This window comes from Bos mutus, chromosome 13 (genome assembly GCF_027580195.1).
Source record: "Bos mutus isolate GX-2022 chromosome 13, NWIPB_WYAK_1.1, whole genome shotgun sequence".
In the NCBI taxonomy this organism is placed as follows: Eukaryota; Metazoa; Chordata; class Mammalia; order Artiodactyla; family Bovidae; genus Bos; species Bos mutus.
Window position 1 is genome coordinate 32,565,185 of NC_091629.1, and position 72,089 is coordinate 32,637,273.

General features: G+C 38.8%; 2 protein-coding genes across 5 annotated transcripts; one reads left to right on the forward strand and one right to left on the reverse strand.

The window, feature by feature from the left end:
* Positions 1-889: 889 nt before the first annotated feature.
* On the reverse strand, positions 890-11,934 carry TRMT6 (tRNA methyltransferase 6 non-catalytic subunit). Of its 2 annotated transcripts, XM_005891055.2 has the most exons (11): positions 11,658-11,934; positions 8,776-8,903; positions 6,825-6,934; positions 6,181-6,272; positions 5,970-6,053; positions 5,579-5,703; positions 4,446-4,804; positions 3,978-4,063; positions 3,242-3,344; positions 3,064-3,150; positions 890-1,760 (listed from the first exon to the last, which is right to left on the reverse strand). In XM_005891055.2, exons 1-11 carry the CDS (start codon positions 11,783-11,785, stop codon positions 1,569-1,571), a joined length of 1,494 nt encoding a protein of 497 aa, XP_005891117.1. In that variant the 5' UTR covers positions 11,786-11,934; the 3' UTR covers positions 890-1,568. The 2 variants fall into 2 exon arrangements, with proteins under 2 accessions (XP_005891117.1, XP_070237360.1); XM_070381259.1 differs by lacking the exon at positions 8,776-8,903 and having other exon boundaries at positions 11,658-11,834.
* Positions 11,935-12,058: 124 nt separating this feature from the next.
* MCM8 (minichromosome maintenance 8 homologous recombination repair factor) lies at positions 12,059-59,050 on the forward strand. Of its 3 annotated transcripts, none has more exons than XM_070381257.1 (19): positions 12,059-12,383; positions 15,176-15,380; positions 15,660-15,743; positions 17,639-17,721; positions 18,234-18,383; positions 19,667-19,770; positions 20,544-20,742; positions 25,645-25,730; positions 31,884-32,035; positions 32,290-32,485; positions 37,260-37,290; positions 37,824-37,964; positions 40,787-40,928; positions 46,276-46,471; positions 48,178-48,397; positions 48,719-48,928; positions 53,963-54,039; positions 57,024-57,213; positions 57,914-59,050. In XM_070381257.1, the coding sequence occupies exons 2-19, from the start codon at positions 15,236-15,238 to the stop codon at positions 58,004-58,006; spliced, it is 2,499 nt and encodes an 832-aa protein (XP_070237358.1). In that variant the 5' UTR covers positions 12,059-12,383; positions 15,176-15,235; the 3' UTR covers positions 58,007-59,050. The 3 variants fall into 3 exon arrangements, with proteins under 3 accessions (XP_070237358.1, XP_005891114.1, XP_070237359.1); XM_005891052.3 differs by having other exon boundaries at positions 15,234-15,380; XM_070381258.1 differs by lacking the exon at positions 48,719-48,928 and having other exon boundaries at positions 15,234-15,380.
* Positions 59,051-72,089: the final 13,039 nt, after the last annotated feature.

Genomic DNA, 72,089 nt, shown 5'->3' on the forward strand with positions numbered 1-72,089 from the left:
TTCAAGTAGGATATGGTTCTAACAACAGTGACCAGTGGAGACCAACCACTACTGAATCTGTCTGTGCATATATTGTGTTCTCTTTGACCAGACTTGACTGGATGCATGAGGGTGACAACTGTTTTCATGGACATGTTCAGTGAGATCACATGTTCAGTGAATCCATGCCTGGATTGGAGATGCCAATCCACGCATGTTTTCTTACACAGACCATGTGTCACAATCAGCTGAAAGCGAATGAAGGTGGCATCACTAACTGCATCATTAATATAAGTCAGACAGATCATAGAACAAAATGCTTTTGTTCCTTAAAAGCAATTGTTTTAAGAAAGAGGAATCAGAACTGTACTTGTTGGTAATCACCACTGGCCATTTTTAGAACAGTACATGCTATTAGGAAAGAGCAATCTTTTTTTCTTTTTGAGATGCTCCTTGCTGGATGATCCACATCTATTCTGTAATGACATTAACAACATACATGATGAACATGTTTAATGAGCAAGACTCAGATTCTCAATGGACAAGAGCCTTGACTTCCTCTAAACATTTTTTCTTGGCTGCAGCAGATGACCAAAATAATTTGATTACACTTTTTTTCAGAGCTTAGAAAGGCTAACCCCCAGTCATGCCAGAGCTCAACAAACCAGCATTAATAATCACCAAAAAAGGCACTTTAAAATACATTTGACAAGGAGTGACATTAATGCAATGAGGACTGGTCTAAGCCCTGCACTAAACTTTGTTATAGTTCATACAGACAGTGCATTCTGTCTCCATGTGCATGTGTGTGTATATAAATATATATATGTGCATATACTAATATTCACATACATGTATCTATCTCCATAAGTCTCTGGGGGGAGAAAAAACCATTTGCTTCCTTTAATAGTACATAAAAATTCTAGTCACTTTATTTGGAACAAAAGAATGAGAGGTGTGGCAAATCAATGCAAAGAAGTACCCTACTACACCTACTGACAAAAACAGCAATAAAATAAATACTCAAGGGTTTTTCCAGGTCATCAACTATTAAAATAGTAAAATATTTTTTAAAAGTTTATTCCATTGAAAGGAAAAGGATGGACATTTTTGGTACTGTAAATCTCACACTCATTCATATTGCTTAGGTTGAAGAGAACGTAATGAAGAGAGGAAATTTCTTCCACAAATTCCTTCTTTATAGTACCCAAGTTTCACTGATGGTGTGTTATTCCACTTAGCTTAACATATAAACAAAACTTTGTATAAATATATTTCTTTGATCTCTAAATTCTCAAGAAATTTGCACAGAGTACTGAAAGGACTTAAAGATTTTTGTGAAATAAACAGAATTGGCCATAAACCAGACCACTGCTTACCCCAGGTTCAGGTATTTCAGCTCAAGGTTTCGACAGTCCAAACCTAGCTATGTCAGAGGTGGACAAAAGGCTTACTTGTCCTTCCTGGGAACAGGTGTATAAACAAGTTCTTATTCTTAGGATATGAAAACACAATTAGTAATGGCATTTAAGGTTTACTTACTAACTGTATAGTGTCTGAGAACAAAAATCAAAGCAATTTTTAAAAGGTTAAGAGTCAGATTCTGGGCATTTCCGTTTTTTAGCTGCTGGCTCTTCAGTCTTGTGAGATTCTAAAGTGCTGGTGCTAGATTTGAGACTGGGGTCTGCTTTAAGGTTGTCCATGGCAACAGTGAAGCCTGAGAGAAGGTACCCTCCACCTCCGCTCATCAGTAGTTTGGGATGACTTCGATCTGGCAAAACCTAATCAAGACAGAAAGACATTCATGTTTCCCTAAGCAGATAAGGCCATGCTAACAATACACATGCCAGAAATCAGAATTTAAATGACACAGATTCTCTTGAAGAGAGAACAAATTAATCAGACCAATTCCTAAGGAGGTCCTTCTTTCGCATAATAGTGCAGATAAAAGTATAGAAATTGATTTGAGTGATTTTCTTTGAAAAATATAAGTGAAATAATTTCTCTTAAACCTGAAGCAAGTTCCTGGAGGTAAAAGGGCAACTGGTTTGTGTAGTGATCTAGGCCTGGCTTTCTCCCTCTTGGCTCCAGAAAGCTTCATGGTCAACAGCGGAGCTGGGTCCATGGAGAAGTAGCTATTGACATATAGCCAGAGCCTTCCTTCTCCAACACCCTGTTAACTCTTGTCAAAAATTCTTTTCTCCTGTTTCTAGAATAAGTTGACTACTGTGAAGTGCAAGGTTTTCCAGGTCTGCAGAATGTCCTGGATTAAGTAAGATATCCAGGAAGCAAAGCAGGGCCTGTGACAGTCATGAGGTGCGCCCCCCGCCACGTCTTAGATCTCTAACAGGGAACTGGCTGTTGAGGTGAAGCAACAGAAAGCCTTTAGCTGCTGCTCCTTTAAGATGTGTGCATTTAACAGTCACACATATGGAGGCTATGGGTTATTCCAAGTTGATAGCCGAGCACAGGTACCACAACTGTCCAATACTGCACTCCTCTAGTGGGCAATCTCTGCTCTGGGGTTCCTCATCATCCTGAGACTTTGTCGGAGCAGCACGCAAGCCCTTCCTCCCGCTTTGTCCTCCAACTCTGTCATAGGCATCAGACCGGCACGATGGTCTGGCAACGCTCCCTGCCTAATCCTGCTCCCTCTCTCTTTATCTTTCAAAGGTGTTTCTCCAATCAATCTCTTACACTTCTACCTTTCAGAGAACCTGAACTTACAGACTCCATCAGGAAATCCTGAACACTTGCTGCAAAGACATCCCAGCAAAGAGGAAAGGGTCACCTTCTTGTTAGCTGAGGAATTTTGCTATTATCAGTTATTCACTGTACAGTGCTCTCGAAGCCTTGGGGAAACATTAAGCACAGTTGTCTGCATTTTAAGTGTCTCTGGACTTGAGTTACTATGACATGATAAAAGAAAAAAGGGTCAGGAAAGGTCAGGGCACTTTGAGTTACAGACATGAGACTCTTTCATCTCTGTAGATAGAAACAGGGAGAGCCCCAGCTTTCGGTACTACTGCGCTGGCAACCCAGGACAGTAGCTCCCAGGGACTGGCTGTAAGAACACGTACGTACCTGGTAATTTCTGAGCCAGGTTTCAGACAGCCTGAGGTTGATGACCCCTCCTCTTTCCCGAAGTTTTGTGTAGCACTCCAACAGAGGCTAAAGGCATAAACAGAGTTCTATAAATAATTATTTTGAGGGCTGCAATGTTTAGATGTAAGAATTCTAGTCCATTCCATGTCAGTATTACCTCTTTATACTGACAGTAGACCACGAATGGCCTTGAAGGAGCCACAAAGTCCAGCAAAGACAGCAGCAGTGGAGTGGGATGGAAACGACTAGCTACAATTAACCTGCAAGAAAATGTTAGACAAATTATTTCTCTATGTCCCAAGGTGGAGCACAGGTTTTGAAATGCATCTAAAATATTCATATATTTATTTGCATGACTCACACAAGGAAGACTTTTAAATATAATATTCTAGAGATCCCAAACAGTAAAATCATGAACTATTACTTTCTAAGAAACACAAATTGGATTATAAACTCTTATGGTGCTTGGCAACTCGAAGTGGAATTTAATGACATTCTTGATTAAAAAAAAAAAATCTGGAAACAAATCCAACATTGTAACATTGGCTTTGTAGATACCCAAATCTACCTCTCCCGTCAGGTTTTCCTTAGCCCTTGCCCTTAGCCAGTATCACATCAACTGGAATGCCCCACCCACTGCAGCTAGTGGGACTGCAAAGCCCCATCTGATCATGTGCTATCATTGGAGAAATTTCAATTTCTTTTAAAACTCTGAAATCAGCATAATCAATTTCCCACCCCTGCCAGATGCAGTCTCCTTTCTTTACAAATCCAAGACAGAATCATCATGCTTGTCCCCGCTACAACCAAAGCAGATAAGCAGAGAGTGCTAATCTGCCTGAAGCAGAGCCCTTGAACACCAAGACATCGCCTGTGATCTTTCATCAACGCACCCATCTGCGTTTCTTTCACTCAGCAGAGCAGCAGCCTCTAAATGTCTTTTCTTCTGCTCTTCTTGTCTCCTCTGCTTTTCCTGAATCTTCAAGAAGAAAAATAAGAAACCAACATGCTGAGTCAGGTTTTTGGAAATACTGGTCTATCCAAACATTTTAACAATAATTATCAACTTGAACTAAAGCAACAGAGGGAGATCATTTATAGGGAAGTTGAAAACACATAAGATCCCTGCTGTTATAAAACCATCATGGAGCTACCTATATAATGCTTCTGTATCCTAAAGTTCCATCCCAAAGATGAAATCACACATGTATACACTCACACACACTCTTTCTCTGTTTTGATATTTATTATCTTGGGAGCTGATGCTCTTAAAGTCAAATCAAATCTCAAGGCTTACATGAAGTTAACTGAAGCCTTGGGGAAAGCATTATGAGGGTAGTGGGAACTCTTAACATTCTTACATAATCCTTTTTACTTCCACTCTCTTTAGGCTCCTTATAGTCTGGATCTTGAGAGACAATTTCCATTCTTTCTTGTTCTTCTGGGTGATTGCTCTCTGGGGCCTCTGCTATGCTATCTTCATTCTCTTGTTCAGAAGTCTGTTTTTCCTCCAGTGTGCCATTACTTTCTTCAACTGAAGCAATGTCTTTTGGCTCTGAAGACAACATCTCGGCAGAAAATGTACCATTTAAGAGACTGTCCACTTTGTTGAGGGGGAATTCATAAAGACCACTGAGGAAAGATTTTGGAAAACCAAAACATGCTGTTGCTGCCCGAACAGGTCCACCTCCAGGATAAAGCTGAATAATGGAGCCAAAACCTGAAAAGATAAAAGAAACAGACATCTGCTTAATGGAGACAACTTGACTATGCTACCCTCAGGGTATGCCATGTTATGGAGACTGAAAGTTTCTCTGCTTTATGTTGTTCAGAGGTTGAAGATGATGCAGCTCCTCAGGGAGGTCCATCTGGACTCTATGTATCTTCCCAATGGAGGCAACACAATTCCAAACAGGTACACAGGAAGTCTTAAAGAAGTATACCCCCATTGACACTACAGTAAAACCCTGTGCGCCTGCGAATTTGTATGTAACATGATTGGCGACTGGCTCTCAGCTTCTCTCTGGGCCAATCTTTAAACAGGCAGTTTAAAAGTTCTTATCTTCAACAGGGTCAGAGAAAGGGTAGGCAAATCAGGCTGTGTTGTTTTCTTCTAGGATAGGATACATACCTAGTATTCTTCCCACCCTATTCCCTCCCCTCAATTCAGGCCAATAAAATGAGCACCAGTTACCCAAGAGTTTACTGAAATTGAAATCACTGTCCTGAAGTCCTAGCCGGTCACAGGCTTCAGAACCACCCCCACTGACATGGAAGCTGGAAAGGACACTGCCACTGGGGATGCCAACACAGCTCAGGCTGGGAGATGTGGACTGTGGAGGAAGCTCCCAGAGACTGGAGCTGTGCAGGCACACCCAAGTCATTTCATTAACTTCCAGTAACTCAACCTCACTTTCCATGAGTTTGAATTTTTTAGACCCCTCTACTCAAATCATGGTAGGCTTTTAATGAACATCAAAACATTAAATCTTACCTCCCATTCGTTCCATCATCGCACCCAGCACCAAGCCTGCACACGTCTCCATCACAATCATTTTATTGCCAGCACGGATATTTCCCAATGTCAACATCTGGGCGAGTGTATCGTATCTCATGTGGCTAAGGAAAAAAGAATAATGTATTCATTTTTAGCTAAGCAAAGTCTTCTATTTTAACCATCATTTTTCAAGTTTTGTTTGTTTCATAAAAATGATGTTGATAAGATTATTGATTGCTTTGGAGGCAATAGTAAAAAAGGACTTACAATTTATGAAGTAGGAGGATACTTTATGCAGATGAGCAAGATTTTCATTTTATTTAAAATCATGACTTTCTTAAAGATATATTTTCCCCCAATTATACTTTTGAAAGGAAACAAAGCGTACTTAATTTTTCCAGGTTCTCTTGCATAATACATAACTGAAAGAATGCGGGTGGACGGCTTCACAACAGTAATCATGGCTTCATATCTGGAGGAAGAAAAACAGAACATTAATTTTAAAAAGCTAGTTTAAAAATATTTTATTTAAATAATACATTTTATAAATCTATAAAAATATTTTGTATTTTCATCCTTTTAAAAGCATAATTACTTACTTCTTTTTCTTCTTTTTTATATATTTATCTTGAGCAAATTCTGTCTTGTCTCGGAATGTTGTACTATTTTCAATTAATTGCTGAACTATTTCCTATAAGAAAAGGAGCAAGCAGATTTCCTGAAACTTTATTTTCATAGCACAGATAACTTCAAAGGTTTCTTACCACAGAGTGTATCCAAAAGTCTGATTCTCCAGGCCCTTTTCCACAGAAGTCCAAATGGATGAACTTAGTATTTTTATACTCTATCCAGAATTTGTATTAAAATATTAGTACCTTATAACTCCATTTAAATCAAAGTAAAAGAACAGACATATACAATTTAGGGAGAAAAGAGGTAATGTACACTGTCAGTCCTGAAGACACTGGCTGAAAACATTATTGAAAATGAACAAAGTCAAGCTCTAAGATGCAGTAAGTTATCAAATTCCCTTTTGTTAACAATATTAGTAATGTCATTCACTTACATTCTTGTGTTTAAGAAACAAAATCTTTGACACACTGAATTGCATAAACACTTCAAGCTATTTTTAATAGAAATGTACTGTATTTTTACATCTTACCTTAGGAAAAGTCTGCTTTAAAAAGCAACCAATTTCCTAAATAAAAAATGAAAACGAAACAAAAAATTCTTTGAATTTTACCTCGCCTTTAATGCCTTTGTCCTTTAAAGCTTTTATGTCATCTTGAGTAAGTTTCTGAGATTTTCCATCATCAATTATATTTCGATTATCAGTGCCCGCTTCTTTGGTTTCTAAGGAAGAAAATTGCTCTATGACATATATGATCTGAAATTATTTAAAAATCTTTCTTCTTCTAAGTTTATATCTATATCCAGCCCGTCGGCCACTTATATTTGGCCTTTCAGTTCTACTTCTTTTGTTGTTCAGTTGCTAAGTCATGTCAGACTCTTTGTGACCGCATGGACTGTACTCACCAGGTTCCTCTGTCCTCTACTATCTCCCAGAGTTTGCTCAAATCCATGTCCATTGAGTCAGTGATGCTAACCGTCTCATCCTGTGCTGCCCTCTTCTTTTGCCTTCAATCTTTCTCAGCATCGGGGTCTTTTCCAATGAATTCCACTGCCCCCACCCCAATCCACTATCCTTTCTTGTCACAACTAGCCCAAGCCTCTCATTCATATTCTTGCTTCCACTCTTGCCCCCTAACAATCCACCTGGACAGCAGAGTTCTTTTTAAAATGCAAACTGGCTCATCTATTCCAACGCACAAAACCACACAGTGACTTCCTGTAGCAATTTAAAGGCGACCCGCAAGGTTACACATGATTTGGTACCCGGCTACTTTTCAGGTCTCATTTCTCAAGCCCTGTACTCAGCCACTCCACTTCCTCATGTTCCTCAGACACAGCAGGGTGGTTACAATGCGGGAATTTGGCATTTGCTGCTCCCTCCACCTGGAATGCTCTTGCAACGTTTCCAAGTGGGTGGATCCTCTTTACATCACTCAGGGCTGAGCTTACCATCTTAGCCAAGTCTTATCTCATTCAATCAGCCTTCAGTACACCTCCCGGCTCCACCATCTGCGTAGCACACATCACCACCTGAAATTATGCTGTTTGCTTGTCTATTTGATTATTTTTGGCATTTCCCACTGCTAAGTGGGCATCCCTGATGGCTCAGATGGTAAGGAATCTGCCCTCAATGTGGGAGATCCAGGTTCAATCCCTGGGTTGGGAAGATCTTCTGCAGGAAGAAATGGCAACTCACTATAGTATTCTTACCTGGAGAATTCCACAGTCCATAGGGTTGCAAAGAGTCAGACACGACTGAATGACTAACACTTCCACTGCTAAATAAATTTTATGGGATGGTCTATCTAACAAACTGCTGTAACTGCAGTGCTTAATCATGCCTGGAATGTATTTGATGGTTAATAAAAATATGAATATTTATATCTAATATTTAATAAATATTTAGTAAAGTAGTTTGAATCAGAATTTCATTAGTATTTTAATTATTTAATAATTTTATTCATAAAATATTTTAAGTATACTTATTTTAATAAAAATTTAAGGATTCAATTTAATGATAATACTAAACCCATGAGGCTGTTACAACTTCCTATGTGTCATATGATTGAATACTCACTATAGCTTGGTCATTAAGCATGTGTTATGGTCCTATTTTACAGATAAACCTTAGAGAAACCAAATAACTGGCTCAAGGTTACCAGGTAAGTGATGAAGCTGGAACTTAAACCTAGTCAGTTGAATTAAAAACCCGACATCTTATCCTCTTCCCTATATGCTATCTACCTCAAAAGTCGGTAACTTCTAGACACCAACAGGGCTCTACACCTGTTCTTACACTGAAGTTGCAAGGATTCATGGGATTAAATATCTGGCCCACGGTCAGAGGGCTGGTTAATGATGGGCTGGAGTTAGAACCCAGGATATCTCAAAGCCAAAACCAAACCCTAATTCATTCTACTGAGCTACAGTTCTCAGATTGTGAGTTCAGATTCCTTTGGGAACAGCCTGGGCTAGCATTTCAGAATTAATTCAGGTTGACAGGTTTCTGACTGGACAGCTCAAGAGCATCTATTTTATTCATCCTAAGTAGTATAGTGCACCTGAAGTAGGCTCTTCCTTCTTCTTCTTAGGCTGAAGGCTTCCTCCATTGGTCACTTCAAATGTGGTTCCATAACTATGGCCAATGATGTTATCCAGATAGAACCACTGTTTTTCAAAAGTTACTTTCCTGGGGGGAAAAATGCAATCAATAAGCTGAATCTCATCTGCACTCAATTTAGGAAAGATATATTTGACCTAGTTTACTTCATAATCACTCTCCCTAAAGGATAATTGGCAGCATTATCTCTGACCATGAACTGACAAATGAATGAAAGAGAACCGGGCTACGGGCAGATAGATAAAATTAATAAACAAGGCACAAAAACAAAGAATTTGGAATGAGAAACAGGGACAGAAGACATTATTTTTTCCGAGGCACTGGTCTGGCTCCAATTTGCACTGACAAGATGCCCAAATTTGCATATTTCAGATTTCCTGAGTAGCATAAAGTGTTGCCAAGATTGCCGTGCCACTAACACACATACTGTGACACCTCCTGAACACAAGAAAACCTCAAAACTGAACAATCATTGAGATGACACGGATTTAACAAATTCCCTGGCCTAAATGGCCATTTTCTTTGAAAATTATCCAGTAAAACCAAATATTTGCCTGTATTTGTATTTGCCTGTAAACATTACTGACAATTCACACATTTGTAAGTGATGCCTAACACTGACAACGCTCTACTGAGGCCCTGGCAATTTTAGCTTTTCCCACTACCCAGATTTTGCTTTCCAGGTGGCACTAGTAGTAAACCCACCCTGCCAATGCAGGAGACTTAAGAGACACCGGTTTCATCCCTAGGTGGGGAAGATCCCCTAGAGAAGGAAATGGCACCCTACTCCAGTATTCTTGCCTGGAGAATCCCACGGACAGAGGAGCCTGGCAGGGTACAGTCCATAGGGTTGCAAAGAGTCGGACATGACTGAAGCACAGCACAATTTAAAAAGGAAATCCCACAAAAGCCAAAAAAAACTTTCCTTTCAAAAGAAGAGAAATAACACCTGCTGAGTGTTGATCAAAGGTTAGGTAGTATGTATCAGATGGTTCACACTTTTTGACTTAATTCTCAATTTAGTCATCCTGGACATAGCTCTTTCCAGATGAGCAATCTTGAAGCTCAGGAAAAGTGTCTTGCCCAAAATGCAGTTACATAGTAGGAGCTGGGATTTAAATCCAAGTCTGCCTGAACCCAAAGCCTGGTTCTTTCCACTACATAACACAGTCTACTCAACAAAGAACCAATGGATCTCAGGAAGTCTGTTTAGCTTCAGGACACTGCCCACACCGATAGAACTCTGAATTCTGAAAGACGTGTACTGACTAGTTTTTGTGCCCCATCCCACACCTTCTCTTTCTGTGTGCCCTGAGAGGCTGACCACAACAGAATCAGATGGCACCACATCACCCCGGCCAAAGGCTTCCCATCATTCTAGACCCCTGGATGCATCACAAGTCTCTACTGGTGCTCTAGACCTTTTCATAACTCTGTATGTGTATGTGTCCATCTTCATTAAGTCTCCTCACTAGAATCATCTGAGTGAATTTCTCCAAGATCCTAAGTGAATCAGACAGGGCCAATTCATGTTCTTTGCTGGGTCCTCAGTGACTGACACATAATAAACACTCAAAATATTTGTGGACATGAATCCCCTCAGAGAAGCTGAAACTCAGCTCAGACTAGATTGTGCACCATCCCCTGCCTCATCCTTTGAGTAGTTCAGTGCTTGTGAAACACTGGTTCTGAGCTGGGTTGGGTTTACCCTCTGGCAGCTGATCTGATATGCAAAGAAGGGTACATCACTCAAACTGACCGGCCTGACAGGAGGTCGCTGTCAGGAAAGTGGGACCTAGTCAGAAGGACATGGGCAAGAGTGAGATGCGCAGAGTCTGCTCACAGAGCCAGGATTGCTTCTGCCCAACCAGATGAGTGCAGCCCTGTGGAAAAAGTGAAGGGACAGTCTGCCCTGGTATGCAGTTGAGCTCAGAATCATTTTCTAAATAAAATGGAAACTAATGCTATGCTTCTGCCAAGAAAACTGATAAAAAGTGTTTCAAAGTATGTGTCTTAAGAATACTTTCTAGAAATAAAGATGTTGCTGTCTGTCTCCTTGGGAATGAAAAGCCTAGTCTAAAAGAGTATGTTTTTAAGACCCACATTCGAACAACCACATCTTGTGATAAAGCAACTTAAAAGGACAATACGAGAAAGAAAAACCAAAGGTTCACCTGTATAGTCGTTATACAGCTGTGTTAACTGTGGAATCATTCATCAAACTTATAACCTAAGGACTTTGCTGTACTGCTATATTTAAATTTAAAAGCTTAATTAATATAAGCATTTTATAGAAATAATGTACTTGGAAGCAAGCACACATTTCTAATCAGAAAATCTGGGAGGGTAAAAGGTGTTGGTTTCAAGAACACAAAATAGTGATGAGGGGGTTCTGGGAGGCAAGGATGAGATCAGAGGGTGAAGGGTGGGTTCTGTGAGAAGACAAGAGAGAAGAACCCAACATTTGAGGAAAGAACCCCAGGATGTGGGAAGTGGGGTGGGGGGGGGAAAGGAGGGGCTTGCTGAAGAGGGGCGGGGCACACGAGCGAGGGCCAAGAATGGGGAAAGGACTCTGGAAAGATTAAGATACTTAACATAGAGGACCAGGAATAAGGTCACGGCTCTGTTGGAAGACAGGAGGCGTGAGGGTGATCCCGAGGGCCAAGGATGGGATCCTGGGGGCTAAGTCCTCAGTGGAAAGATCCGAGAGGAGATAACGAGGGAGAAGATTGAGAATCCAGAGAACCAAGAAAGGGACCCCGGTGAGAGAGTATGTCTAGAAGGTGGCGGCGGAGAACTCCTAAGGCCAGAGACCTGACTTACTTTCTCCGCTGGACTTGCACTGCTTTAAACACATCTTCCCGTTTCAGCACCACGAAGTCGCCGTCGCGGATGCAGTGATTCCCGGGATACTGTGGCTGTGGGCCTGATTGATCCTCAGAGCTCTCCATGATGTTCAGAGGGTCTCTGCTCCGCAGCGTCCCTCCAGTTCCTCGCGCTCCGACCCTGGCGCTAGGCCGTTGCCGCCCGCAGGTTCACCTCCAGAAACCTAAGGGGACGCAAAGCCTCCGACCGGCACCACCCCCACGTGCTGCGTGCCGCTTCCGCTTTCCGGTCGGAACCTCGGGAGGGCTTCCGGTAGCCTCGCGGCTTCCGTCTGGCTAATCTCCTTGATTGGCTGTCCTCCATCCCGCCCCTCACATCTCGGCGCGGCTTCGGGTGGAAGTTGCGTCACAGAAGCGCCAAAAAAGAAATAGGAAAAGTTTGGTTTGCATCGCTGTTGTGGCTGCCTACTGTAGACGTTTTCTGGCTAACCTATGCGGTCTAGGTGGAGAAGTTGAGGTCCTCTAGCCGCTACAACAGACAAGACTCGGTCCTGAGCCGGAACGTCAGGAGAGCTAAGCGTGAAAAGTCTGCGAGGCTTGGGTAGAGTCACCTGAGGAGCTCGCACCGCGAAGTCTCTTCTCACCTCGCCTTGCCTTCCCACTAGAGGAAGCGAGAGTCAGCCGAGCAGTGAATTGAGTGTTTTGGGACCTCTGTCTTTTGCAAGTAAGAGCTTAGTCTTGAGGAGACGTAAGTGAAGTGGCATATATAACCAAGCATAGCAGCCCGACAGTGGGTTTTACTCATTCTCCAGACCTACCTCTTGGATTTGTGTTGGAATTTTTACTAGTTATTCTCACCATATTACCTCATTTGTAAAAGACGCGGCAGGTAGCGTTTGGAAGCAGCGCTTCAGCTTAAGAATGGCAGAGATGAAGTTTCAGCCCAGTACTGTCACCAGACAACTTTGATCTTAATCAATTCGCTTATTTCCTGTGGTCTAAATTTTTTAAATATATGACGTGGTCTATATATTATCAAAGCCCTATTAGTTCCTTAACATCATGAACTTATTAACTTATTTATTAATTAAATGCTTTAAATAAAGATGCGGATAGGCTGTTTTGGAATGAATTGCCCTACAGTCTGCTGCTGCTGCTAAGTTGCTTCAGTCATATCCGACTCTGTGCGACCCCATAGACGGCAGGTCACCAGGCTCCCCCGTCCCTGGGACTCTCCAGGCAAGAACACTGGAGTGGGTTGCCATTTCCTTCTCCAATGCATGAAAGCGAAAAGTGAAAATGAAGTCGCTCAGTCTTGTCGGACTCTTTGAGACCCCATGGACTGCAGCCCACCAGGCTCCTCCGCCCATGGGATTTTCCAGGCAAGAGTACTGGAGTGGGGTGCCATTGCCTTCTCCGGCCCTACAGTCTATGTTATGATAAATTCTTATTTTTATCCTTAAGATAGAAACTTTTTAAAATTGAAGTGTAGTTGATTTATAATGTTAGATTCACGTGTACAATATAATGTTTAAATTTTTATAGATTATACTTTACTTAAAGTTAAACTTCAGGGAATACCTTGGGCTAAGTGCTTCCACCGCAGGGGGCACAGGTTCCATCCTTGGTCAGGAAACTAAGATCCTGCATGCGGTGCAGCCAAAAAACAAAAAAAAACAAAAAAAACCGTAAAGAAAAGAAAATCCCAATCATAAAGTTATTATGAAATTGAAATATTGGCTCTATTCCCTGTTGTGTGCATTGCATTTTTTTCAGTTACTTTATACCTAGTAGTTTGTACCTCTTAATCTCCTTTACCGATTGCACCCACACCCCTCTCTACTAGTTTTTAAACATTAAAAATGTTTTTATTTATGGCTGTGTTGGGTCTTCCTTGTGGTGCCCTGGCTTCTCAATAAAGTGGCTTCTGTTGTTACAAAGCACAGGCTCCAGGGCTCCTGCGCCTCAGTATTTTCCCAGCTGGAGCTCAGTAATTTGTGGCAAAGGGGCTTAGTTGCCCCAAAGGCATGTGGATGCAAATTCCTAACCACTGGATCACCAGGGAAGTCTTTGTTTTATTTTTTAGATTCCACTTATAAGTGAAAATATACAGTACCTTTCTCTGACTGACTTCATTAAGCATAAAACTCTTCAGCTCTATCTATTTTGTTGCACATGGCAGAGTTTGTTTTTCATAGTTGAGTAATGTTTCATGGTGTGTGTGTATGTGTGTACATACCACATCTTTATCCATTCAATTTAGGTTGCTTCCATATCTTAGCTGTTGTAAATAATGTGTCTGTGAATGTTTGGGTGAATACCTTTTTAAATTAGTGGTTTTGTTTTCTTCCTGTACTCTGGAGTGAAATTGCTGAATCATGTGGTGGTTCTATTTTTAATTTCTTGAGGAAGCTCCACACTATTTTCTATAGTTGCTACACCAATTTACATTCCTACCAACAGTGTAGTAAGGTTCCCTTTTCTCCACATCCTCCCCAACATAAATTTGTTGTGTTTTTGACAATAGCCATTGACAGGTGTTAAGTGACAGCTCATTGTAGTTTTTGATTTGTGGCGTGGCAAAGCTGTGACAAACCTAGACAGCGTATTATAAAGCAGAGACATTACTTTGCTGAAAAAGGTCCTTATAGTCAAAGCTATGATTTTTCCCAGTGGATGGATGTGAGAGTTGGACCATAAAGAAGGCTTAGCAGTTGAAGAGTTGATGCTTTTGAACTGTGGTGATGGAGAAGACTCTTGAGAGTCCCTTGAACAGCAGGGAGATCAAATCAGTTAATCCTAAAGTAAACCAGTCCTGAATATTCATTGGAAGGACTGATGCTAAAGCTGAAGCTCTAATACTTTGGCTACCTGATGCGAAGAACTGAATCACTGAAAAAGACCCTAATGCTGAGAAAGATTTAGATGGTTGAATGGTATCACCAACTCAATGAACATGAATTTGAGCAAGCTCCAGAATATGGAGATGAGGAAGCCTGGTGTGCTGCAGTTCATGGGGTCGCAAAGAGTTGGACACGACTGAGTGAACAACAAATGACCAAAATAAAAGTTAATTAACTAAAAAAAGAATATCCATGTGTCTCTAATAAAAGTGGATAGAACACTGCTGGACTGACTGTAAGGAGCTGTGATGATGTATTCCTAAAGTCACAGGTCAAGATAATGTTCAGCTAGTGCTGCCCTGTAGTAAGTCTCACAACAGTACAAAGTTATTTTAGAGTTAATTACCTCTTGTTTTCACTTCTATTGTGGGAATTCCTTGAAAGCAATTATGGTACCTTTTCTTATTTTTATCATGGGATAAAATCATTTTAATCATTCAATATACTTGTTTAAACATCTGTGGTATGCCTTAAAAAGAGGTGAGGATTAGAAGAGTAACTGCAGAGTGTTTGGAGTTTGTACCATTCTGTGCAACATCACAAGCCTGTTTGCTGGTCTCAAACTAGAGTATATATTAGTTTTTGCTTATTTACTGTGTTAATACATTTTTAGGAATACAGTTTCCCCTACAGTTTTGATGAGGACTTTCCTATTCTCTATCTTTTGAAAGACATGAATGGAAAGTACAGAGGCAGAGGATTTGGACAAGGAAGATTTCAAAGCTGGAAAAGTGGAAGAGGTGGTAGGGGCTTCTCAGGAAAATGGAGAGAAAGAGAGCACAGACCTGACCTGAATAAAGCCACAGGAAAACATCCTGGTAGGAGAGGCCAACAGTAGTTCAATTTTTTTTTTTTCTTCCATGAAGCAATCTGTTCATGCCTGTTGTGAAAAGCAGTTTAATTCAAATTTGTCTGTCTTTTATTTGATGTTACCCTTAAAGGTAACATTTGGATGTTAATATCCAAAATTAGTGAAACCTGTAATTTAGATATTTGTTAATAACATGTCAGTATCTCATTAAAAGGGGAAGCAAATTAGAAAAAAATGTTTCTATTAACCCAGTATTCTGTTTTTGTGGGTTTTTTTGCTTTTTCAGAACAAACCCCACAGTCTTTGCTACTACAGTCAACATTGGATCACTTCATACCATATAAAGGCTGGAAGCTTTATTTCTCTGAAGGTAGAGTTTTAAGTGCTAAAGTACTATAAGTCTTATTTTCTTAACTTTCTTTAGATGCTACATCTCAAATTACTATAATTTATTCTGCTTACATATATATATATGTGTGTATATATATTTATATATATACCTCCATCTCCTTTTCTTTAATCTTGATTCACCCAAACAAATTATGTTTCAGGAGCATTATTTTTCATTTTTGTATCAGAAAAACAAACCCACACTAGTTATTTCAAAAAGAGGATTTAATACAGGGAATTGGGTATACAGACAGAGGATTAAAAGAACACAAAGGGAACATTAAGGTAAACTCCTAGATAGTATTAACTCTGGAAAACAGCAACTAACCTTTTGACTGAGGAAACAAAAGATAAATAGTGCTGAAGTTGGACTTCCTGGTTGTCTTAGCAGTAAAGAATCCACCTGCTGATGGATGAGATGTGGGTTTGATCCCTGGGTGGTGAAGATCCCCTGGAGAAGGAAATAGCAACCCACTCCAGTATTCTTGACAGAATAATCCCATGGACAGAGGAGCCTTATGGGCTACAGTCCACGGGGTTGCAAAAAGTTGGACGCAACTGAGCACACGTGCACACTGAGGTTCCAGAACCTAAGAATTCAAAGGAGGAGCCACAGCGTAGCTGCAGTTTCAGCCTTAGAGGGACAGCCTACAAACCTGTATTTGGACCTCTGCAAAATATCTTTCAGAGCTGTGCTCAGACTCTGAGGTGAATTAAGCTGGTTGCTGCTGGTAATTCTGGCAGGAGAATGGTTGGTGCTTGGAGTTGGGGGCTAGAACTGTAGCTATCCTCTACATCTGGAGAAATGCTGAAAAGAATTGTAAACAATGAATTCCTTTCTTCCTATCCTTCCACCTGCCAATACCTAAAGTTGCCTTTAATTGGCAGAACTTTACAGAAATCTGGGAAATGTATTGTGCAGATCTTGAAAATAGAATCACAGAGCAGAAAATAGAAGGATAGGCTTAGAACCAAGAGACAACAACCAACAAAGTTTATGTAGAAACATAGTTAAGGATTTCTCCTTTATCGGTTAACTTCATATATCTGTGTGTATGGATTTGGAGAATTGTCTTTTCTATGGTCTTATAGTATTGTGGGCTTGTTATATCTCCCTCTAGACTGCATTGCTTGCTTCATACCACGTACTCAGTATTCATTTTGTGAATGAAGAAAGTGATTTACAAATGCTTTTCCTATTGAGAGTTGTGTTCTTTTTTTCTGTCATATGAGAAATGTTATGTTTCATAGTTGATGTGTCTTGTGTTGCTTTAGGATGCACTAGCCACCAATACCTGCAGTATTTCCCTAGCGGTTAGCGCAGAACAAGGCGCCTTTGGCCAGTTGTACTTTGAAACTCCAGTCTCCTTCACTGTACTGATCGTCTGTGGGAGACCAACTCAAAAATGTTACAGAACTTTACCAAGTGGAAGATAACTTTACAGTTTTGGGACTGGAGTCAAGTTGTAACCTACCTACCCTGATCTCAGGAAGGGATCTGACAAGTGGCTATTTGAACTAGTAGGATTTTCTTTGCAAAGAGATAAGAGTTTAGTCTGTGTGCTAAACTTTGGCTCTATCATGTAAGCTATTTGAACTAGTAGGTCTTACTAGGTGTCACATTTCATTGTAAAGATTTTCAGATATTGGTGGTTTTAGAGCTACTTCCTGTCTGCATTTCAGATTATGCAGACCTGAACTTGTTTTAGAATCTTAAGTTTACATTTTATACCAGTTCTAATCTAAATGTAATCAGAAGGCACAGTGATTATAAGCCATCTACCATGTATATAAATAGTATTTCTTCTGTCTCATGAAAAATGTGCTTATACATTTGTGATTATTATTAGTCTGATGTCATATTTGTTGGATTAGTTTACAGTGACAGCATTCCTTTTATTGAGAAGATTGAAGCATTTGAAAGTTTTTTCACAGAGCGTATTGAGTTATATGATAAGGTAAGGTTCTTGTACAACAAAGCTACTAGTCCACCTTTATGTGTCGTCTTATTGAACAGTGTATTTGAGGTGCTAGTAATTGTGACTATAGACAGTGGACTGCCTTGGCCCAGCTACCAGCTTCCCACTTACCAGCAGTGTGGACATTGGTGAATTACTTACTTTCTTTGTGCCTTAGTTTTCTTATCTATTATTAGAGTATAATAGTATTAATACCTACTTCAAAGGGTTGTTAAGTGGCATAAGTCAGTTCCGTTCAGTTCAGTCGCTCAGTCGTGTCTGACTCTTTGCAACCCCGTGAATCACAGCACGCCAGGCCTCCCTGTCCATTACCAACTCCGAGTTCACTCAGACTCATATATTTTAAATACTAGAACTGTGCTCGACACAAAACATAGAATACTTATTATCACCATATTAACATATATGCTTTCTCATAGTGTGTGATCGAATGCTCATGATAATTCACTCTGAAAAACCAATCCTTATTTTCATATCTTAATATTTTATAGGATGAAATAGAAAGAAAGGGAAGTATTTTGGTGGATTTTAAAGAACTGATAAATGATGATGAAATAATTAAACTGATACCAAATATAGCAAATGAATTAAGGGATACACCTGAGAAAACCCTGGCTTGCATGGGTCTGGCAATACATCAGGTAAATGTTTATTTTGTGACTTTTGTCAAACTTTAAAAGGAAGATTTCACAGTAACAGTACCTTCTCATAGACTAATTTTTATCAACAGACCTTTGCTAGAACTGAAAGGTTGCAGTCTGGTTAGAGGAAGACTTCGTAGGTGTGGGGGGCTTTATAATGGGTCTTAAAGTGTTACTGAGGACTGGATGTAGAGCAGAGGAGGTCAGGGTATCCGAATGAGGGTTCATTACAAAGATTCATCACAGGATTTATACACTGCTCGTGACCTAAGACTGGGAACTGTTTTCAGACTGTTTTCAGACTCCTCTTGTTCATTAGTTCATATCTAAATTACCACATCCTTTCACTTTTATTTCTAAAGTGTCTCTTAAATCCACCTCTTTTCCATCTTTACAGTCTATTTCATCTTTCCTTAACGGTTGCCATACATGGTAAAACATGGTTTGTCCTTGGAAACCATGGTGACTGTTTCCTGCCAAATGACGCCCAAACCCTTTATGTGGCATTGAAAGCCTTCCATAACGTAGTTCAACTTCTCTTCCCACTCTGTATTTACTACTATCCAGCTAAACTGAGGTCCCTCTAGGATTCTCTGAGTCCTGTACCTCTTACACGTGCTGTCCATTTGGCATAGAATGCCCCTTGCCTCACATATCCAAATGTCTTGGGTCTAACTCAGTTATGACTCTGTGAAACCTTTTCATGACTCCTTTTCAAAACTCATATGGTTTTTTGGTCTGTATATCTTTATGGTAACAATTACAGCTGTGTATTCACATCTCATTTTTTTCAGAGATGAGCCATTTTTTTCAGAGATGATTATTTTTTTCATGGCAGCATGCTGCTTTGTACACACGTAGATGGTAAATATTTATTTTACCTAATGTCAAATGCCAAGAAAGTAAGTATTGGTTATTTCAGAAGTCATCTTTATTTCTTTATCTTAACATTGAATTTGAAGAAGTAGAAAATATTTTTTCACCAGAATACATCTAGAATGTATAGCTTTGGGGGCTTCTGTAAGGACTTTTAATACTAGGTTTAGTTGAGACAGAAAGTAGCAGACTTTCTGTCAGTCCAGGGACAGCAAAACCCCAGGTAAAACATAATCCACTATAAAATAATTGATCTTAATTAAATATCATAATTTTAAAGGGCAGTTAGAGTTCTGTTAATCTCTCTGAACTGTTTATATTCTAAACTTCATAGTCTCTGTAAAAGAGTTCTGCTTCAAGAGGATATTTTGTTAAGTAACTCTTAAGTAAATGTCTGTCTTGTCTAGGTATTAACTAAGGACCTCGAAAGGCATGCAGCTGAGTTACAAGCCCAAGAAGGATTGTCTCGAAGTGGGGAAACAGTGGTTAATGTGCCACACATTCACGCAAGGTGAAGAATTTGCTGGTATTAAAGTATTATCACAATCAGGCACTGAAGCCTATTTAAGAATGAGAACCTCATTTTATAAAGTCAAAGAAATCAGTAAAAAGGGTATGACTTTATTGCTAACTCAGTGGTTATCATACCCAAGTGAACATGCTGAATTTAAAGAGATCATGATAGAAATAAACCTTTTCTGCCCAAATCAGTTGATATATGAGCCTGCAAATTTTTGTGTTAACTTTGGATGTATGCCTATCTAGACTCTGCTGATTACATTTAATAATCCCTGTAATACACTAAGTGGTGTAATTAAATTTTGTTCAAGTTATTAGATTTCTATTAAACACAGAACAAATGGACTTTTTTCTTGAATTTATCTGTATTGTATTACAAGATTTTAAATTCACATTGGAAGAGATGAATAAGGTGATCATCAGGTATTTTTGTTTTGTTTTTCCCCAGAATTTAAAAAAGACATTTCCTAATACTGCTTGAAAAAGAAGTTAGAAACTCAAAAATTGCTGAATCTGAGACTTTCCCTTTGGCGTTATTTTTTCCTTTTCCCATAGAGAACAGCCAATGGGACAAGAGTAAAAGGGAAGATTTAACTTCTTTTATTTTTAAGGATGACTTAATAGTTGTAAAATTCCTGATATATGGGGTGATATGGTTTGGGAATTCCATAATAGCTTCTAAAAGGAACTTGTGAAAATACAGACAACCTCAACTTTGTGCTCACTGTGAGTTCATAGTAAATACGTTCCTATTTTTGTTTTTAGGGTGTATAATTATGAGCCGCTGACACAGTTGAAGAACGTCCGAGCAAATTACTATGGAAAATACATTGCTCTGAGAGGAACAGTGGTTCGAGTCAGTAATACAAAGCCTCTTTGTACCAAGATGGCTTTTCTTTGTGCTGCATGTGGAGAAATTCAGAGTTTATCTCTTCCAGATGGAAAATATAATCTTCCCACAAAGGTGATATCATGTTCTTTAACTACTTCATTGTTTTTAAAAATATTATTTATTCATTTATTTGGCTGTATCAGTTAGCTGCAGTAGTTGTGGCATGTGAGATCTTTATTGCGTCATGAATTGCATGGCGTGCAGGCTCCAGATCACGGCAGGCTCAGTAGATGTGGAGCACGGGCTTATTAGTTGCCCTGCAGCATGTGGGATCTTAGTTCCCTAACTAGGAATCGAACCCACATCCTGTGCGTTGCAAGGCGGATTCTTAACCATTGACCACCAGGGGAGTCCTGACTACATCCTTCTTTATCTTGATAAAGAAGACAAATCAGTGTACGGAAACCGTTTCCCAGTGTTTCTAAATACAGAGCTTATTTTTATTATTTTTGGTTTTTAAATTATAAAATACTTCAGGGTACAGAAAATAAAGAAATGAAACATCTCTACCCATCACTTGGAATTTACATTTTGCCAGCACCAGATATATCTTGAAAGATACATAAAGCATTACTGGTGTAACTTTAGTCTCTTTTTTTACCCCTTGCTTGTCCCATTCCCAGAGACAGCCACTATCTTGAAGTTAACATGTATTCTTTCTGTTCATTTTTTTATATTTTGACTTAATAGGTACACTTATTGTTTTCTTCCCTTTGTTTTGCTGTTTGAAACTGATGTGTTCCTTTTTTGTTAAACTATAGATTTTAAAACTACAGAAAATGTATAAATAATGTAACTAATATCTGTATAGCACCATTGCTGCTGCTAATTCGCTTCAGTCGTGTCCGACTCTGTGCGACCCCAGAAATGGCAGCCCACCAGGCTCCCCCATCCCTGGGATTCTCCAGGCAAGAACACTGGAGTGGGGATAGCACCATTATGAGTTGGCAAATATTTAGCTAATTTTTTAACAAAAAATGTTAAGTGTATTATAAAGTCTCTTTGTTTCCCTCTACAGTTCCATTAAACTTGTTCTACCCCTGGAGCCACTATTATGAAATCAGCATGTATTCTTCAAATCTACATTTTCATGTTTGATTATATATATGTATAGGATTTGTTTTGTTTACATAAGTGATATTCTGAAGGTAGCAAATTGCTACCTTTTTTTCACTTGGTTATTTTGGAATTCTGCCTGTTTTTTTATTATTATTTTTGGAGTACAATTGCTCTATAGGGTTGTGTTTCTGCTGTACAACATCATGCATCAGCTATTTGTATACATATATCCCTCCCACTCCTCATACCTGTCTTGATACATATCTAAATCTTTTCATTTACTGACTGGAGTAAAGGAATAGTCACTGTTTATCCATTCTCCTGGCAGACATGGTGCTGTTTCCACTTTTTCACAATTACGAATGATGCTGCTGAGAACGTTCTTATACACGTCTCCTTAGCAGAGGAATTCCTCAGTTATATGATATGCTTAATTTTAACTTTTTAGGCTGTAGCCAAAGTACTTTCCAGAATGTTGGTCCCAACTTACACCCCTTCTGGTAGTATTAGGCTGTTATAATTTCCCCATATTTTCATTAACACTTAGTATTGTTGGGTTTTTTAATTTTTGCCAGACTGATGGGTATAAAATCGTATTTCATTTTTAATATGAATGTCTATGATTTCTGTTATGTTTGAGCATCTTTTCACATCTTTATTGGTCATTCAGTTACTTTATTGAATTTTGTTTTAATTTCTGTTCATTTTTCTGTTTATACTATGGATAGAAGTTTTTATGAATTTTAGATATTGAATAGGGTTCCCTCATAGCTCAGTTGGTAATGAATCCGCCTGCAATGCAGGAGACCCTGGTTTGATTCCTGAGTCAGGAAGATCCACTGGAGAACGGATAGGCTACCCATTTCAGTATTCTTGGGCTTCCTTGTGGCTCAGCTGGTAAAGAATCACCTGCAATGTGGGAGACCTGGGTTTGATTCCTGGGTTGGGAGCATACCCTTTGATTTCTTACATTATAGATATTTTCTCCCAGTCTTTAGTTTAACTTTGTGGTACATTTTTTGTTTTAGAGTTTTACATTTTGACATGGTTAGATTGATCAGTCTTTTTCCTATGACTCTGTTACAAATGCATAGCTTAAGAAGGGCCCCTCACTCAAGCATTATAAGCATCGCTCTTAACATTTTCTTCCAATACTTTTAAAATTTAATTTTATTCTTTTTTTAACCCCAAAACATTTTGTATTGGCGTATAGCCAATTCACAGTTGTGATAGTTTCAAGTGAACAGCAAAGGGACTCATCCATATATATATATATATATATACACACACACACATATACATATATATATGTGTATACACACACACACGTCTCCATTCTCCCCAAACCCTCCTCCTATCCAGCCAATTCACAGTTGTGATAGTTTCAAGTGAACAGCAAAGGGACTCATCCATATATATATATATATATATGTACACACACACACACACACATCCATATATATATATATATATATATGTACACACACACACGCACGCACGCACGCATCTCCATTCTCCCTCAAACCCTCCTCCCATCCAGGCTGCCACATAACATTGAGCAGAGTTCCATGTGCTATACAATAGGTCTTTCTTGGTTATTCATTTTAAATACAGCAGTGTGTACATGACCTTCCCAAAGTCCCTAACTGTCCCTTCCACCTGGCAACCATAAGTTTGTTTTCTGAGTCTCTTTTCTGTTTTGTGAGTAAATTCATTTGTATCATTTCTTTTTAGATTCCATGTATAAGGAGTATCATATGATAGTTCTCCTTTTCTGTCTGACTGACTTCACTCAGTATGACACTCTTTAGGTCCATCCATCTTGCTACAAATGGCCTTATTTCATTCTTTTTAATGGCTGAGTACTACTCCATTGTATGTATGTACCACATTTTTATCCATTCCCCTGTCAATGGACATTTAGGTTGCTTCCATGTTTTAGCTATTGTAAACAGTGCTGCAGTGAACCTTGAAGTGCATGTATCTTTTCAGGCCATGTTTTTCTTCTTCCAGTACTTTTAAGTCTTGTATTTTCTATTTAGATCTTTCGTCCATCTGAAATTTAACTTTGTGAATGGCATTAAGCTAAGGATCTAATTTTATTATTTTAGGTGAAAACCCAATTGTCACCATTTCTACATTAATCCTTCTATTTCTGCTGATGTGTAATATGTCATCTGTCGTACACTATACTCCTGTAGACACATGAATCTGTTTTATATTACTGTTCCTATACCAGATCTACATGGTCCTACTTACATTGACCTTATTAAAACTTTTAATAAGGTAGAGAAACTTGCCATACCTATTCTTCTTTTCCAGAGTTGCCGTTACCATCCTTAGACTTTAATAAGTTTAGCATTAATTACATTTTTACTCAGATTGAACTTCCTAAGGCTTCCTTCTCTTGTAGGAAGAACAGAATGTGTTCAGCTGTTGGTTCTGAATAATCAATAGTGTTGATAAATGTGTGGCATCTACTATTTGGGCTTAAGATTCAGGACTGCCTTTAGGTCAGAGAGGTCAGGTGTTTATTTTTTTTTTTTTAATTTTATTTTTGGGGCCATGCCATACAGCTTGCAGAATCTTGATTTCCCGAATAGGGATTGAACCCAAGACCTTGGAGTGAAAGTACAGAGTCTTAACCTCTGGATCACCAGAGAATTCCCTGGCAAGGCCAGAATTTAAATCCTAATTTAAATCAGATATTTTCTGTAAATATTATTTGACCAAGGTATTTCCATGCCCTATAATATAGTAGGTAGAAATGCTAACTTGTTATTCATGTGTCTGAACTTAAGTGAAGCAAAATGATCAGAAGGATGATTGTTCCAGGTGGTCTCTGTTATAGTCACTATTGCTGCATAACTAATCACCATAGTGACTCAAAATAACAATCATTTTATTATTTCACATGGTTTCTGTAGGTTGAGTTTTGAAGAACTGGTTGTCTTGGTATTTCTAAGTCTTGATCTCTTATGAAGCTGGATGGAACAGCAAGGGACTGGAGTGGCTGGGCGCTGGCCAGCATCTCTTCTCTATATTATCTTTCTCTGTGGGCTGGTTTTGGCTTCTCACACACAGTATAGTTGCTCAGGACACTCCTCCTGCTCACATGACTGCCGATAGCTTCAAGAGGCAGAGTTCCAGCTGACGGCAGGAATGGCTCTGCCTCTTGAGGCAGCCTCAGAAGTCAAACAGCATCACTTCAGTCACATTCAGTTGGTTTCAAAGTGAGTCACAAGCCTGTCCACATTCCAGGAGAGGGAAATTAGACTCCAACTCTTAATAGGGGAGTGGCAAGGTTCTGGAAAGGTTTGAGGGGAGATATTGCAACCATATTTGGAAAACACAGTTTGCCACAGTCTCTTTATTTATAAATGCATCTTGAGGTACTTAAGTGATTTATGAAAATAAATGATTCATGAAAACTTGAACACTGACATGTTGAGGACTGCCTGTGTGGTACAATAAAAATATTATATTTAATACTATACAGATAGGGCAGAAAGAGATTAGATAGGAGAACTGGGGATTAAAGAAGACCAAGAAAGGCTTTTGAAAAAGAGAAGATTGGGGCTGGATGTGTGGGACTGGATATAAGTGAATGTTCAAGGATTGGGACAGTACTTGAATACAAAGGAAGGAATAAGTGCTTGGTGTGAGAGGCATGTAAGGAGCCTTGCATACCCACAGCAGAAAGAATAAGAGCAGTAATCAAGAGAGACCAGGTGAAAAAGTGCCTCAAAAACAGAATCAGTAATAGAAGGAAATAGATCATTGCAGCTTTTAGCTCATCTTACTTTAATACTGTTCTGGGATCAACTTTTAAACGTACTAAATGAAGCATTTTAACTTGAATTTTCCTGAGATTATAATTTAGCAAAATTTAAGTGTGAATTAATCTTGTTGCAGTGTCCTGTGCCAGCATGTCGAGGGAAGTCATTTACGGCTCTTCGTAGCTCTCCTCTCACAGTTACGATGGACTGGCAGTCAATCAAGTAAGCAATCAGACCATTAAATAAAAGGCAGGTTTTAGAGCTCTCATACTGCCAAGTAAATTTACAGTATTCCTGTATTATACTTTGATTCTTATGTGTAGAGAGTAATAAAGTATAAAAGGTTTATTTGGTGAAGAGTTACGTGTTGAAGTGATAATTATCTTTATTTGAGATTTGTTTTCTATCAGATTCCAGAAAGGATTTGATGGGCAAGTGTTTTGTCATTTTGCTACTGAGAAATTATTTTGTATCTCATTTATGTGACTCATTGAACTGGATTTACATATAAGCAAAGCTGTATGACAGACTAATGACAGACTACGGTCCGTGGGGTCACAAAAGTCAGACATGACTTAGCAACTAAACAACAGTGTTTCATTCCATAATGAAGATATTCTAGAAATAATATTGTTTTCAAGTTTTAAAATAGAGACTCCCTTAGAAATAGGTATTTCATCTTATGTTCACACTATTCATGAGACGTTTTACTGTATAGGTATTTAAAAAAACTTGTTTTTTGTTTTTGAAAGTCAGATAGTTTATGTGTGTATAGTTTTAGTCTAACAGTTTATCCCATTTTTTTTCTGGCTATAGCCCTGTAACTCATTCCTAAATATAATGTAATGGATAGTTTTGAAGTCAGAGTGCTATCCAGGAAACTTCTAAGAACATGGGGGAAAAGTGAAGTAAATTGCTACCAAGCCCTGTCCTAGCTTGACATCCTTCTGCCCTGTAAAAACCAAGACCAATATATACAGTAATCAACTGTGCACTATACTGAGATCTTTACAAACACAGCATTTTATAGAAGACGAAATGTTTAAAACTCTTGAGTGTGATCTTGTGCCTTGTGAATGGGGAAGCCTGGTTTCCAGCCTGTGTCTGTAATACTTTCACCACTGAAAAGGGTAGTGAGGGCCTCAAAGGTGCTATGAGGTCCACATAGATCCATGGAAGATCCAGTGATTTAATTACATTATTATGGCTTTTAAGTGATTTTAAAGTCTCTTTGTTTTTAGGGAAAAATAGCAGGCTAAAAATAGGCGTAAGTATTTTAACTGAATTTGAATGATCATCTCCTAATATTAGGAAATCAAACTTAGGAGTAGATGATTGAGAAAAAGAGGACATTTAAATCCTTTTTTTTTTTAAATATAAATTTATTTATTTTAATTGGAGGCTAATTACTTTACAATATTGTATTGATTTTGTGTACATCAACATGAATCCGCCACTGGTGTACAGGTGTTCCCCATCCTGAACCCCCCTCCCACCTCCCTCCCCATACCATTTAAATCCTTTTTGTGGGTTTTTAAAAGGTATTACTCAAGTTCATTTTAAATGAGTCAGTTATAGTAAAACTTTGTTAATGCAATGTTAGCTTACATGATAGTTGTTTTAGTCTATTGATAAAATGATTTTTTGCCCTAGAAGAAAGGGTACCTTCTTGCCATTTACGGTAAATTCAGTTTCATTTTTTTCTGAGCCTTAGTTTGGATGTCCATAAGGAATTAAATTATAGTTTTTCAGCTAGCACTGAAATGTTTGGATGCATCAGGGTGACAGTTTTATAGTGCATATCAGAATCAGAAGCAGTCCCAGTTCTAGGAGTTCATCTGATGAAGACAGTCACAACACTTGCAGAAATTACTTGCTGAAGGTTCGTTTTCACAGTGTTGATGACCAAAAATGGAGAATAGCCTAAACATCTGAAGTTAATATTATAAGAAGGATGGTACAGTGAATTACTGTATAGCCACTAATTATGATGATGTAGGAGAGTGTTTCGAAATGACATCCAGAAATGTTTACACTAAGTTTAGTGATAAAGCAGGTCACAGAATGTTTTCTACTATTAATATATAATACTGACTTTATTTATCTTTTTTTAAAAAACAACACTGTTAAATAAGACATGTTGAGAGTATACTGTTTGGGAAGTGAGATGAGGGTGATTGTTATTTTCTTCTTTCTGTTTATCTATGTTTTTAAGTTTTTCCAAAGGTGCCATAGAAATAGGTGTTCTTTTAATAAGAAAAGTCTAAAATATACTTTTTTTAAAGCAAAGTGATCTTAGCATGTTTGTGTCATTCTGATGCTTCTCATTGCAGTTCACCAGGATTTTAATTGATTAATTTACTTTTGGCTGTGCTCAGGCTGTCTCTAGTTGTGACGAGTGGAGGCTACTCTCTAGTTGTAGTGCGTGGGCTTTTCATTTTGGTGGCTTCTCTTATTGCAGAGCATGGACTCTAGGCATTCAGGCTTCAGTAGTTGTGGCACGTGGGCTCAGTAGTTGTGGCTCGTGAGCTTTAGAGCGTGGGCTCAGTAGTTGTGGTCCATGGGCTTAGTTGTCCTGTGGCATGAGGGATCTTCCTGGACCAGGGATTAAACCCGTGTACCCTACATTGGCAGGCGAATTCTTAACCACTGGACCACCAGGGAAGTCCCAGTTTGGCAGTTTTTAAATGTGCTTTGAGAGTGAAGGTAGTCGGTAATTGTGCAGTCGGGTTTGTGCTTACATTCATCATGTAAGTGATTAGAAGGTTTTAAAATAATGCATATTAAATGTTTTAAAAAACTTAATCAACATAGAAGGTCACAGTTCCTACAACTTCTTGTCCTATACATAATTCTAGATAGCATTATCATGTCTCTTTTTTCACTTTACTCATCCACTCTGTGAGCTGAGGACATTAGAGACATGGTGAGAGAGTAACAGGCAGGAAGGCCAGGGGTCTCCAAACAGAGGAAATAGGCTGCACGTGTCCGACATTTTTATCTCTCTTGACCGCAGGAGGAAACAAACTAGCGATATTTTTTTCCTTCTCTATACAAATTTAAAAGGAGGTTTCTCTTAAAATACTGTGTTGCCATAATGACACCTGGTTTCACCTGAAGTTAACTATTCTCAAACCTTGAGTTAACCAATGCATTTTTCTTATGGAAATGTTTGTCCTTAAGCTATGTTCAGAGAAGGCAATGGCACCCCACTCCCGTACTCCTGCCTGGAGAATCCCGTGGACGGAGGAGCCTAGAAGGCTGCAGTCCGTGGGGTCCCTGAGGGTCAGACATGACTGAGCGACTTTACTTTTACTTCTCACTTTCATGCATTGGAGAAGGAAATGGCAACCCACTTCAGTGATCTTGCCTGGAGAATCCCAGGGATGGGGGAGCCTGGTGGGCTGCCCGTCTATGGGGTCACACAGAGTCGGACACGACTGAAGTGACTTAGCAGCAGCAGTAAGCTATGTTAATGTACTATGCATTTACCCCAAACTCTGTCTTCAAGTTCCGCCTAATGGCTCAGAACCTACTTGACAAAGCAGTATGTTATACTCATTGTTCCCCTAATCTATGTAAATAAAACTATTTGTATGGTAATCTGCCCTTCTACAAGATTCAAGTCAATTGTTTTATGGCCCAGGATGAATTGTCCGGTGCCAAGATTATCCCAAAATACATCTTATGGATGAGGGACCTGGTGCCATTCTGAGTTTTAAGACATTCTTTTATTAACAGACTGCTAATGACTATATAACATCCAGCTGAAGACTAGCAGGGGGGTACTCTTTCTGCCCCCTTCTGATGCCTATGTCAGAAGCTTTCTCTATCTTCTTTATACTTTAATAAAACTTTATTACACAAAAGCTCTGAGTGATCAAGCCTCGTCTCTGGCCCCGGATTGAATTCTCCTCCTCCGGAGGCCAAGAATCCCGGCGTCTTTTTGTGGGTCAACAACAACCTTTCAATGGTACCTGCTTTCCCTTCTTCCCCTTCCACCTTTGGACTTTTTCCAGCTAAAATGTTATTTTTAAATTGTCCAGGTTTCCTTCTGTTTCCTAATCAGAATTATCTGTTATATTTTATTCATAGGTCATATCTGATAAAAACCAACAAACAGCACTTATATTTTTAATGATAATGTAAATATTGTTCAACAAAGAATCAACTCAGGTGATCAGATGCCAAGAGAAGGAAATGTAATTTGTGTAATTGGGTTGGGTTGTTTTGTTGGGCTTTTTCCCCCCTTAAAGGTAAATGACCAAGCATCAAAATCAAAATGGATTATCTTTGGCACTTCCCTGCTGGTCCAGTGGTTAAGAATCTGCCTTCCAATGCAGGGAGCGTGGGTTTGATCCCTGGTCAGAGAACTAAGATCCCATGTGCTATGGGACAGCTAAGCCCGTGGGCTGCCACTACTGAGCCCCTGTGCCACAACTAAGATACAGCCAAATAAATTTTTTTTTAAAGAGAGAATGTTTTTAAAAAATGGATTATCTTTTCTCATGCTTCACTGAATTATTTCATATTTTAACATGCTTCATATTTGGACTTTAATCTTGTTTAGCACTTTTCCAACTCTTTGTAATCTTTTTATCTATGGTGTTCTGGAAAAGTTTGAGTCTATCTGATCATGTCTTCATTCTGCTTGACACTCTTTTCCACTCTAGAATATCTCCTTTCTGTTTTCTCTCTTTGTACTTCCCTTCAGATTTATCCATTTAGTTGCTTATCCTTCACCCTTGCTTTTTTTAAAAAAAATATTTATTTATTTAACTGCATTGGGTCTTATTTGTGGCACATATGCTCTTTGTTGTGGTCCCCAAGGTTCTCCAGGCACTAGGGCTTCCCTCTAGTTGTGGCTCTTGGGCTGTAGAACACAGAGGCTCAGTAGTTGCAGCATGTAAGTTCTCTAGTTTTGCATGTGGGCTTAGTTGCTCCATGGCCTGGGATCGAACCCATGTTCCCTGAATTGCAAGACACATTCTTAACCACTGGACCACCTGGGAATCCCCCCATCCTTTGTTTTCTTTATGTTCTTCTCTAGATTTCTTTGGTTTTTTTGCTTGTATCCCTTCTGTAAATGTTTGCTTTTTATATACATCTTTAACTTTCCAATACTTTGGCCACCTCATGCGAAGAGTTGACTCATTGAAAAGACTCTGATGCTGGGAGGGATTGGGGGCAGGAGGAGAAGGGGATGACAGAGGATGAGATGGCTGGATGGTATCACCGACTTGATGGACATGAGTCTGAGTAAACTCCGGGAGTTGGTGATGGACAGGGAGGCCTGGCGTGCTGCAGTTCATGGGGTCGCAAAGAGTCAGACACGACTGAGCTTCTGAACTGAACTTTCCTGATTTCACACCTGTGTTTTCCAATAGTTTCTTTTTTATAGCAGCTTATTCTTGTTTTGTGAAGGTAATGTTTTCTCAGAAACTGTTAGCTTGTTTTGTTTTTAATGCTCCTCTCCTTTTTGAATTGTTGCCATTTCATCCTCAAATATCTGATGAGGAATGAGAAATTTGAAGTAGGTAGGTAGGTTTCCTTTGCTATTTCTTGGGTAGGAGTTTTTCTTCAAAAAGCCTCATCACTGGATAGAAGGTACGGTTTTGACTATCACCTTTTGCTTTATGAATGTGTTTTTTAATTTGATTTGGGCTCCTCAGGTGCCAGAATGAGGAGCCTTATGTTGGAGCTCTGACTCCCCTCTGGACACTTTATCTACCTTCACAGAGTAGATGGTCTGTTTCCTTGAAACAGTGCTCTGGTTTTGCTGCGTAGGGAGGCCTGATGGCTCTGGTGGGGTGCCCTCATTCTTGTGCCTTCCTGTCTACCCACCTTCCAAATAATTTCTGAATAGCTATTCAGTGACTTGCTTTCAGTTGATTATCTTGTTTTGTTTCAGCCATCCACTCCCAGTTTTCATTCCTGCCAGGTCCAACTTAGAAGGCTCTCTGGGGCTGAGAACATTGGCTCCCACTGCTCTTGTACCTGTGTAAATTTTTCCTGTGTGTATTCTGGAATTCACCTTATTTTATCCATCAATACTTTTCCATTTTCTATTTTCTAAAATTTCATATCTCTTACTTGTTGATGGCACCTCCGCACACCCCCAAATTTCCCTTCACTCTTTGAGTGACTGTCATCTTGGTGCACATTTTGATGGGAAGGTAGGCTAATGCATGTGCCTATTCTGCTATCTTTAATTGGAAATTGCCAAAGTAGTTTTAGATATACTGTTGAACTTTTTTAAACTAAAGAACTGCCCTTTATCTAGCTTAGCACCATGTGGACCCTGATTAGTTAATATGTTGAAGAAATAACCTAGAGTCAGTATAAGTCCTGACTGAAAACTGTTTAACTTTTTAGAATACAGGAGTTGATGTCTGATGATCAGCGAGAAGCAGGTCGGATTCCACGAACAATAGAATGTGAGCTTGTTCATGATCTCGTGGATAGCTGTGTCCCAGGAGACACAGTGACTATTACCGGAGTTGTCAAAGTCTCCAATGCTGAGGAAGGTGTGGTATGACTTTCCTCAATCTGACTGTCTCTCAGTAGTTTGTCAGCATTCATCTTTTCCCTTTTAAAGATATTTCTGAATTTCCAGCAATTTAAAGAACTCTTTGATTCTTATATAGGTGACACTTTAACTCTAAAATAAAGGTTTATTTAGTAATATAACTCACCATGCCTTTCTTTTACATTCTACTTGAATCTCTGTAGGGAAAATGAAAATACCAATTACTGTATTTTTGTACTTTGAAATTTACAGGTTCTCGAAATAAGAATGACAAATGCATGTTCCTTTTGTACATTGAAGCAAATTCTGTTAGCAATAACAAAGGACAGAAAACAAAGGCTTCCGAGGATGGATGTAAGCATGGAGCATTGATGGAGTTCTCACTTAAAGACCTTTATGCCATCCAGGAGATTCAGTCTGAAGAAAACCTGTTTAAACTCATTGTCAAGTATGTATGAGATTATCTCAAGTTTTATTTTATCATGTGCATGTTGGGGGTGCTTTTGGCTACCAGTAACTGAAAACCAGTCAAAATGGTTGCAAATTACAATTCATTAGACATCTTTAGACCTGTGCAGCCAAGTCACTGAAAGGATACTAAAGGGTGAACTGTATACATAATATTTAAAGAAGGGATAAAATTTCATATTTTATTTCTATTCATATTTTATTTCTATTCATATTTGAACTGAAATTTCATATTCAGTTCAAAGAATTAGAATACATAAGGCCATATATGAATATATGAAGTATTATGTTGAATATAAAGAAGTATTTTCCATTCATCAATTATATAATCCTATTCATACAAACAAAAAGGGCAGGGTGGAAGAGATATAATTCAGCTATTTACTCATTTTTGTATAGCCTGTGAGCTAATATTGGTTTTTATGTTTTTTCATGACTGAAGAAAATCAGAAGAAGAATATTTCATGACATACAAAATTATGTGAAAGTCAGATTTTGCTGTCCAAAAACAGACTTTTCTTGGAACACAGCCACACTCGTTCATTTACATAGCGTCTGACTGCTTTTGAGCTACAGTGACAGAGTTGAGTAGACGTGATAGAGATGGGTCACAGATATTTACTGTTTGTACCTTTACAAATAAGATTGCTCATCTCTAGTTGAAACAATAAGGAAAATTTACTATCTCACATTAACTGGTTACTCAACAGAAGAGTCATGGGGCAGTGAATTCCAAAGTAATTTCAATTAGTTGTATGTAGAGCAGAGGGTTGCTTGTTTACTTTTAGAAAGCAAGAAAGAGAGTCATATAGAAGTCACTTACTATTGAGAAGTATTTCAGAATAGTTTTTATTTCTGTTATTGTCCTGCAATAGAGAAGAAACAGTGTAGAGGTACTTTTGCTATAGTGGTTACAGACTTTTTTAGGGAGATATAAACCTAATTTGGAAAACTCAGCAGTGGCCACAGGACTGGAAAAGGTCAGTTTTCATTCCAACCCCAAAGAAAGGCAATGCCAAAGAATGCTCAAACTACCGCACAACTGCACTCATCTCACACGCTAGTAAAGTAATGCTCAAAATTCTCCAAGCCAGGCTTCAGCAATATGTGAACCGTGAACTTCATGATGTTCAAGCTGGTTTTAGAAAAGGCAGAGGAACCAGAAATCAAATTGCCAACATCCCCTGGATCATGAAAAAAGCAAGAGAGTTCCAGAAAAACATCTATTTCTGCTTTATTGACTATGCCAAAGCCTTTGACTGTGTGGATCACAAGCAACTGTGGAAAATTCTGAAAGAGATGGCAATACCAGAACACCTGATCTGCCTCTTGAGAAATTTGTATGCAGGTCAGGAAGCAACAGTTAGAACTGGACATGGAACAACAGACTGGTTCCAAATAGGAAAGGAGTTCATCAAGGCTGTATATTGTCACCCTGTTTATTTAACTTCTATGCAGAGTACATCATGAGAAACGCTGGACTGGAAGAAACACAAGCTGGAATCAAGATTGCCAGGAGAAATATCAATAACCTCAGATATGCAGATGATACCACCCTTATGGCAGAAAGTGAAAAGGAACTAAAAAGCCTCTTGATGAAAGTGAAAGTGGAGAGTGAAAAAGTTGGCTTAAAGCTCAACATTCAGAAAACGAAGATCATGGCATCCGGTCCCATCACTTCATGGGAAATAGATGGGAAACAGTGGAAACAGTGTCAGACTTTGTTTTTCTGGGCTCCAAAATCACTGCAGATGGTGACTGCAGCCATGAAATTAAAAGACGCTTGCTCCTTGGAAGGAAAGTTATGACCAACCTAGATAGCATATTCAAAAGCAGAGACATTACTTTGCCAACAAAGGTTTGTCTAGTCAAGGCTATGGTTTTCCCTGTGGTCATGTATGGATGTGAGAGTTGGACTGTAAAGAAGGCTGAGCACCGAAGAATTGATGCTTTTGAACTGTGGTGTTGGAGAAGACTCTTGAGAGTCCCTTGGACTGCAAGGAGATCCAACCAGTCCATTCTGAAGGAGATGAGCCCTGGGATTTCTTTGGAAGGAATGATGCTAAAGCTGAAACTCTAGTACTTTGGCCACTTCATGCGAAGAGTTGACTCATTGGAAAACACTCTGATGCTGGGAGGGATTGGGGGCAGGAGGAGAAGGGGACGACAGAGGATGAGATGGCTGAATGGCATCACTGACTCAATGGACGTGAGTCTGAGTGAACTCCGGGAGTTGGTGATGGACAGGGAGGCCTGGCGTGCTGCGATTCATGGGGTCACAAAGAGTCGGACATGACCGAGTGACTGATCTGATCTGAAACCTAAGTTAGAATCTTGCTTCAGCCACTTCCGGTTGTAATCTGGGGCATTTAATTTCTCCTTCATTTTTATCTTCTAAAGTAGAAATAATAACACCTGCCTCAGAATGTTGTTCTAAAGATTAAATGAGATTTCATTATATCCTTAACATGGTTAACACAATGTGCTGTTATTTTGGCAGTTTTTTGGATAATTTTGAAGAAATAGAAAATGAGAGACTAGATAGTAGATGTACCAAACAGAGGTAAGGAACTGAGATTTTGAAGTGCATTGTATTAGAAAAATAGATCTTGTCATTTAGCCTTTGGGCTCTAGGAGAATTTGACACTTTTTTCTTTCTGCCTTTAATATGTTAATTAGCAAGTTGGGAAAAGTATAGATTCCTTGAGGGTTTTTTGTTCTTAAACCCTCAGAGATATCCTTTGAATAGATAGCCATCCAAACCCATCCTGATAGATAGGGTGCCCTGACCTAGGGAGACTCCGGTGATCTGGTGGTAAGTGGTGGAGTGGTGAGTGGTCTGTAGCAGGTGGCCACGGAACTCCCTGGTTGAGGACCAAAACACCTCTTTGGTACCTCTTACCAATTAAAATAACAATGAACATGTGCGGTGGTCCTTTTTTCTGCCATACTTAATGAAGTACGTATGTTAGTATGAAAAACTTGGGTTTCCTTCCTACAGTTTGCTTTTACCTTTTAGTTCTAAATCTAGAATTTTTCATGGCTCTCCATTTGTTAATCTTGCAGGGATTGGCAAACTAGGAAAGCTGCCTATTTTGGTAAATAAAGTTTTATTAGAACACAGCCCTACCCATTAATTTGCAAATTATTGATTGTTGCTTTAATGAAAGTTGGGTAGTTAGGACCTAGACAGTAAAAGTGAAACTATTTATTTTCTGGCCCTTTATGAAAAATGTTGTCACCCCTTCAGTTCAGTTCAGTTCAGTTGCTCAGTCATGTCCGACTCTTTGCTACTCCTTGAACCACAGCACGCCAGGCCTCTCTGTCCATCACCAACTCCCAGAGTCCACTCAAACCCGTGTCTATTGAGTTGGTGATGCCATCCAACCATCTCATCCTCTGTTGTCCCCTTCTCCTCCTGCCTTCCATCTTTCCCAGCATCAGGATCTTTTCCAATGAGTCAGCTCTTCACATCAGGTGGCCAAAGTATTGGAGTTTCAACTTCAACACCTGTCCTTCCAATGAATATTCACGACTGATCTCCTTTAAGATGGACTGGTTGGATCTCCTTGTCAACCCTTGCTAGATTAACAAATGGAAGCCTTTGAGAAGAGAATGGAGAAGACAAATAGAAGGCTGTTTTAGTTTAGGTTCCTTCAGAAACAATGATTTGCATAAGTGTGGTTTACTGGGAGATAATCCCCAGATATACTGAGAAGGGAATGAGAAAGTGAGACAGAGAAGGGAGGCAATCAGTGTCTGGTGCCTTAATGAAGGCTTAATCTTTTCTGAGGCCTCTGGGACACTTGACTAAAGACCTAGCCTCAGTATTTTTCCATTTAAGGGTCTAGATTTGGAGCTGCTCCTGAGAATATTAGACATGCCAGCACTTGTGTTCTGCCCAGCCTGCCTGCTGCTAATGCTTCTGCAGCCGTAGAAAGCCTTTTGGCACACAGATGCAGTTGCTTGGTAGGAGGTGAGCAGTGATCTGCAGGAGCATGCTGAACAATATTTGCCAAGGGGATATGGCAGGATACCAACTTTGTGTTTACATATATTAACAGAGAGAAAATGATTCAGAGTTTATTCCTGATTGTATGTCTCCCACCCTGTCCTTTTTGTTCCTGTTTATACAACTGACAGATGTGAGATACTTCTTTATATTAAATATAATACTTGATATGTTAATATATGACCTTATTTATTCTGATTCTTTCAACTGAAAAAATGAAATTTTATTCTTTCTTTAAATATTGTGTATTCAGTTCACCCTTTAGTCTCCTTCTTTCAATGACTTGGCTACACAGGTCTAAAGATGTCTATTCATATAAAAGATAATTCTTTACCCTAAAGTATTAGGGTGCAAAATAACCCATAATCATAACACATGATTATAATTTTTTTTTTTTTTTTTGCCGTGCTACACTGCATGCAGAATCTTAGTTCCCTAACCAGGGATCAAACCCCTGATGCAGTATCTTAACCACTGAACTGTCAGGGAAGTCCCTATGATGCGTTTTAAAGGCTAGTAATGTAAATGCTTTGTAAGTACCCTGTCTCCCTTACATAGACACAATTTCTAAAGTATTCTTCCCTTTATAGATTCATCAAGAATTTTGATAAATTTATTGTTAGAATAAAGTTTCTTGAGCTGTTTGGTACTAAGTAAAGTAAATTAAGCAGATTGTAAAGTAGATCTTCTTTATCACCTGAAAATGTGAGTTAGAATTTATGAATTGTATTCTGTTTTTCAGCTCGCTTTGCCCTGTCATTTTTGGTCATGAAGTAAGTATTTTACTTCATTTTACTCAAAAATACATAAATTTAGCAAAAATAGAATATTAAGATTTTACAAAAAATAGTAATTTCTGTTGGCTAGTTATTCATAGTTTAATATGAATCATTATTCTCCATAAATGAATGATGTGAGAGAGAAACCACAGTTCCTTATAAGATAGAACTTCCTACCAATTAGAGTTAGTAGGAATGGACTTTTTTTAAAGTGACTCTGGACACAGTAGATGGCAAAGCAGAAGCTAACCAATACTTCTCAGGTTTGTGGAATGGATTCAATGCCTGGCAAGGTAGGTCTTTACTTGGTGACTTTTACGATACCTTATTTTATATGCTTTCTAATCATTTACATTAAAGAAGTGTATTTTTAGACTTTTCTTAGGAAAAGAGAAAAGCAAAATGCAGTCATGTTTTTTTAAAAAAAAATCCCCACACAAATGTTTTAAATATAGGAGGAGCACCCCTTTTGCTAGTCATCTTTGTTTTTCTTTCTTGTTTTTTCTCTCTCTTCTTTCACATTTGAGCTTGTTAAAGCAGGTTTGGCATTAGCACTCTTTGGAGGAAGCCAGAAATATGCAGATGACAAAAACAGAATTCCAGTTCGAGGAGATCCCCATGTCCTTGTTGTTGGAGACCCAGGCTTGGGAAAAAGTCAGATGCTACAGGTAAGAAATCAGACATTTAGGATTTGACCTTTTGCTTATAAAATGCATGAATAATTCACAAATGAATTTTCCTAAAACATGGGGTATTTGTATTCCAGAGGATATCATTTGTCAAATAGTGTGAGTGAGTTGGGGGTTTGTGTGAGTAACTTGTATCTGACCATCCTTTCACATTGAGCCAGTCTCCTGTCACACAGGCTGTACAAGCATACTGCTCTGTTAAGATGTCAACTATTGTAAAATATTAACCATTTCCCTAACCCCTATTTTTTTTATTTAAAAAAAAATACAATTTCTTTCTTTTCAAAAATATTTATTTATTTATTTGGCTGTACTGGGTCTTAGTTGTGACATTCAGGGTCTTCGGTTTTCACTGGGGTATGTGGGATCTTTAGATGCAGCAGGCAGGATCCAGTTCCTTGACCAAGAATTTAACTTGGGGCCCCCCCTGCCCTGCATTGGGAGGATGAAGTCTTAGCCACTGGACCACCAGGGAAGTCCCTCTAACCATTTTTTGTATGCAGCATTGCTATACTAGTCTTTATTGTTGTGACCTTACCTATGAATAGAATAGTTCAAGAAAGTAAAGCAGGCTCACCCAATATTTCTTTATGCAACTATATAAACACTGAATTCGGCTTTAAGAATAGTCTGATAGAGGTCAATCACATCCATCTCCACTGCTTCTCTCTGAGTCTAAAACAGGGAAATTCCCATGACCAATATGTTGTTGGTCCCCAAGATTCTAGCTCTGCCCATCAGAGCCTAGTAGTTCTCCCCGTGCTGCCCTAGAAGGTGCAGCCTTTGGAATGCTTGTGCTTGGAGTGACACCTGCCAAGCCAATGTAAGAATGGTTAGGAACCCTATCACTATCAGCTTTGGAGCTTTTTGAAAATACTGTGGCCTTCCCCAGTATTAAGAATTAAGAATCTCTTGGTTAAGGATCTTAGCATCTATACGTTTATAACCACAGGTGATTCTGAAGTGCAGCCAGAATTGAAAACTCTGGTCTCCTCATTGTATTAATAACCTGTCCATCAGGGTCATTATTCCCTATGGCTGAGTGTTAAATTAGTTATTTTTTTTTTTTCTATTCATTTAAAGTTTCATATAAATCACAACTAGTTTATTGTGTTACAAGCTAACTGGGTGGTGCCTAGAAAGGGACTTTGGGAATGCTAGTTATGTTGTTTCTTGATATGGGTGTCAGTTGCATGGAAATTTGTTGAACTGTACAGTTATATGTACTATAATTATGTACATTATATTTAAATAAAAAGTATACTTCAAAAAATCAGTTATTTTAATTTCTAATCTGATATTTTTTAAATCCTGTGTTTTCATATTTTGTTTTGGCCAGTTGGGCCAACTTGTTTTTATTCTATTCTGAACCCTTGCTGCAAGCCTGATAACTGAGACACAGAGTATCCAGTTATAGGTGAAACAGAGTAGATGGTAAAAATGAAAACAGTATACTTAGGTAAGGTATGCGGGTAAAAGTGTGTGTGGGAATCTGAATTTCATTTAAGTCTGCTAGCCCCAGTAAGCCAAAGTTTTTAAAAATTAGGCTAATACTAACAGTTATGATGGAGAAGACTCTTGAGAGTCCCTTGGATTGCCAGGAGATCCAGCCAGTCCATCCTAAAGGATATCAGTCCTGGGTGTTCATTGGAAGGACTGGTGTTGAAGCTGAGACTCCAATACTTTGGCCACCTGATGCGAAGAGCTGACTCATTGGGAAAGACCCTGATGCTGGGAAAGACTGAGGGCAGGAGGAGAAGGGGACGACAGAGGATGAGATGGTTGGATGGCATCACCGATTCAATGGACATGAGTTTGGGTAAACTCCGGGAGTTGGTGATGGACAGGGAGGCCTGGTGTGCTGTGGTTCATGGGGTCGCAGAGTCAGACACGACTGAGCGACTGAACTGAACTGAACAGTTATGAGTCATTTATATTTTTAAACTATTTTCCTCTGACCATTTAGTAAGCCAACATATTCTCAAACTAACAACTAAGGAATTACAAGTAACAAAAATAATGATAGCTTCCATTTATTTAGCTAGGCACCAAAGCTTCCCTTAGGTGTGTGCTACATCAGTCCAGAGCACACTATTGACATAGGAGGGTAAGCACTGCCTACTAGGGCTGTGAGGTGCACAGAGGTGTACAGTGGCCTTGCACGAGGCACATATATGCCATGTACCAGGTTAAGTCTGCGTATATGATCTCATTTAACCCTCAAGGCAGTGTGTAATAAAACCGAAGGAAGCTGAGGTTTCAAGAGAGGTTCAAGAGTAGCACCACCAGTAGGTACAAGATAGAGCCAAGACCTGTTTAAACAGATCTACCTGCCTCCAGAGGTCCATGCTTTTAGCTCTTGCACTACTTAACTACTTTTCTGTGTACTGTTACCTTGTTTCATGGTGAACACTATTAAGCCATTTTATTACCTGGTGTTTAAAGAAGCACTGGGGTTTCTGAAACTAAAATTAATACTTATATATTTGCTATTTTAACTTGAAGCATAAATTGCAATTGTGTATTCACATGACCACAGACTAGAATCAGCCTGCATGGGTTTGATTTAATCCTAACCTCACACCTTCATAGCTGTGTGAGTTACTCTATTCAGACCTTAGTTCTACATCAGTAACAGGTGTATAGTACTGTGTATAATACTGTATAATACTCTTACTGTGGTGGTGAAGATTGTATGGGAAAGCTTTTAGAAGAATGACTGGCATATAGCTAATGTTTGTGAGCCACTACTGTATTATTTCCCTTTTACTTTGATTCTTTTAAACTCTCCATTTCATTAGGCAGTATGCAGTGTTGCTCCACGTGGCGTGTATGTTTGTGGTAATACCACAACCACCTCTGGTTTGACTGTAACTCTTTCAAAAGATAGTTCCTCTGGAGATTTTGCTTTGGAAGCTGGTGCCCTAGTACTTGGTGATCAAGGTAAGAGGCCAAAGCAGATAATAATAATTCTGGGGCTTTTTTAAAGTCTTTTCTTTTTCAATTACTTTCTTTACATTCTGTTCCAAGAGTCATTTATAAGACATCTAGTTGGAAGGCTCAGCAGGAAGAGATCGACAGTTGGGCTCTGCTGCCTGTTTCTCTTTGTGATGTTTTAACCCTATTGGGAAAACATACCTATGTATGTGTCAGGCAGTGTGTACCCAGATTCTAGTCCAGCTGAGATCATTCCTTCCAGTTTGCCAGCAATGTCACATTTCTAAATCCAGTAACTGTCAGCCATGTTTGGCATAGCTGATCACTGCATCAATGGAATACTTTATCTCCTTGGTTTCTAGGACACTGTGCTCTTCTGATTTTCTTCTTACTTTACTCACTGTTGCGTCTGTCTTTACTTGTTCTTCATCTCCCCAGCCTCTTAACTGGTTGGCTCCTCAGAGTACTTAGTTTTTGTAGTATTTTCTTCTCAGCCTGTACTTATCTGCTTGGTTATTTTATCTAGTTTCATGGCTCTTCACCTACCTATATGCTGAAGTTTTCCAGATTTATGTTTCTTCTCCCTTGAACTCCAGGCATATATATCCCTTTGCCTATGCAGTATCTCTGCAACTTTCTCAAACCTAGCATGTCCAAAGCCAAAATCTTCATCTTCCCCTCTCAGTAAATGACAGTTCCATCCTGCTATTTGCTTATATCAGGAAACATGAAGACATTCTTGATTTTTTTCTCATACCTCACATCCAGGCTGTCAGCAGACTTTGTTTGCTCTACCTTCTGGATACCACTTATCCACTGCTGCTGCACCATCATCTCTCACATGGATTATTACTGTGATCTAGTTGGCATGCCTGTGACCACCCTTGCTCTATTGTTTGTAACAAGGCAGAGCAATCCCATTAAAACTTAGATCACATTGTTCTTCTGTTCAAAACCCTTCAGTGCCTTCCCATCTTACTTGGTGAAAGCCAGGTTTGATATTGACACAGATGCCCTTTAATCACCATTTCATATTCTGGCCTTTAATCACCTCTTTTGCCTCATTATCTGCCCGTTTCTTCACTCTTATTCCTCTTCCCCAGCTACATAGGCCTCCTTGCTATACCTCGAAGTATAGCACCAGCACTCCAGGCATGTCATGTTCCCACATTGCAGCCTTTGTACTTCGGAACCTTCTTACTCCAGATAGTCTGCAGGGCTCTTTCAATTTTTTGTTCAAAAGACCCCAGTGTGACCTTCCCTTAACAACACATTTTACACTGTAATCCCCACCCCCACTGACCCTGTTCGCCTTATCCTACTCTACGTCTCTTGCCAGAGCACTTTTTTAATTGTCTGCCTCCAACACTGAACAGAATGTAACCTTCACAACAAGGACTGACAATTTTGTCTTTGCAGTGTTATATCCACATGCCTAGAATACAGTGTTGTTGTTTAGTCGATAAGTCATGTCCAATTATTTGCTACCCCATGGACTGCAGCATGCTGGGCTCCTCTGTCTTCCACTGTCTCCAGGAGTTTGCTTAAATTCATGTCCACTGAATTGGTGATGCTATCTAACCACCTTATCCTCTGCCGCCCACTTCTCCTGCCTTCAATCCCAGCATCAGCTCTTTGCATTAGGTGGCCAGAGTTTTGGAGCTTCAGCAACAGTCCTTCCAATGAAGGACTGTTTGATCTCCTTGCAGTCCAAGGGACCCTCAGGAGTCTTCTATAGCACCACAGTTTGAAAGTAGCAATTCTTTGGCATTCAGCTTTCTTTATGTTCCAGCTCTCACATCTGTACATGACTACTGGAAAAACAATAGCTTTGACTATACAAGCCTTTGTTGGCAAAGTGATGTCTTTGCTTTTTAATACACTGTCTAGGTTTGTCATAGCTTTCCTTCCAAGGAGCAAGCATCTTTTACTTTCATGGCTGCAGTTATAGTCTGCAGTGACTTTGGAGCCCCAGGAAATAAAATCTGTCACTGTGTGTGTGTGTGTGTGTGTGTGTGTGTGTGTGTGTGTGTGTTAGTTGCTCATTTGGGTCTGACTATTAGTGACCCCACAGACTGTAGCCTGCCAGGCTCTTCTGTCCATGGGATTCTCCATGCAAGAGTACTAGAGTGGGTTGCCATTTCCTTCTCCAGGGATCTTCCAGACCCAGGGATTGAACCCATGTCTCTTAGGTCTCCTGCATTGGCAAGCAGGTTCTTTATTATCTGAGCCACCAAGGAAGCCCTAAAATCTGTCACTGCTTCGACTTTTTCCCCTTCTATTTGCCATGAAATGATGGGACCAGATGCCATGATCTTAGTTTTTTGAATCTTGAGTTTTAAGCTGGCTTTTTCACTCTCCTCTTTCACTCTCATCAGGAGGCTCTTTAGTTCCTTTTCACTTTCTGTCATTGGAGTGGTTTCATCCACATATCTTGAGGTTGTTGATATTTCTCCCAGGAATCTTGATTCCAGCTTGTGAATCATCCAGCCTGGCATTTCACATTATATACTCTACACATAAGTTAAATAAGCAGGGTGATAGTGTACAGTTGTCTTGTACTCCTTTCCCAATTTTGAACCAGTTCATTGTTCTGTGTTTGGTTCTAACTGTTGCTTCTTGACATGCATACTGGTTTCTTAGGAGACAGGTAAGTTGGTCTGGTATTCCCATCTCTTTAAGAATTTTCCACATTTTGTTGTAATCCACACAATCAAAGGCTTTAGCTAAGTCAATGAAGCAGAAATAAATGTTTTTGTGGAACTCTCTTTTTCCATGGTCCAAGAATGTTTCCATGGTCCAAGAATATTGACAGTTTGATCTCTGGCTCCTCTGCCTTTTCTAAATCCAGCTTGTACATCTGGAAGTTCTCAGTTTACATACTGCTGAAGCCTAGCTTGAAGGAGTTTGAGCATAACTTTGCTAGCAAGTGAAATGAAGGCAATTGTATGATAGTTTGAACATTCTTTGGCATTGACCTTCTTTGGGGTTGGAATGAAAACTGACCTTTTCCAGTCCTGTGGCCACTGCTGAGATTTCCAAATTTGCTGACATATTGAGTGCAGCACTGTAACAGCATCATCTTTTAGGCTTTGAAACAGCTCAGCTGGAATTCCATCAACTCCACTAGCTTTGTTTTAGTAATTCTTTCTAAGGCCTGCTTGACTTCACACTCCAGGATGTCTGGCTGTAGGTGAGTGATAATACCATCATGGTTATCCAGGTTATTAAGACCTTTTTTGTATAATTCTTTTGTGTATTCTTGCCACCTCTTCTTATAAAAAGCATTTAGTAAGTATTTGATGAATTCATAAATTCTAAAGCATTTCTCTGGTTATTGTATAGCTCATTAGAAGTGACTATTTTTACTAAGTTAGCAGGTGAAGAAAATAAGAAACAGGAAGAGGTTACTCAGACGGTAAAGAATGTATCTACAATACAGGATACCTAGGTTTGATCCCTGGATCAGGAAAACCTCCTGGAGAAGGAAATAGCAACCCACTCCAGTATTTTTCCTGGAAATTCCATGGACAGAAGAGCATAGTGCGCTACAGTCCACAGGGTTGCAAAGAGTCAGACAACTGAAGAACTAACACTTTCACACTTTGTTAAACTGTCAGATCTTCCATTAAAAAAGAAGTTGAAGGTGATACAGTGTTTAGCTGTGCAGATCGCTAATGGGATTTAAGATGCAGAGTGTTAAAATTCCATGCCCATCTCTTTCAAATCTATGTAGATAAGCCAAGCATTATGATGGTAAAAATATCACCGTTAACTATATATATATATATAACTGTTAAAATACCAAAGAATATTAGTCAACAGAGACCAGATTCTAGAAACAAATATAATCCTACCAAATGATAAATAGGATCCTACTAAAATTTTTACTGAAGACTTTCAGGGGAAAAAATGAGAAATAGAGCTGTTTTATATTTCCCTTCTTCAATATCTGATGAAATGACCAAAAAATTGTTTGAAAACAAGTAACAAGATATATCAATTGTAGACAGACTAGAAAGAGCTTAAAATGTTCATAATTTAAACTTTATGCTTTAAAACCAGTGACTGGCAAACTTCAGTCCACAGATCAACCCACCCTTCAGCCTGTTTTAGTGTAGTCCACAAGCTATTTTTTTTTAATCCTTTTTTACTTTTTTTTTTTTGGCTGCATTGGGTCTTCATTGCTTCCTGAGGGCTTTCTCTAGTTGCAGCAAGCAGGGGCTACATTTTAGTTGCGGTGTGAGGGCTTCTCATTGCGGTGGTTTCTCTTGTTGCAGAGCACAGGGTATGTGGGTTTCAGTAGTTGTGGCGTGTGGGCACAAGCCATTTTAAAGGACTGTAAAGAACAAACAAAAAACCCAAGAGTATGTGACAAGACTGTATGTGGCCCACAAAACATCAAAATTTCATCTGCCCGTTTATAGGAAAAGTTTGCCAGCTCCTGCTTTATACTTTGAAAAGTGGGAAAGAGGTAGCCTGACTTTGTTCCTACCCTATCCCCACCTCTGAGGAACTATACTACTAATCTCGAGAATTTCCAATAATACCATCAGTTCCAGAGAGGTGTGCACTGACTAGTCATAGAGTAGGTATACAAAGGTTTAACCATAGCAAAGCCCTTGGGGCATGACCACCAAATTATCATGGTATGAAGAGGAAGAGAGGAAAAATATTACAAGATAACGTTAGAGGGCCTCCGATAACCTGTGGATTAGATGTAAAATACATCTGGCACATAAAATGCCTTCATTCAGTGGTGGGTCTTCATATTTAAAGAGTTTGAGTGTACAATTAACTGTACGGTTTTATAGTCAACACCGGGTATTGCTGAGACCTGCACTCCAGTCTTCTGGCTTTAGAGCCCATGTGTTCCTTCCCAAATCATGCTGCCCACTGTTCCCAAAGACCCAGCTCGTATAGCACCTTTTTCTTGAAACCTTTCCAGATTCCCCTTCCTCTTTTAATCCCACCCCACCCCCAGAAAATTCATATGATGATGCATATCTATTATAGTTGTTAAAATACACTATCTTGAATGTGTATATACTTACCTCATCTATTCAGATATAACTCTTTAAGCTTTTTGAGGGTTACTCTCATATCTTCATTGTTGTAACCCTCACATGTAGTGCTTTGCCTGTGGAAAATGCTAATTAAATAACAGTTAAATAAGACCAATATTTTATTTGCTGTAAATCAAGTACAAATTTTGGACTGTATGACACTTCATAATTTTAACTGTTGGAAACTTTTGGAAATATGCTTTATTGTGGAATAATTTCTTTCCTGTTAGGTTTGAAACTTGACCAAAGGAAAAATTTTTGTCTGAATTACTTTACTGTGGTTGCAGGTATCTGTGGAATAGATGAATTTGATAAAATGGGGAATCAACATCAAGCCTTGTTAGAAGCCATGGAACAGCAAAGTATTAGTCTTGCTAAGGCTGGCATGGTTTGTAGCCTCCCTGCAAGAACTTCCATCATTGCTGCTGCAAATCCAGTTGGAGGACACTACAATAAAGCCAAAACAGTTTCTGAGAATTTAAAGTAAGTCTCTTCAAATATTTATACTTTAATATATTGAATCCCTATAGGTATGAAAAAGATAACTGTGGACATACATATGGATATTTTACAGAGGTTGCAAGTTTCCAATAAATGTACAAAAATGTGTTAGAACACTCCATTAAAGCGATGAAGTGCTATTGACATCTACCAGATTGGCAAACATTTTAAATATTAATCATTATTTTCAATGGAGTGGGGAAATGGGGCCTCACATACATAGTTGAGATTTTGAAGGACAGCTTGGCATGTTTATCACTTTTAAATGTATTTTCTGTTTGTTCCAGCCATTTCTTTTAGGAGTTATATTCACAGAAACAGGCACAAGAATACACAAAGATATGTTGACAGGGTGGGTTTTACAGCATTGTTTATCACCATCAAAAACTGGAAACGAAATGCTCATTGATAGGGAAGTGGTTGAACTATACAGTAAGACTATACTGTGGAAAGCAGCAATTAGAAGAATGAAAGTAGCTTTGCATATACTCTGATAATTAACATGTCTGTGCTTTACTGTTAAGTGACAGGAGCACGTTACCTGCTTATTTGTATATGTGATGTGATCCTACTTTTTTCCAAAACCAGTGTTTATATCTTTATGTGAGTATGCTTTCTCTTCTAATTTGTTGTGTACAGGTTGAACAAAATGTTTGGGAAGGGGAAAATAGACTCAAGTGATGCACGAGTGAAAAAAAGACAAAAAGATGCCTCAGATGAAAATTTAGAACTTTAAAAATTCTAGTGGGAAACAAAATGCTAATTTCATAATATTTAATAATAGCTACTTTTTTTCTTTTTTTAAAAAATCTTTTTGCTACTTGTTGGATCTTACTAGGTCCCTGACCAGAGATCAAACCCTCACCCCTGCATTGGCAGGGTGGAGTCTTAACCACTGGACTGCCTGGGAATTGTAGAAATGGTACATAGTAAAATACACAATTTTACTTTGAGATTCTGGGTATTTCTGTACTACCAGCACCAAAAAAGCCATCTTACTAGTGTTTCTTAGTAAAATGACAAAAGTCCTAAATTGGAAAGATCAGAAAGATCCTTTTGAACAAGGATCCAGGAGACTTTGATTCTGGTTTTAGTGGTACCGCTAGAATGTTAGTCAGAGTCTTTAATCATTCTGCATTTCAGTTTGTTGGTCTCAAATAAAGGAGTTATGTGATTGGTAGATTCAAAAATTAAGTAGAACACAGCACTTTTACTAAAATGACTAACAGGCATATAGATGTATATTTAATAAAAAGTGGTATTTTTGCTTCTAAATGGGCGTAGGTGCTTTTAGAGACTTAGCGTTTTGGTGAGACAAAAGATGTAAAAGATTAAGAATTTCTCAACCAGATAATCTTCAATGTATCATGAAGCATTCTAGCTTGTAATTTCAATAATCCTAAATCATCAGAAGTCATATAGAACATAGAGAAGAATTTAGTGGTTTTGATGGTGTGAGAAAAAGCATCCTCAACATATGGGTACATATAAGCCTGTGTACATGTGACCTGGTATGTCTCTGGAGTTGGTGGGCAAATTGAATCCAGAAGCTATTGCTTGTTTCCTTAACCTAAAGCTTCATTATTTAAGTTCTACATGGAACTTGATTAGTAAAGAAGTGAATAAACAGCTTTCTAGGTTTTCTGTTTAATTCTAATCACTGTTTCTTCTTTCTTTCATACCTTTAGAATGGGGAGTGCCCTACTATCCAGATTTGATCTGGTCTTTATCCTGTTAGACACTCCAAATGAAGATCATGATCATTTACTGTCTGAACATGTGATTGCAATAAGGGCTGGAAAGCAGAGAGCTGTTAGCAGTGCCACAGTAGCTCGTATGAATAGTCAGGATTCAAATACTTCTATACTTGAAGTGGTTTCTGATAAGCCACTATCAGAAAGACTAAAGGTAAGTTTCTTCTCTTTAATAATTTGGTTCAGTTTTGTTTGAAAGTCAGAGTTCAGTGTGTTGCTTGTTGTAGAGCAGTAGTATGTAAACTTTCTTAGCAAACACCTTTTATATTATAATACTAGAGTTTGTATAAAGTTCAGTTGAAATAATCTAAGTCAGCTAGACCAAGAGCTAGAACTGCAGAGTTTGGTTTATTTGGAGAATATAATATTTATCTAAGTTTTAGAATATTATATTTATCTAAACAATTTATTTTAGCAGAAAGATTTTATTTGCTACATATCCTTATAATCTTGGGCCTTTTTTATCATGTTTTAGGTGGTTCCTGGAGAAACAATAGATCCAATTCCCCACCAGTTATTGAGAAAGTACATTGGCTACTCTAGGCAGTATGTCTATCCAAGGCTATCCACAGAAGCTGCTCAAATTCTTCAGAATTTTTACCTTGAGCTCCGGAAGCAGAGCCAGCGATTAAGTAGCTCACCAATCACTACTAGGCAGCTGGAATCTTTGATTCGTCTAACAGAGGTTCATTTATTTTAAGTTCTTGCTCTTTTGGCTTAGAAAGGGGGTAGAGGGTTATAAGATTTCTCTTAAATTTTCTGTGTAATTATTTGCTTTTCTTCCTACTGGGTAACATTAGAAATAGGTAGGTAAAAAAAAATTTTAAAGGTCATGGAACTCAAAACCTACGGGATGCAGCAAAAGCAGTTCTAAGAGGGAAGTTTATAGCAATACAATCCTCCCTCAAGAAATAAGAAAAATAGACAACCTAACTTCATACCTAAAACAATTGGAAAAAGAAGAACAAAAAAGCCCTCAAAATTAGAAGAAATCATAAAGATCAGAGTAGAAATAAATGAAAAAGAAATGAAAGAAACGATAGTTTCTTTCTAAAGATTAATAAAACTAAAAGCTAGTTCTTTGTGAAGATATACAAAATTGACAAGCCTTTAGTGAGCCTCATCAAGAAAAAGCAAAGAGTCAAGTCAACAAAATTAGAAATGAAAAAGGAGAGGTTAGAACAGACAATGCAGAAATACAAAGGATTATAAGAGACTATTATGAACAACTATTATGGCAATAAAATGGATAACCTGGAAGAAATGGACGGATTCTTAGAAAAGTTCAGTCTTCCAAGACTGAACAAGGAAGAAATAGAAATTATGAATAAGCCAATTACAGGCACTGAAAATTGAAGCTGTGATCAAACATTTCCCAAAAAACAAAAGCCAAGGACGAGATGGCTTCACAGGAGAATTCTGTCAAACATTTAGAGAAGAGCTAATACCTATTCTTCTAAAATTCTTTCAAAAAAATTGCAGAGGAAGGAACACTTCCAAACTCATTCTACAAGGCCGCCATCACCCTGATACCAAAACCAGACAAAGACAACACAAAAAAAGAAACATACAGGCCACTATCACTAATGAAAACAGATGTAAAAATCCTCAACAAAATTTTAGCAAACAGAATTCAGCAACACATCAAAACTTATACACTACAATCAAGTTGGGTTTATTGCAGGTTTGCAAGGATTCTTCAATGTATGCAAATCAATCAATGTGATAAACCATATGATTGTCTCAGTAGATGCAGAAAAAGCCTTTGACAAAGTTCAGCACCCATTTATGATTAAAACTCTTCAAAAAATGGGCATAGGAGGTCCACTTTCACCACTGTTATTCAACATAGTTGTGGAAGTTCTGGCTATAGCAATCAGAGAAGAAAAAGAAAGAAAAGGAATCCAGATCAAAAAAGAAGAAATAAAGCTCTCACTGTTTGCAGATGACATGACACTACATAGAAAACCCTAAAAATAGTATCAGAAAATTACTAGAGCTAATCAGTGAATTTAGCAAAGGTTGCAGGATACTAAATCAGTACACAGAAATCACTTGCATTTCTATATACTAACAATGAAAAATCAGAAGGCAATTAAGGAATCAATCCCATTCACCATAGCAACAAAAAGAATTAAATATCTAGGAATAAACTTACTAAGGAGACAAAGAACTGTACACAGAAAATTATAAGACACTAATGAAAGAAATCAAAGATGACATAAACAGGTGGAGAGGTATTCCATGTTCCTGGGTGGGAAGAATCAATATTGTGAAAATGACTATACTACCAAACACAATCTATAGATTCAGTGCCATACCTATCAAATTACCAATGGCATTTTTCACAGAACTTGAACAAAAAATTTCCCAATTCATATGGAAACACAAAAGACCCCGAATAGCCAGGGCAGTCTTGAGAAACAAGAATGGAGCAAGAGGAATCAACCTTCCTGACTTCAGATTATACTACAAACCTACAGTTGTCAAGACAGGATTGTACTGGCACAAAAACAGAAATATAGACTAATGGAACAAGATAGAAAGCCCAGAAATTGGAGGCAAGAATATACAATGGGGCAAAGACAGCCTCTTCAGTAAATGATGCTGGGAAAACTGGACAGCTACATGTAAAAGAATGAAATTAAAACACTTCCTAACACCATACACAAAGATAAACTCAAAATGGATTAAAGACCTAAATATAAGACCAGAAACTATAAAACTCTTAGAGGAAAACATAGAACACTTGATGACATAAATCAAAGCAAGATCCTCCATGAGCCACCTCTGAAAGTAATGGAAATAAAAACAAAAGTAACAAAGTAGGACCCAATTAAACTTAAAAGCTTTTGCACAGCAAAGGAAACTATAAACAGGGTAAAAAGACAGACCCCAGAATGGGAGAAAAATCATGGCAAATGAAACAACTGACAAAGGATTAATTTCCAAAATATACAAGCAGCTCATACAACTTAATACCAGAAAAACAAACAACCCAATCAAAAAGTGGAAAAAAGACCTAAACAGACATTTCTCCAAAGAAGACATACAGATGGCTAACAAACACATGAAAAGATGCTTAACATCGCTCATTATTAGAGAAATGCAAATCAAAATTACAATGTGATATCACCTCACACTGGTTAGAATGACCATCATCAAAAAGTCTACAAACAATAAATGCTGGAGAAGGTGTGGAGAAAAAGGAACTCTCTTGCACTGTTGGTAGGAATATAAATTGATATAGCCACTATGGAAGATGGTATGGATATTCCTTAAAGAACTAGGGATAAAACCACCATATGACCCAGCAGTCTCATGCCTAGGCATATACCCTGCTGCTGCTACTGCTGCTAAGTCGCTTCAGTCGTGTCCAACCCTGTGCGACCCCACAGACGGCAGCCCACCAGGCTCCCCTGTCCCGGGATTCTCCAGGCAAGAACACTGGAGTGGGTTGCCATTTCCTTCTCCAGTGCATGAAAGTGAAGTCGCTCAGTCATGTCCAATTCTTTGAGACCTCATGGACTTCAGCCTACCAGGCTCCTCTGTCCATGGGATTTTCCAGGCAAGAGTACTGGAGTGGGGTACCATCGCCTTCTCTCATATACCCCGAGGAAACCAAAATTGAAAAATACACATGTATCCCATTATTCATTGCAGCACTATTTACAATAGCTAGATCATGGAAGCAACCTAGATGTCCATCAACAGATGAATGGATAAAGAAGTTTTGGTACATATACACAATGGAATATTACTCACCCATAAAAAGGAACACATCTGAGTCAGTTCTAATGAGGTGGATGAACCTAGAACCTATTATACAGAGCGAAGTAAGTCAGAAAGAGAAGGATAAATATTGTAGTTTAAACTGTGGAAAATTCTGAAAGAGATGGGAATACCAGACCACTTGACCTGCCTCTGTGAAATCTGTATGCAGGTCAGGAAGCAACAGTTAGAACTGGACATGGAACAGACTGGTTCCAAATAGGAAAAGGAGTATGTCAAGGCTGTATATTGTCATCCTGCTTATTTAACTTATATGCAGAGTACATCATGACAAATGCTGGGCTGGATGAAGCACAAGCTGGATTCAAGATTGCTGGTAGAAATATCAATGCATATGATGCCACCCTTGTGGCAGAAAGTGAAGAAGAACTAAAGAGGCTCTTGATGAAAGTGAACAAGGAAAGTGAAAAAGTTGTCTTAAAGCTCAACATTCAGAAAACTAAGATCATGGCATCCAGTCCCATCACTTCATGGCAAAATAGATGGAGAGACAGTGGCTGACTTTATATTTTGGGGCTCCAAAATCACTGTAGATGGTAACTGCAACCATGAAATTAAAAGATGCTTACTCCTTGGAAAGTTATGACCAACCGAGACTGCATATTAAAAAGCAGAGACATTACTTTGCCAACAAAGTTCTGTCTAATCAAGGCTATAGTCTTTACATTAATCATATATGGATGTGAGTTGGACAAAAAGAAAGCTGGGCGCTGAAGAATTGATGCTTTTGAACTGTGGTGTTGGAGAAGACTCTTGAGAGTCCCTTGGATTCAAGGAGATCCAACCAGTCCATTCTAAAGGAGATCAATCCCGAGTGTTCATTGGAAGGAGTGATGTTAAAGCTGAAACTCCAATACTTTGGCCACCTGATGTGAAGAGCTGAGTCATGTGAAAAGACCCTGATGCTGGGAAAGATTGAAGGCAGGAGAAGGGGATGACAGAGGATGAGATGGTTGATGGCATCTCCGACTCAATAGACATGAGTTTGGGTGAACTCTGGGAGTTGGTGATGGACAGGGTGGCCTGGCATGCTGTGGTCCATGGGGTTGCAAAGAGTTGGACACAACTGAACGACTGAACACATATATACGGAATCTAGGAAAATGGTACTAAAGAGTTTATTTACAGGGCAGCAGTGGAAAAACAGACATAGAAAATATACTTATGGACATGAGGAGAGGGGTGGAGGGGGTGAGATGAATAGAAAGAGTAACATGGAAACTTACCATGTGTAAAATAGACAGCCAATGGGAGTTTGCTGTATGGCTCAGGAAACTCAAACATGGGCTCTGTATCAACCTAGAGGGTTGGGATGGGGAGAGAGATGGGAGGGAGTTTCTAAAGGGAGGGGATATATGTATATCTATGGCTAATTTCATGTTGAGGTTTGACAGAAAACAACAAAATTCCAGAAACCAATTATCCTTCAGTTCATTTCAGTTCCGTCGCTCAGTTGTGTCTGACAAACCATCCCTCTGTGGGATGATTTGGGAGAATGGCATTGAAACATGTATACGAGTCGCCGGTCCAGGTTCGATGCACGATACTGGATGCTTGGGGCTGGTGCACTGGGACGACCCAGAGGGATGGTATGGGGAGGGAGGAGGGTTCAGGATGGGGAACACATGTATACCTGTGGCGGATTCATTTTGATATATGGCAAAACCAATACAATATTGTAAAGTTAAAAAATAAAATAAAAAATAAAAATAAAACCTAACCCTCAACTTAAAAAAAAAAAAAAAAAGTGATAATTGTCATATTCAAGCTATTGATAATATTTTAAAATTCTGACTGTTTATATTGTAGTCTCTCTATACAGAAGTTTTTGTGTAAAGTTAATGAAATAAGCTTAGATATCCTCTAGCTGCTCAATGTTAAATATATTTATCTTTTGTTATCTAAAGATGGTTGTTTTCTTTTAAAGGCACGAGCAAGGTTGGAATTGAGAGAGGAAGCAACTAAAGAAGATGCTGAGGACATAGTTGAAATTATGAAATACAGGTAAGAATACATTTTTAAATGCTGTTTTAAATGAAATAAAACATTCATCAAATGAAATAAAACGGTCATCATTCTGTCTCAATTTATATATTTAATTAGGCCAAACAAAATTATTTTTAGTTAACACATTTGATCACTTATTTTCCTCAGAACAAATTATACTTTCCTGGCTTGAAATATTCCTATGTAAATAATCTTTACATGTTAAAAAAAAATGTTTTTGAATGGGTAATTTAAAAATTGGGTCATTTTTTAATATTTATTTGGCTGCCTTGGGTCTTAGTTGCAGCATGTGGGATCTTGCAGCCCATAGACTCTCTCCAGGCTTGGTTACCCTGAGGCATGTGGGATCTCAGGTCCCACAGTGCCACAATGAGTAATCTCTGAGATACTTCATGTGTGGTAAGTGTATTCTAAGAAGTGATATTTCTGGCTTCAGGGATCAGTAAATGCATTAGGATTTGACTAATATTGCTAATCTGTGACCTTTGCATTTTATATCATTTGGTAGATCATAGTTCTTAGACAGAAAAGAAAAAAATTTGTATTTTAACTGATAATATATGACTACCTTAGACTTGTGGTTTTTGAAAAAATCAATTAACCTAGAAGAACACATCAAATGGTAAACTGCTTGTGGTCATGGATGCCTTTGTTTTTTCCTTCTTGTGCTTTTTGGTTTCCTGTTATGCACATATTAACTTTTAAGAAGTGGCATATGAGAAAACATCTTATTCTGATTATTTTAGATAGGCATTTCAGTTAAAAAAATTTTTAATAGGTTTATATTCATATACCTCAAAATTCCAAAGTTCAAACAGTATTTAATGGTAAAAGTTTCTTCATGTACTGTTAACTAGCTACCTAGTTCTTCCTCTTCCCTAGTGACAACAAATCAATTTTTGTGATTTCAGATATAAAATATACATTATAACTCCATATCTGTATATTCTTTTTCCCCTTTTATAAACAAAGGGTAGCATACACATTCTATACCTCAGTTTTTTCACTAAGAAAATGATCTTGAAATCATTCCGTGTCAATGCCTAAAGAGTGTCCGTTTATTTTTCACAACTGTAGTGTTTCATTGTGTGGATTTATCATAATTTAGAAATTAGTTCTTCTTAATATGCTCTCACAGTACTTAAAATATAAGTCTGTTAGGAATCTGAGGCTGCAAAAATACTAATTTAAAGACGAAATTATTTTGTTAAGTAATTTTTTTTCTCTAAGAGCTACTGTTCTGGGCTTGCTTGGAGTCAGAACCAATTGTTTCTCTTTAGCTCTGAGTAAAAGTGGTATAGCATTGCTGCCAGAGTTTGGGCTTTAAAATCTGACCTGGAGCTGCCATGGACAGGGATGGACAGGGAAGGATGCCATGGATGGACAGGGAAGGATGCCATGGATGGACAGGGAAGGATGCCATGGATGGACAGGGAAGCCTGGCGTGCCACAGTCCATGGGGTCACAGAGAGTCAGACATGACTGAGCGACTGAACTGAACTGGAGCTGCCGTGGCAACTCTGTTGTCCCCTTCTCCTCCTGCCTTCAGTCTTTCCCAGCATCAGGGTCTTTAACAGTGAGTTGGCTCTTCTCATTAGGTGGCCAAAGTATTGGAGCTTCAGCTTCAGCATCAGTCCTTCCAATGAATATTCAGGGTTGATTTCTTTTAGGATTGACTGATTTGATGCAAGGAGATCAAACCAGTGCATGTTGTAAATAAATATAGTTAAGGTAAATACTAGCTATTATTATTGACATAGTAGCCTAAAGCATTTGTGACAACTGTTCTATGAGAAATAAGAATAAGGTAAATTATATGGTATGGGCTTCCCTGGTGGCTCAGTGGTAAAGAATCCACCTGCTAATGAAGGGAAGATCTCCTGGAGAAGGAAATGCCAACTCCAGTATTCTTTCCTGGGAAATCTCATGTACAGAGGAGCCTGTACATGAGGCTCCCTTGGCGGGCTGCCGTCCATGGGGTCGCAAAAGAGTGGGACATGACTTAGTGATTAAACAACAACAACAACTAATAAAGCAGTTAATTATTTTAAAAAATGCTATATTTCTAGGGCATACAGATATTCATCTAATTGCTTTATTAGTTACTGCAATCTTATTTGGATGACTCATTCCTGTATGTACAGCTTATTCTGTTTCATGTGGGCTCTTATCTATTCAGGGAACAAAATGAAGCTGTGTTTTTAATAACCCTTTAAACTCATTCCTATGAGCTCCTTAAGGGCAGGAATTGCACCTGTTTTGTTCTGCCATGGGAAGCCTACTGTCTAGTGACCAATTTATATTTGATTAATTAACTCATTAAATAACATCTTTGCCTCTGAGCCTGGCTGTGAGATTATATATAAGCCGAGAATTAAGGCAGGCAATCAGCAACAGGGCTGGACTAGAGAGGATGGCTAATCTCTAACTGGTACTTTCAGACTTCTGGCTAAAATTCACTGTGAATTATGTATTTCTTTGCTTGATGATATTGTGAAAATAAGAAGAAAGCAGCAAGAGCTGGAGAAATAGGTGTATCCTTTACTATCTAACCATCATTACTGCAACTCAGCAGAACCTTTCTACTTCATTCCCAGAGCTGCCCTAGGAGCTGGGAAGACATCTTTACCAAGGAAAACCTAAATTTAGTATGTTTAGAATTTCTTTTTTTCATGAATCAAAGAGAATGTTCCAAGTATTTATATTGTAGCCTGTCAACTTTGTATTTTTAGGCAAAAATTCATTTGTATTTCTCTTTCTAAATATAGGGAGTTTCTTAAAAAGTGGTAGCTATGTCCAAAATATTTTTATCCCCAATCAGTCCATACATAGTTAATTCACAATCACCACTCAGTAAATACATGTTTAAATCTTTGTTACCCGAGCCTCAGGGCTACTTCCACATTTTTCTTTTTATAACTTGGACAAAAATGTCTATAGCTGAAACACATTGGGTAACTGTTTTTCTTTCCTTCCATAAGCATGTTAGGAACTTACTCTGATGAATTTGGGAACCTAGATTTTGAACGATCCCAGCATGGTTCTGGAATGAGCAACAGGTCAGCAGCAAAAAGATTTATTTCTGCTCTCAACAAAATTGCTGAAAGAACTTACAATAATTTATTTCAGTTTCATCAACTTCAACAGATTGCCAAAGAGTTAAACATTCAGGTATGATAAAATAAATAATTAGTAAATCTTTTTATAATAATTTCAGGAGGGCTTTATTAGTATAGAAGAACTTTTAAATGTCAAAAGATTTAGACTAAAATCATGGAATAGGCTGTTTTGGTGTATTTAAAACAAACGCTTGTTTTATTTAAGATATAAAACTAGTTGCTCAGAGCTTAAAAAAAAAGTTTTTATCTAAAATTCAAACTTCTTTTCAAAAGAGTTTTCAACATCTTGATGGGAGAAACATCATAGCAAGTTTCCATGTTATTCTGACAGTCTCTGGGCAAGTCATTTTACACATCTTTGAACCTCAGTTTTCTCATTTGTTAAATGGACATGATTCCACTTGATCTAACTACTTAAAAGTCTTGGTGAAAATGGGTATAATAGCACTTTAAACATGTAAAACAGTTTATATGGAAAATTGCTCATTCAATTTCAAAAGTTAGTCTAATTTTTATTTTGAAGCTAAGCTAAAACAAATATAAAAGATTCTATGCATACTGGAGTTATTTTTGATTAGCTAGGTGTTATAGAATCCAAGGTTCATATGTAGGCAGCTTTCTCTGTAAGAAGTACAAATGATTTTAATTTGCCCCAAAAACTTGACAACTGTATATTACTGTTTGAGAGATTAATTTTAAAAATCATATTTTTTGCATATTATTTAACAGGCTCTTTTATTATTTTCTACTAGGTTGCTGATTTTGAAAATTTTATTGGATCACTAAATGACCAAGGTTATCTCTTGAAAAAAGGCCCAAAGGTTTACCAACTTCAAACTATGTAAAAGGACTACCAAGCCAGGCTGTCCTGGGTTTGTTGTGAAGAATATGCAAAAAAAACTGTTCTCTGAAAATGACATCCCAAATGTAATAGGAAAAGAGAGTTGAACTAATTTAAGAAGTGATAAAATCATGTGTTAATTTTTTACTTCTCCAGAAGACTAAAAATATTTTACATTTTATCTAAATGATGTAATTAGAAGTTATTTATAGTTTTGTTTTTGATCTTTTTCTTATAAATATTTCATGGTTGTGCATATCAAATGTCCATCTGGGTAAACAGTCACAGGGTTACATTTAAATATTTAAATAGTTCTGACACACAAAATTGAGCATCTTATAGAAATAAATTGATGCCAACTTTCAATTCCCCAAAATTTTGGAAATATTTTATATTGACTTTTTAAATTTTTAATTTTTTTCTTTATTCTTTTTTATTAGCTGTGTCGTGCAGCTCACAGGATCTTAGTTCACTGACCAGGGATTGAACCTGGACCCTTGGCAGTGAAAGCATGGAGTCCTAACTATTTGGACTGCCAGGGAATTCCCTTAGCTTTATTTACTGACTTTGATTTATAACATGATATAAGCTTCATGTGTAATTAGACTTCTGTATATACTGTTTCCTGCTCACCTAAAGTCTAGTGTCCACCCATATATTGACATATTAAGCTTAACATCATAGCTAATGAAAAAGATTTAAATAGCTATGCAAGACTATAGCAGCCTCTGTTCCACTCTTCCACATGCCCCAATTTTCTGTTCAGTCTCAATTGTTCTCCCATTTACCTCCATTTTTCTAAAGGACATGCTCCTAATGCTAATTCTTTTTTTTTCTTAAAGTATACTTGATTTATAATACTGTGTTAGTTCCAGGTGTACAGCAAAATGATTTGGTTATGCATATATATGTGTATATTATATTATTTTTTCTATTTTCCATTATAGTGTATTATAACATACTGAATATAGTTCCCTATGCTATACAGTAAATTCTTGCTATCTATAGTAATGCTCATTCTTGAATTTTCAGTTTCAAAAATTATACTTTTTACCTACCTCAGAATATAAGAGTGTAGTTCTTTTAAACCCTTCTATATATATACATACATATACACTTCCCCATTTCTTTCCAGTTTAGTTATATATCATAATTTTTAGTTAAATCTAGTGAAAAGGCTGGCTTAAAACTCAACATTCAAAAAACTAAGATCATGGCATCTGGTCCTGTCACTTCATGGCAAATAGATGGGGAAACAATGGAAACAGTGACAGACTTTATTTTCTTGGGCTCCAAGATCACTGCAGATGGTGACTGCAGCCATGAAATTAAAAGGTGCTTGCTCCTTGAAAGAAAAGCTGTGACCAACCTAGACAGCATATTAAAAAGCATTGACATTACTTTGCCAACAAAGGTCCATCTAGTCAAAGCTATGGTTTTTCCTGTAGTCATATATGGATGTGAGAGTTGGACTATAAAGAAAGCTGAGTACTGAAGAATTGATGCTTTTGAATTGTGGTTTTGAGAAGACTCTTGAGAATCCCTGGACTACAAGAAGATTAAACTGGTGATTTTGGAAATCAGTCCTGAATATTCATTGGAGGGACTGATGCTGAAGCTGAAGCTCCAATACTTTGGCCACTTGATGCGAAGAACTGACTCATTGGAAAAGACCTTGATGCTGGGAAAGATTGAAAGCAGGAGGAGAAGGGGACAACAGAGGATGAGATGGTTAGATGGCATCACCGACTCGATGGACATGAGTTTGAGCAAGCTCCAGGAGTTGGTGATGGACAGGGAGGCCTGGCGTGCTGCAGTCCATGGGGTCGCAAAGAGTTTGACACAACTGAACGACTGAACTGAACATAGTCTTAATGTCACTGTGTCTATTGAATATTATTCATCTCCTTCCTTGTATACTTTTTTCCCCTTAAAATTAATAATTTTGTTTTTCAACTACTTAGCTTTCTATGTACCGACCACTAATTTGAACCCAAGGCTCCAATACAAGTCAGATAAGCCAAAAAACCTATTTTAACTGGAGACCTCTCCTGGAATTCTCTGGCCCTTTCCAATCTGAACTACACATCCATCTGAGACTTCTCATTTTCTCTCCCATTTTCTGGCTCCTCTTTCTCATTTTACTCCCTCATTTTGGTGGAATCCATTTTCTAGTAGCTTCCTGAGGAAGAGTTTATGAGATACATTCTACCCTTATTCCTGGACTGACATAGAATTTTAGTTTGGAAATTATCTTCACTCAGAATTTTAGATATTGCTCTACTGCTTTTACTTTTCAGTGTTGCTGTTTGGAATTCCAAAGCCATTTATATTTTTGGCATGTGACCTTTATTTCCTCTTGACAAGCTATTTGTATCTTCCCTTTTGCCATGGTGTTCTGAAGTTTCTTATAGTGTTTAGTAACTATCCTGCTGGTTTCTAATGCCAAAAATGTTGGAGTTATCTTAATTTTCTCTTATCCCCTAATCAGTCCATCAACAAATCCTCTTAGCACTATCTTTAGAACATCTGAAACCTGATTACTTTTCATTACTTCCAGTTCCATATTCTGGCTCAATTAATCATCTTTTATCCAGCTTCACAAGGACAAAGACTGTTTTATTCACCACTATGGCCCTAGCATGTAAAACATTTTGACTACATACCCCTATGAGGTAAACACACATAAAGTGGGTTCAGTTCAGTTCAGTCACTCATTTGTGCCTGACTCTGCAACCCCATGGACTGCATCACGCCAGGTTTCCCTGTCCATCACCGACTCCCAGAGCTTGCTCAAACTCATGTCCATTGAGTCAGTGATGCCATCCAACCATCTCATCTTCTGTTGTCTCCTTCTCCTGCCTTCAATCTTTCCCAGCATCACGGTCTTTTCCAGTGAGTGAGTTCTTCACATCAGGTGGCCAGAGTATTGGAGATTCAGTTTCAGCCTTAGTCCTTCCAGTGAATATAAAGTGGGTGATTATACCATTTATAAATGAGGACACAGAGTGTTATATAACCAGAGTGCTTAAGCAACTTGACTTAAGAATATAGAAAAAGGGTTTCCCTGACCACTCAGTGGTAAAGAATCCACCTGCCAATGTGAGAGACGTGGGTTCAATCCCTGATCTGGGAAGATCCCACATGCTGCAGGACAGGTAAGTCCAAGTGCCACAATTATTGAAACTGCTCTAGAGCCAGGGTTCCACAGCTACTGAAGCCTGTTCTGAAGAGGAAGCTGCTACCACTCCACTGCCACACAAGGCACGAGAGGAAGGTGCTGTTGCCTTCATGTCCCATGGATGCCACTTCTGTACCAGGAACAAAAGGAACCCACTGCCTCTGCAGAAAGTTGGAAGAATGTCCCCACTCACACCAAAACAGCAAGAAAGGATTCTTCATGGGGCCTCCTTAAATGGCCAAACCCCAAAAAACAAATCTCATCCAGAAATGCCTGACTGAAGAAGCCTAGGTTATATGCCCCTTACCTAGAATGCTGAGGAGTTTTCTGGGTTCTAGGTGAGAAGGCAGCACCAGTAAAACCAGCCTTTTTCCTATATGTTGAGAGTTCAAGTGGTACTGGGTTGCCAGACAATTATCATTCATGTATAAATGCTAATGATAATCCACCTGCCAATGCAGGAGACACAAGACACTTGGGTTTGATCTCTGGGTTGGGAAGATCCCCTGAAGTAGGAAATGGCACCCCACTGCAGTATTCTTGCCTGGAAAATTGCATAGGCAGAGGAGCCTGGTGGGCTACAGTCTATGGGGCCACAAAGTCAGCCACCACTGATGTTATTTGCCCCTCAAAAAACTTCCTAACTAAAGCCAACCGATACTTCCTAACTAAGAATTTAAAGTGTGAACCATTCTTGGAGAATCCTTTAAAATACAACTTACAATAGATTAAATGAATGGAAATTTAAAACAAACAAAAAAAGCAATTATTAAGTTCTGACTTTAAGAAAGGAAGGTAGATAGTGATGTAAATATGTATGTGTAGGATAGAGGGTTAAAAGGTATTAATAGTATAAAAGCACATTTTACAAAAGTTAGCACAGATAACATCAATGAAATAAAGTGATAGATATGAGAGGGAAGAGGAAATATATTACATACATAGTACACACATACACTATGCTGCTGCTAAGTCACTTCAGTCGTGTCCAACTCTGTGTGACCCAACAGACGGCAGCCCACCAGGCTCCCCGTCCCTGGGATTCTCCAGGCAAGAACACTGGAGTGGGTTGCCATTTCCTTCTCCAATGCATGAAAGTGAAAAGTGAAAGTGAAGTCGCTCAGTCGTGTCCAACTCTTAGCGACCCCATGGACTGCAGCCTACCAGGCTCCTCTGTCCATGGGGTCTTCCAGGCAAGAGTACTGGAAAGAGTTCTCTTCAGACTATATAAATCTTACATACACTATATGTTTCTATAATATATACTTGGATGAAACACAAGCTGGAATCAAGATTGCTGGGAGAAATATCAACCTCAGCTGTGCAGAGGACACCACCCTTATGGAAGAAAGTGAAGAATTAAAGAGCCTCTTGATGAAACTCAAAGACGACAGTGAAAAAGTTGGCTTAAAGCTCAACATTCAAAAAACCAAGATCATGGCATCCGGTCCCATCACTTCATGGCAAATAGATGGGGAAACTGAAAATAGTGGCAGACTTTAGTTTGGGGGGCTCCAAAATCACTGCAGATGATGACTACAACCATGAAATTAAAAGACACTTACTCCTTGGAAGGAAAGTTATGACCAACCTAGACAGCATATTAAAAAGCATTGGCATTACTTTGCCAACAAATGTCCATCTAGTGAAGGCTATTGTTTTTCCAGTGGTCATGTATGGATGTGAGAGTTGGACTATAAAGAAAGCTGAGCACCAAAGAATTGATGCTTTTGAACTGTGGTGTTGGAGAAGACTCTTGAGAGTCCCTTGGACTGCAAGGAGATCCAACCAGTCCATCCTAAAGGAGATCAATCCTGAGTGTTCATTGGAAGGACTAATGTTGAAGCTGAAACTCCAATACTTTAGCCACTGGATGTGAAGAGCTGACTCATTTGAAAAGACCCTGATGCTGGGAAAGATTGAAGGCAGGAGGAGAAGGGTACAACAGAGGATGAGATGATTAGATGGCATCACTGACTCAATGGATATGAGTTTGGGTAAACTCCGGGAGTTGGTGATGGACAGGGAGGCCTGGTGTGCTGCGGTCCATGGGGTCGCAAAGAGTCGGACACGACAGCACTGAAATCAACTGATGTAGTGTAAATATACCATGTTAATACACATTGTTCAAAGGGGAAAACAATAGATGTTGTTTTAAAAGTCAAATGATAAAATTATTTTAGATGATTTTTCATCTGATTTTTCATGCTATGCTAAGTCACTTCAGTCGTGTCCGACTCTGTGCGACCCTAGAGATGGCAGCCCACCAGGCTCCCCCATTCCTGGGATTCTCCAGGCAAGAACACTGGAGTGGGTTGCCATTTCCTTCTCCAATGCATGAAAGTGAAAAGGGAAAGTGAAGTTGCTTAGTCATGTCCGACTCCTAGCGACCCCATGGACTGCAGCCTACCAGGCTCCTCCATCCATAGGATTTTCCAGGCAAGAGTACTGGAGTGGGGTGCCATTGCCTTCTCTGATTTTTCATAATTAGATGAAATTATAGAAAAAAAAGATTATATAAATCTAAATTATCAGAAAAAAACTCTTACTGTGTTTCTTAGATCCTCTGTTGTCTATTTGACATCAATTATTCACAAGGCCAAACTAATGTCCAAAGCTGTTTACATCTCTCCTGGGATCTGGCTTTCTCTGATTATGAATCCTCCAACCGCAAGTCCTAATAACTGTGTTTCACTTCCTGCTCAATATAGGATGTCCTCACCTAACCACTTCCCACCACCACAGCAATAAACACCTAGGATTTCCCTTTGTTACCACTCCCTGACCGGCCTTGATGATTCACTCTGTGGCCCTTTGTGGTATGGTATTGCCCTTTTCTCTTGGGAAATACAAGTAATAAATTCTTTCAAAGGCAGTTGTCTCATGTCTGTCAACTTATTCCTGTTTAAAATAAATCCCAGGCACAAATTTTAGAAACATACAAAGCAAAACAAGAAAACATGTTGTGGGTTTTAGGACTAAGAAAAAAGCCTATCATATTCATGACAGAAGTAAACCTAAACCCAAATATGTCAAATCAATAAATGCAAATGGGCTAAACTCACCTATTGAAACAAAAATCTTTCAAATGGGATAACAAGTACTTGGATGCAAGTTATACCTAAAACAAAGTCACTTACACAAAGTTGAAAATAAAAGTATGGACAAAGATATACCAGAAAAATACAAAAAGAAAGCAAGGGTGTCATCTTAATATAAAAGGAGATGAAAAGGCAAAGCTTTATTAAAGTAAAATATAAGTCTAGGCAGAGCAATTCATAATAATAATAATTATGGATATGTGCCAAATAGCAATAAGAAGCAGAAGCTACAAGAGATACTAGGAAATGAAGAAACCCATTAGTAAGAGATTCTGGTTTGCTTCTCTCAGTTCATGGTAGTCAAGTGGACAAATATTAAGAATAAGCAGACAAACTCTAATAACACCACATACAAAAATAAACTCAAAAAGGATTAAAGATGTAAAGATAAGACCAGAAACCTCCTAGAAGGAAACACAGGCAGTTCATTTTGACATAAATCATAGCAGTATTATTTTTCTGACATGTTTCCTAAAGCAAAGGAGATAAAAACTCAAATGATTAGGTTAGCCAAAAAATTCCTTTGGTTTTTTAAAAGAATAAAAGACACATTTTTCATTTTCACCAAGAACTTTATTCAACAAAATATTCACTTTTTTTAACTTAAATTTCTTTTTTTCTTGTTGCTATTTTAAACTTCTTATTGGGGTATACTGCTTTATTGACTATGCCAAAGCCTTTGACTGTGTGGATCACAATAAACTGTGGAAAATTCGGAAAGAGATGGGAATACCAGACCACCTGACCTGCCTCTTGAGAAACCTATATGCAGGTCAGGAAGCAACAGTTAGAACTGGACATGGAACAACAGACTGGTTCCAAATAGGAAAAGGAGTACGTCAAGGCTGTATATTGTCACCCTGTTTATTTAACTTCTATGCAGAGTACATCATGAGAAACGCTGGGCTGGAAGAAGCACAAGCTGGAATCAAGACTGCTGGGAGAAATATCAATAACCTCAGATATGCAGATGACACCACCCTTATGGCAGAAAGTGAAGAGGAACTCAAAAGCCTCTTGATGAAAGTGAAAGTGGAGAGTGAAAAAGTTGGCTTCAAGCTCAACATTCAGAAAATGAAGATCATGGCATCCGGTCCAATCACTTCATGGGAAATAGATGGGGAAACAGTGAAAATAGTGGCAGACTTTATTTTTTTGGGCTCCAAAATCACTGCAGATGGTGACTGCAGCCATGAAATTAAAAGACGCTTACTCCTTGGAAGAAAAGTTATGACCAATCTAGATAGCATATTGAAAAGCAGAGACATTACTTTGCCAACAAAGGTCCATCTAGTCAAGGCTATGGTTTTTCCAGTGGTCATGATGGATGTGAGAGTTGGACTGTGAAGAAAGCTGAGCACTGAAGAATTGATGCTTTTGAACTATGGTGTTGGAGAAGACTCTTGAGAGTCCCTTGGACTGCAAGGAGATCCAACCAGTCCATCCTAAAGGAGATCAGCCCTGGGTTTTCTTTGGATGCTAAAGCTGAAACTTCAGTACTTTGGCCACCTCATGCAAAGAGCTGACTCATTGGAAAACACTCTGATGCTGGGAGGGATTGGGGGCAGGAGCAAAAGGGGACGACAGAGGATGAGATGGCTGCATGGCATCACCGACTCGATGGACGTGAATCTGAGTGAACTCCGGGAGTTAGTGATGGACAGGGAGGCCTGGGGTGCTGCGATTCATGGGGTTGCAAAGAGTCAGACACGACTGAGCAACTGAACTGAACTGATAGGCAATTAACAAACAATGTGATAGTTTCGGGTGAACAGTGAAGGGACTTAGCCATACTTCATTTTTTCAACTTAAATTTTTACTTTTATGTGTATTCACAGTTTTGTTCCACTACCTTCTGCCATTTTTCATAGAAGACTCCTTCCCAATAGCACTGTATACACATCACTTTCTTGGGATGAAGACCAACTTTTGATGTGGTTGGTGGTGGTTCATTTCATTTGCCCCCTGATCTCTTCCATTCCACATTATTGTACAGAACCACTTTTTCATCACCTGTCACAATTTGTTTTAAAAATGGAACATTTTCATTATGTTCAAGTAGACAATCACATGCAGAAATACGGTCAAGAAAGGTTTTTTTTTTTTTTTGCTTAACTTCAGTGGAATCCAAATATCAAAGTAATTTAATAACTAAGCTGGTGCAAATGATTTTCCTTGCTTGATCTGGTTATTTTGAGTATGTCACCCGTCTCTCACATGGTACAACGCTGACTGTTCTCAACAATGTTAATGTCTCAATTTGATTGCTGTCAACTTCAACTGGTCTACCTAACTGTGGTACACAATCCAGCAAATCTCCAGCATGAAATTTTGCAAACCACTTTTGACATGTTCAGTCAATCACAAGACTTTCTCCATACACTGCAAAGATCTTTTTTTGTATTTCAGTTGCATTTTTATCTTTCTTGAAATAATAAAACATAATATGCTGAAAATGTTGCTTTCTTCTTCCCTCTTCAACATTAAAATGTCTACACAAAAATCCACCATTTTTTAAAAAAAACCTGCACCCTGATATGACAGCTGTCACAATACAGTCTAACAAAATTGTTTTGAATGAAGTTAAAGAGAACTAAGCACTACTAGAGCCATCTTACAGGAAAAAAATGAACAAACCTTTTGGCCAACCCAATACTAAAGGGGACCTAATTAAACTTAAAAACTTCTGTGCAGCAAAGGAAACCATTGACAAAACAGAAAGACAATGTACTGAATGGAAGAAAATATTTGCAAATGATATGACTGATAGGGATTAGTGTCCAACATATAGAAACAACACATACAACCCAACATCACAAACACAATCCAATTAAAAATGGGAATAAGACATGACTAGACAGTTTTCCAAAAAGGACACACAGATGGCCAACAGGGACACGAAAGAATGTTCAACATTGCTAATGATTAGAGAAATGCAAGTTGTAGAATCACAGTGATATATCACCTCACACCTGTCAGAAATGCTACCATCAAAAAACACAACAAATGTTGGCAAGGATGTGGAGTAAAGAGAACCCTCGTACTCTGTTCAGGGGGAATGTAAATTGGTGCAGCCACCACGGAAAACAGTATGGAAGTGTCTCAAAAAACTACCACATAACCCAGCAATTTCAATCCTGGGTGTGGGAATTTATATATAAAGTAAAGTAAGGTCGCTCAGTTGTGCCCAACTCTTTGCGACCTTGTGGACTGTAGCCCACCAGGCTCCTCTGTCCATGGGATTCTCCAGGCAAGAATACTGGAGTGGGTTTCCATTTCCTTCTCCAGAGGAACTTCCCGACCCAGGGATTGAACCCAGGTCTCCTGCATTGCAGGCAGACGCTTTAACCTCCGAGCCACCAGGGAAGACTCAGTTATATATATATATACATACACACACATATATATATAAATGCCCCACTAATTCAAGTACACACTAATTCAAATACCCCAATACATACACACACACTGGAATACTACTTAGCCATAAAAAGAATGAAAATTTGCCATCTGTAACAACATGGATGGATTTCAAGAATAAGTAATCAGAGAAAGTGAAATAGTGTATGTTACATATATGTAGAATATAAAAAATGAAATGTGGCCACAACAAAAAAGGAAGATATTAAAAAAACTAATGGTTACCAGTGAGGAGGGGGAAGATAGAGTTAGGGAACTAAGAGGTACAAACTCTCATGCATAAAATAAATAAGCCCCAAGGATGTATTGTACAACATAGGGAATATAACCAATATTTTGTAGTACCTGTAAATGGAATATAACCTTTAAAAATTGTGAATCACTATGTGTACACCTGTAACTCATGTAATATTGTATGTCAAGTATACTTCATTTTTTTTAATGAAAAAGAATAAGGAAGAAATGAGTAACATAATTATTGAGGTGAATCCAACTGATAAATATCAAAATCTGCACCCTGGAGACAGAGTATACCTTCTTTTCAAATATGCATAGAAGTTGCAAATAAACCTTAAATTCTAAAAAGTAAAAATATTAGCCAATAATCTCTCATCACAAAGCAATAAAGCCATAAATTTTAAATTAATATGTAAATAGCTCTTATGTCTAGAATCAAAACAAAAAATTTGATATATTACTGATGAGCTAACACTAGTCCTGGGAAATTCAGAACATCATTGTAGATTACAGTTGGATGGAGGGTGGGGTGGAGCTATGGGAATCACGTAACAAATGAAGTTAGGCCTAAATCCATCTTACACTGGTGTTGCCAAAATCTTGCCTCTCTGTGCACCAATGCCAAAAAGAAATATGGAGACAAATATGGAGACACAGAAAGAGCAGCTTTATTGCTTTGCCAGGCAAAGTGGGAACAGTAGGCTGGCATCTCAGGAACTGTGCCCCGTTTCCCTGGTGAATAGAGAGAGGTGATATAGTCAGGCAGGGGTATAGGCTTCCCAGGTGGCTCAGTGGTAAAGAATCCACCTGCCAATGCAGGAGACACAGGTGACATGGGTTTGATCCCTGGGTAGGGAAGATCCTGGAGGAGGAAATGGCATCTCACTCCAGTATTCTTGCTGGAAAATCCCATGGACAGAGGAGCCTGGCAAGCTACAGTCCATGGGGTTACAAAGAGTCATACTCGACTTAGCAACTAAAGAACAACAACAATGAAGTCTCCACTAAAGACCAAAAGGAGAGGGTTGGGGAGCTTCTGGGGTGGTGAACATGGGGAGATTTTTGGGCAATAGTGTGGAAGCTCCAGATCCTTCCACCGTAACTTGCCCTATGCATCTCATCCACCTGGCTGTCCCTGAGTTACATCCTTTTACAATAAATAACTATTCTAGTGAGTAAATGGGTTTCTGAAGTTCTGTGAGGTCCCCTAGCAAATTACTGAAATCCACTGAGGGGATTTGTGGGAATCTCTGATGTACAGCCAATTAGAAGCACAGATAACCTGGGTTTGGGATCTGCATTTGAAGTGGAGGGCAGTTTTACAGGACTGAGCCCTTCACATGTAGAATCTGATACTATCTTCAAGTTGATAGTGTCAGAACTGAGTCAAATTGTAGGACATCCAGCTCATGTCCAGAGATTTGCTTGGTGGTTTGGAAAAATTCCACCCCACACACTGGAATTGGGTCCAGGACCCAAATAGGCTCAGAGCAAGAGAACGCTCTCTAGTTGGTCCAGGCTGCAGTGCAGACATCTTTGTGATGTTGCTGCCCTAAAGTTTGTGTGTCAGATTACTCTACAGAGGCTGGTCCAGGCAGGTCCTCATACACCAATCACGACACAGGCTTCCTAGATTGGCATAAAGCCAGGTACTCTTCAGCAAATAACTATACCTCCTTTACAGAAACAGCTCCAGGCTTTCTACTGAGCCTTCATCTACTGGCCACAGGACGCTAAGAGGTATTCTCTGATCCATAAGTCATAACATTGAGTGGGTGTGGCTGCACCCATCATAAAGTGATATGGAAGAACAGAACCAAGTTGGTCCCAAAGGCCCAGTGTATTTTCAGAAATGTGACTTGCACTCCCAGTGTGTCTGATCCTGTCATACTGCCCTCTCCTTCTGTATCTGGGGCCTTATGTAGGAGTTAGCTGACTGAGAGGGAAACAATTTGAGCCTGGCTTACAGATGGCTCTGCATTAAGTCTGGCACTAGCCAAAAGCGATCTGCTGGCATATTAGGGAATCTAAGGAGAATGCAGTGCTCTGAAGGACACTGAGAAAACAATTTTTTCCCAGTGGGTACAACTGCAAGCATACGTCATATGGATTAGCCAGTCAGGACAGATAAGAAACAAGCTGGTCACACCTGCACTTAACTCACACTCTAATTTCAACTACTGTTCTCATCTCCCTCACGCTCTCTGCTTTAGTCACACTGGTCTCCTTGCTGGTCCTTGTACAAACCAGGCACATTCTTACCAAAGAGCCTTTGCATATGCTGTTTCTTCAATCTGATATGCTTTTCAACCAGAGGGCCACATGGGTTGTCCCCTCAATTCCTTTGGGTCATTATTCAAACATTACCTTCTTAGTGACATCTTCCCTGGACATTCTGTTTAGAATTGCACTCCCCTCAATCCTTTCTTCATTCTGTGTTGAAAATCTAATATACTACATAGTTTATTCATCTTGTTTATGTCTATTTCTTTATCTCACTAGAATGTAAGTCCCATGGGGACAGGGACTTTAAACTATTATCTTCACTTTTAAGCTGTCTGTTCCTATAACAGTATCTGCATTGACAGGCACTCAGTAAATACTTGCTCAATGCATGAAAGTCAGTCTGGGGAAGAGGCTCGTGAAAAAGCTTCTCAGAATATACTCCTGAGTTTGAGAACACCTGTATCCTCATGAATGTGCACCAACAGAGCTTCACAGCTAAACGGATGTCAGCTAGTCTCTTCCTCTAGCCATATGTGACCAGGGGTTGCAGTTAGGCATCTGGTCAACAACATGAGTATCCCTTTAACAAAACTGACCTAGACTTCACCATTGCTGAGGGTCTAACTTGACAGCAGAGCTGCTCATCTGAGACAACACAGCACCAAACTTCAGGGGGATGAGCTTACCACTTGGTGACAGATCAGTTACACTGGACCCCAAAAGGGTAGCAATTTGTTCTATCTGGAAGTAAGATGAGAGCTTATTTTGGATAGGTCTCTTCTTGCTGCCTTACTTCTTTCAGCAATGCCATATGTGACGTTACTGAACTTATTTACCACCAGGATATCCCACATATTATTTCTCACGAAGGAAGTCATTTTACGACTGAAAGAGTAAGGCAATGGGTTGAAGTTCATAGGTACTGTTTTTACTATGTACCCCATCATCTAAGAGCACCTGGTCTTAGCAAACACTGGGATGAAAAATGGAAAATCTGCTATGCTGCCAGCTAGTTGATCATATCTAGCAAGTCTGGGTAGTGTCCTACAGGATAAATTATCTTCTCCAGGCCAGTGGCTTCTTTATGGTGCAGTTTCTCCCACATCCAGAATACATGCATTTAGGAACCAAGGTTAATCTAGGAAGATGAACTCCCCAGGTAGGTAGATGTTCAATATGGTACTGGGGAAGAGTGGAAAAATAGCTCCAGAGAGCTGGGCCAAAGCAGAAACAATATTCAGTTGTGGATGTGTCTGATGGTGAAAATAAAGTCCAGTGATAAAAAGATTACTGCATAGGAACTTGGAGTGTTAGGTCCATAAATCAAGGTAAATTGGAGGTGGTCAAGTGGGAGACGGCAAGAGTGAACACTGACATCTTAGGAATCAATGAACTAAAATGGACAGGAATGGGTGAACAATTCAGACGACCATTATATCTACTACTGTGGGCAAGAATCCCTTAGAAGAAATGGAGTAGCCCTCATAGTCAACAAAAGAATCTGAAAAGCAATAATGGGGTACAATCTCAAAAACTAAGAATTATCTCAGTTAGTTTCCAAGGCAAATCATTCAGTATCAAAGTAATTCAAGTCTCTGCCCCAACCACTAATGCCAAAGAACCTGAATGGTTCTATGAAGACCTACAAGAACTTCTGGAACTAACACCAAAAAAGGATGTCCTTTTCATCATAGGGGACTGGAATGCAAAAGTGGGAAGTCAAGAGATGCCTGTAGTAACAGGCAAGTTTGGCCTTGGAGTACAAAATGAAGCAGGGCAAAGGCTAACAGAGTTTTGCCAAGAGAACATACTGGTCACAGCAAACACCCTCTTGCAACAACATAAGAGATGACTCTACACGGGGACATCACTAGATGGTTAACACTGAATTCAGATTGGTTATATTCTTTGCAGCCAAAGAT

What these genes read in the sequence shown, in the direction of transcription:
- TRMT6 (XM_005891055.2), bottom strand. Translation starts at nt 11,785, where the DNA reads ATGGAGAGCTCTGAGGATCAATCAGGCCCACAGCCACAGTATCCCGGG. An exon ending in AGTGAAAGAAACGCAGATGG is followed by an intron (nt 3,345 to 3,977) that starts GTGCGTTGATGA and finishes ATTTTCTTGCAG; the next exon opens with GTTAATTGTAGCTAGTCGTT. An exon ending in CCTGGCTCAGAAATTACCAG is followed by an intron (nt 1,761 to 3,063) that starts GTACGTACGTGT and finishes TGTCTTGATTAG; the next exon opens with GTTTTGCCAGATCGAAGTCA.
- MCM8 (XM_070381257.1), top strand. Translation starts at nt 15,236, where the DNA reads ATGAATGGAAAGTACAGAGGCAGAGGATTTGGACAAGGAAGATTTCAA. An exon ending in ATGGACTGGCAGTCAATCAA is followed by an intron (nt 25,731 to 31,883) that starts GTAAGCAATCAG and finishes TTAACTTTTTAG; the next exon opens with AATACAGGAGTTGATGTCTG. An exon ending in CCTAGTACTTGGTGATCAAG is followed by an intron (nt 40,929 to 46,275) that starts GTAAGAGGCCAA and finishes CTGTGGTTGCAG; the next exon opens with GTATCTGTGGAATAGATGAA.